This window comes from Carcharhinus amblyrhynchos, unplaced genomic scaffold, assembly GCF_965287045.1.
Source record: "Carcharhinus amblyrhynchos unplaced genomic scaffold, sCarAmb.v2.hapA scaffold_564, whole genome shotgun sequence".
Taxonomy (NCBI): domain Eukaryota; kingdom Metazoa; phylum Chordata; class Chondrichthyes; order Carcharhiniformes; family Carcharhinidae; genus Carcharhinus; species Carcharhinus amblyrhynchos.
In genome coordinates, this window is record NW_027650304.1 from 35,179 (window position 1) to 107,267 (window position 72,089).

Consider the following 72,089-nt stretch of genomic DNA (forward strand, 5'->3'; position numbering starts at 1 on the left):
GACACAATCACTCCTCTGATTCTAAATTGCAATCTCAGGGAGGTGTCGGGCTTGTTTGATGTAATAGTGAAGGCAATACACCAGAGTTAAATTAATGTTCCAGCCTTTCTCCAACCACAGCCAGAGTACTGAGAGACCAAAGACATGCAGGTTAGGTGGATTGGCCATACTAAATTGTCTCTTATTGTCAGGTGGATTAGCAAGGTAAATAAGTGGGGTTACAGGAATAGATGCCTCTATGCTAAAGCTCCCTCTACACTGTCCCCATGAACCACTCCCAGGACAGGTACAGCATGGGGTTAGATACAGAGTAAATCTCTCTCTACACTGTCCCCCATCAAACACTCCCAGGACAGGTACAGCACAGGGTTAGATATGGAGTAAAGCTCCCTCTACACTGTCCCCATCAAACACTCCCAGGACAGGTACAGCACAGGGTTAGATACAGAGTAAAGCTCCCTCTACACTGTCCCCATCAAACACTCCCAGGACAGGTACAGCACGGGGTTAGATACAGAGTAAAGCTCCCTCTACACTGTCCCCATCAAACACTCCCAGGACAGGTACAGCACGGGGTTAGATACAGAGTAAAGCTCCCTCTACACTGTCCCCATCAAACACTCCCAGGACAGGTACAGCACGGGGTTAGATACAGAGTAAAGCTCCCTCTACACTGTCCCCCATCAAACACTCCCAGGACAGGTACAGCACGGGGTTAGATACAGAGTAAAGCTCCCTCTACACTGTCCCCCATCAAACACTCCCAGGACAGGTACAGCACAGGGGTAGATACAGAAAAGAAATATATTTCTAAAAAGTCCAGATCAATGTTCTTGAGATACAGATCAGAATTCTCTGCCCTCCCAGGGCCTGGATGGCAGGCGGTAGTATTTAAAATTGGGCACCTTGTTGCCAACCTGCTACTTACCCTCCTCCACTGAGATTTGACCCGAGTGAGACGGGCATTGGGCAGATCAGCCCTGGGCCACTTGAGGACCTCCTCCCACTGCGGCTGGGGGAGTTGTCCGGGATATGAGATCTGGCTGTGAGGCTGAACTGGGCCTCCCTTCTGTTGGGTCCAAAGGAGTCCCACGACACGGTAGCACAGTGGTTAGCGCTGCTGCTTCACAGCTCCAGGGTGCTGCGTTCGATTCACAGCTCGGGTCACTGTCTGTGTGGAGTCTGCTCATTCTCCTCCTGTCTGCGTGGATTTCCTCCAGGTGCTCCGGTTTCCTCCCACAGTCCAAAGATATTGCAAGTTAGGTTGATTGGGCATGCTAAGAAATTGCCCCTTAGTGTCCGGGGATGTGTAGGTTAGAGGCATTAGTGGGTATAATATGTAGGGATATGGGGGTAGGACCTGGGTGGGATTGTGTTTGGTGCAGACTCGATGGGCCGAAGGGCCTCTTTCTGCACTGTAGGGTTCTATGATTCCCACCCCCCACCACACATTCCCCTCAAACCTTTCAGCCCACTGACTAACCTGGCCACATCAAAACCCATCTAGTTCATTCATGTCCCCTTTAGGGAAGGAAATCTGCCATCCTTCCCAGTCTGGCCTACATGTGACTCCACAGCCACATCAGTGGGGTTGACTCTTGCCCTTCTGAGATGACCGAGTGAGACAAGGGCAATAAACGCTGACCACATCCATGAACGAGTAAACAAAAACATCAAAGCTTTTCCTCATATAGAGGCCACACAAAGCATGTGCTCGTGTCTGTCTCCCCTAGCCTGGAACTAGGCCACAAGCCTGAGGCTAGAGTTGCAGGGGCATCACTTCACATCCACCATGGCAGACCAGGAAGGCAAGAGCTATTATCACTAGACTGTTGATCCAGAAACTCAGCTAATGTACAGGGTTCGAATCCCGCCACGGCAGATGGTGGAATTTGAATTCAATAAAAAGATATCTGGAATTAAGTGTCTACTGATGACCCATTGTCGGAAAAAAGCCATCTTAGGGAAGGAAATCTGCTGTCCTTACCTGGTCTGGCCTACATGTGACTCCAGAGGCCACAGCAATGCGGTTGGCGCTCAGCTGTCCTCCGGCAACTAGGGATGGGCAATAAATGCTGGCCCAACCAGCAACACACATGTCCCAGGAATGAATAAAAATGAAAGGAGTGCCTCCCATCCTGAGCTCTTTCTCTGGACATATCTGAAAGATGTTTAATTTGACAATCAGCCAGTTGGCAAACACACATTGCTGAGGCGAGACGCGAGCTAGTCTTTGCTTCAGAGGAAGGGACACATCCAACAGCACCACATGACCTTCTTTGCCCCCCTCTCCTGCCAAGCACCCCCCACATACACAACCTCAAACCCACCTGGCCCCCTCCCTCCTCATGACTCACTGCTTCCTGCTTACCCCCTTCCCTTTTCCAAAGTCAATCCCGATCTCCACTATTTTTAGCTTTTAAAGAAGGTAATAAGTACACGTCATCATACGGGCGTCACAGTGGTTAGCACTGCTGTCTCACAGTGCCAGGGACCCGGGTTCAATTCCCGGCTTGGGTCACTGTCTGTGCAGAGTCTGCATGTTCTCCCCGTGTCTACGTGGGTTTCCTCCGGGTGCTTCGGTTTCCTCCAAAAGACGTGCTGGTTAGATGCATCGGCCGTGTTAAATTCTCCCTCAGTGTACCCGAACAGGCGCGGAGTGTGGAGACTAGGGGATTTTCACAGTAACTTCATTGCAGTGTTAATATAAGCCTACTTGTGACACTGATAAATAAAGAAAAAAAACTAAAACTCATTTGAATGTGGATTTCTTCCCCAGATTTATGTTCGAGGTTACACTGTGAATGTGTCTGTACTCCTGATGTCAAATCGATCAGCAGGTTAACTGTTCCCCTGTAACTGCAGAGGTAAAGTTGAAGCCAAGGTGAAAGCTCAGTGTTGAGTGGGCAGTTTGCCCGTCACTCTGTGATTAAAGCGAGCTGGCTATTTAAGGAGCATCTGGATTTGTTTTCCAGATCCTTGTGTTTCCATGGAGACGCCTGCTCTGAATTATCTGGGAATTCAGAACTCTGAATGTTTTGAGAGCAAGAGGCCGGATCCCTCACTGCATCATTACTGCTGGAGAGCGCACACACACTCTCAAACACACTCACACACGCTCTCAAACACACACACACACACACACACACACATGCTCTCAAACACACACACACACACACACACACGCTCTCAAACACACACTCACATGCTCTCAAACACACTCACACGCTCTCAAACACACACACACACACACGCTCTCAAACACACACACACACACGCTCTCAAACACACACACACACACGCTCTCAAACACACACACACACGCTCTCAAACACACACACACACGCTCTCAAACACACACTCACATGCTCTCAAACACACTCACACACGCTCTCAAACACACACACACACACACACACACGCTCTCAAACACACTCACACACGCTCTCAAACACACTCACACGCTCTCAAACACACTCACACGCTCTCAAACACACTCACACACGCTCTCAAACACACTCACACACGCTCTCAAACACACACACACGCTCTCAAACACACACACACACGCTCTCAAACACACTCACACACGCTCTCAAACACACACACACACGCTCTCAAACACACACACACGCTCTCAAACACACACACATGCTCTCAAACACACACTCACACACGCTCTCAAACACACTCACACACGCTCTCAAACACACTCACACACGCTCTCAAACACACACTCACACATGCTCTCAAACACACACTCACACACGCTCTCAAACACACACACACTCTCTCTCTCTCAAAACACACACACACTCTCTCTCTCAAAACACACACACTCTCTCTCTCAAAACACACACACTCTCTCTCTCAAAACACACACACTCTCTCTCAAAACACACACACTCTCTCTCTCTCAAAACACACACACTCTCTCTCTCTCAAAACACACACACTCTCTCTCTCAAAACACACACACACTCTCTCTCAAAACACACACACACTCTCTCTCAAAACACACACTCTCCCTCTCTCAAAACACACACTCTCCCTCTCAAAACACACACACACACACTCTCCAAACACACACACACACTCTCTCTCCAAACACACACACACACTCTCTCTCTCCAAACACACACACTCTCCAAACACACACACACACACTCTCCAAACACACACACGCACTCTCCAAACACACACACGCACTCTCCAAACACACACGCACTCTCCAAACACACACGCTCTCTCCAAACACACACGCTCTCTCCAAACACACACACACACACACTCTCTCCAAACACACACACACTCTCTCCAAACACACACACACTCTCTCCAAACACACACACACTCTCTCCAAACACACACACACTCTCTCCAAACACACACACACACACACACTCTCTCCAAACACACACACACTCTCTCCAAACACACACACACACACTCTCTCCAAACACACACACACACACTCTCTCCAAACACACACACACACACACACTCTCCAAACACACACACACACTCTCCAAACACACACACTCTTTCCAAACACACACACACACACACTCTCCAAACACACACACACACACACTCTCTCCAAACACACACACACTCTCTCCAAACACACACACACACACACTCTCTCCAAACACACCACACACTCTCTCCAAACACACACACTCTCCAAACACACACACTCTCTCCAAACACACACACTCTCTCCAAACACACACACACACACACACACTCTCTCCAAACACACACACACACTCTCCAAACACACACACACACACACTCTCTCCAAACACACACACACACACTCTCTCCAAGCACACACACACACACACTCTCTCTCCAAACACACACACACTCTCCAAACACATACACACACACTCTCTCCAAACACACACACACACTCTCTCCAAACACACACACACACACTCTCCAAACACACACACACTCTCTCCAAACACACACAAAACCACTCTCAAAACACACACACACACTCTCACTCTTTCTCAAAACACACACTCTCTTTCTCAAAACACACACTCTCTTTCTCAAAACACACACTCTCTTTCTCAAAACACACACTCTCTTTCTCAAAACACACTCTCTTTCTCAAAACACACACTCTCTTTCTCAAAACACACACACACTCTCTCTTTCTCAAAACACACACACTCTCTCTCTTTCTCAAAACACACACACTCTCTCAAGATACACACACACACTCTCTCTCTCAAAACAGACACACACACTCTCTCTCTCAAAGCACACAAACACACACAGACACACACACACTAACTCTCTCTCTCTCTCTCAAAACACACACACACAAACTCTCTCTCTCAAAACACACACACACACACACACACTTTCTCTCTCTCAAAACACACACACACAGGGTGTGTGGGTTAGGTGGATTGGCCATGTTAAATTGCCCATTAGTGTCAGGGGGACGGGCAGGGTAAATCCATGAGATTACAGGGTTAGAGTGGGACTGTTGTCGGAGCAGACACGATGGCATCGTTCTGGGATTCTACGATTCTATAACTGAAATGGCCGAGTGAGAGACTCAAATCAAGGGGCAATTAGGGATGGGCAGCAAATGCTGACGTGCCAGCGACTCCTATGTCCCGCGAGTGAATGGCAATTGGGGAGGGGGAAGGGGGAGAGATTCCTGATCGACGACATGACAGAAAGAGCAGGGGGACCTCGGGGGGGCAATGTACATGTTGCCACAACAACCCAGAGTCACCTCTAACCTGCCGCCATCTTAAACCCTCCAGGGTGGGCCTGGAGTCCCCATTAATCAAAGCTCAATCTCTGGGACACCGCCCTGAGCCCCCACCCCAGAGAAAAACTTTCAGGACGTTAAAAATAGATTGTTTTTTTGTCATTTTCTTTGAATATTTCTCTTTATCGGATATAAAAATGGGGGTAAAGACTCATTGCACAATGATGTTTGACTGCCAATGAGTCTTTGTGCCTTCCGATTGGTGTAGGAAGGCCATACGTCACATGGGTGGATGTGTTAGAGGACTATTGGCTGGGGAGCAAGTCATGTGATGCAATCTCCAAGAATACATTGCCTCACAGTTGGCAACCTTAATTCGGACCATCCAGCCTTGCAGGGGTAGGGGTAGGGGTGGGGGTGGGGGTGGGGGTGGGGGGTGGGGGATGGGGGAAAGGAAGACACAACTGCAAGTCCCCTGACTACAGCAGCACTGGTAAACCCCGTTGTCATGGGGTGGGACTGGAAGATTCCACCATTTATGGAGTCATAGGGCGGGATTGTCCAGCCATGCTTGCCCCAGAACCGCACAATCCTGCCCAAAGTCAACACACATGGTTCTTACCCCACCTTCCCCACTTCCTCCTCCCAACCTATTTCGGTTCCCATGGTGCACGGAATGGGAAAATTTGTCCTATCAGGCCCTTCGGCCCATCGAGTCTGCACCAACAATATCTACCTCTGAAGCGGCGCTAATCCCATCTTCCCGCACCTGCCCCATATCCGTGACAGGTTCGCGCCTCCACTACCTTCCGAGGCAGCGTGTTCCAGCTTCCTGCCACCCTCTGGGTGAGAAAGCCCTGTCTCAAATCCCCTCTCCTGCCTGCCCTTTAAAACTGCAGCCCCCCCCCCCCCACCTTGTGATTGACCCCTCAGCCCCGGGGGGGGGGGGGGTGGGGGGTGGGGGGGGAGAGCTGCTCCTTACTCACCCTGTCCAAACCGACCAAACTTCTGAAGGGAAGATAAACTCAGTCTACACTGCCGCTCCTGTTTTAGCATCAGGGTCAGTCCAGGTACGCGAGGAAAAGTTAGAGGGAAGCTTTCAAAAAAACAAAGAACAAGAGTAGGCTTGAATCCATTTAATTTTGTTTGTACTCACTTCAATGATAAAACTTCTAATATCGTTGAATACTCCATAAACACTATTTTGACCGTGACACAGCGACATAGCTGACAACATTGACCCAGTCACAGCCAAGCCTGGGCCTAGGCCCCGGCCACCTTCCAGAGAGCAAAGGACACGTAACCTCTTGACAACCTCGCCCAAATGGATCCTTGGGTTGCCAACTCCTCCAGGGTTGCCCTGGATGCGGGAGGGAAGGGTGTGGCAGGAGAAAATCCACAGGGGCTGTTAAAAATTACGGTTTTCTATACACTTTATTCCCAGCGCTCTTGTGGTTATAAAAATACTGGGAGGGAGGTACGGGGTGGGGTTGCTCGATCGAGAGTCAAGAAGCAGGACCGGGATGAGTCTTTTCCCTCTCTGATTGGCTGTCACATCCTGTTTACCCCCCCCTCCCCCCCGCCCCCATTCACTCCCTTCCCCCCTCAGTGTCGTCGACGACTTCTGATGGGGGCGTTTCCTCGGGTGCATCGGTCAATGCCAAAAACCGCCCCGAAGATGGAGAGAAAAACGGACCCCCAAAACTCGCGCCCTATTGCCCCCTGGTCAAATTCAAGGAGGGCCCGTGTTCCGCCTCTGAGGTCGTCGAATGTGCCCCCTTTTTTTTTTACAAAAAAACAAACAGGTGGCCTGCACCTTCTCCACCACCGAATCGGGGCCCAGTGCAGAACGCAACATGGGGGCAGCGGGGAGGAGCTAATTCAACTCAATCAGGTTCCCATTTCGCATTGCGAGAAGCTTTTCCCCCCCAAATAGTTTTAAAATCATTGGGGGGGGGGGGGGGGGGAGCCAGGTTCTGTCCAAATCATCCCACCCCATCCCCCGCCCCCCCCCAATGCCCCTTCCCCACACCCACGCACTCAATAGCAGCCACGACAAAATTTACACTTGTATTTACATCAGTGGGGTGACGCACTGTCGCCTCTCACTCGGGGTCACGGCAAGAACATGGAGATCAAGGGGACGTGTGAGCCGTGGGCTTATTTCCCCAAATGTAACCCCCAACCCAAGCCAACACCTCCCCCCCCCACCCCACCACCCCGCCCGTCCACTCCAACCCGACTAGTTGCGAAACAGAGAAACAAAACAGTTGCAATATGGGTGGGGTAGGCCATTCAGCCCCATCGGGGCTCTGCTAGCTCTTTGCAAAATAGAAAGCTACTCAATTAGTCCCCAACGCTACACACCTCCCCCTTCCCGTGTAAGTATTTGACCCAATTTCTTTGCGGGAGCTTCTGCCACTCCTATTAGGCGGCGTCGCAACTCACCGTGGTGCAAATCGAACTCACATTTTGACACGCAGCTGGAGCCCCACGATATTCAGACAGTCCCGTCAGCTCCTGTTCTCGAAAAGCCCCCTGACCCTCTCATCGGAGTATTGACAGCACACTTTACACGCGGCTGGACTCAGATGCTCACGCTCGTTACACACATTGTATTTAACAATTTTCAAACCGCTCGGCTCAGGGGCGGTGAGACCAGGGACGGGAGCTCAAGAAATCTCAGTCCAGAACGGATGCCACCCGAGGTTTGTACGGAATTACAAAGATCGAGCCCTCTTGCCGTTCCTTTCCCCAGTTTATGCTCCCGCCCCGTGACGTTCCTACAATGCTTCCTCCGTTGAGGTGGGATGCCAGCTGGACGGGAACGGAGAGAGGCAAGCTGTTAACCATCGCGACGGACTTCCATCGCAGCCGGGGGCGGGGAGCAAATTTCCAGTCACCCTCCCTCCCCCGCCTCGTTCCCCGCCATCGACTCTGAGTGGACGCGGGTCAAAGGTCGGGGCGGCCATTGCAGCTGGCACAAGGCTTCCACAGTCAAGCAACATTAAGGACACAATAGGGTGGCGCGTTTGGGTAACTAACGTCACCTCGGAGAACTGGGAATGTTCTAGAAACCAGTAAAGGGCCTTCGAATAGTTGATGGAAAAAGGGGAGAGGGAGAACAAATTAGTCCGTAATATAAAAACAGGCGGCACGGTGGCACAGTGGTTAATACTGCTGCCTCAAAGCGCGAGGGACCCGAGTTCGGTTCCAGCCTTGGATGACTGTGTGTGTGGAGTTTGCAAGTTCTTCCCGTGTCAGCATGTGTTTCCTCCAAGTGCCCCGGTTTCCTCCCAGAGTCCAAAGATGTGTAGGTTAGGTGGATAGGTCATGGTAAATTGCCCCTTACTTCCAATGATATGTAGGTTAGGTGGATTGGTCATGGTAAATTGCCCCTTACTTCCAAAGATGTGTAGGTTAGGTGGATTGGTCGTGGTAAATTGCCCCTTAGTGTCCAAAGATATGCAGATTAGATGGATTGGCTGTGGTAATTTGCCCCTTTAATGTCGGGGGATTAGCTAGGGTAAATATGTAGTTACGAGGATAGGGCCTGGAAGGGGTTGTTGTTGGTGCAGGCTCTATGTGTTGAATGGCCTTCCTCTGCACTGTGGGGAGTCTATGATTTTACGACTCGAAGAGCTTTTACAAGTATACTAATAAAGAAGAGCGTAGCTAAAGCAAACGTGAGTCCCTTAGAGACAGAGACAGAAAAAATTACCCTGGGGAATTGACAGAGCAATGGAACAAGTATCGTGTGGCAGACACAAGTTACAGTACAGAAACAGAGGGAAGCCTAGGGACTAATTATATCAGCGAGGAAAAGTCTGAAAGAGCCTCAAAATCTGACAAATCACTGGGACATGAGGCCTGTCCTCTAAAAGAGACTGCTGCAAGAGATAGCAGATGTGCTAAGATTTTCCACAACACCAGGTTAAAGTCCAACAGGTCTATTTGGAATCACGAGCTTTTGGAGCGCTGCTCCTTCCTCAGATGAGTGCCTTGACTCAGCCGAGGAAGGAGCAGTGCTCCGAAAGCTTGTGATTCCAAATAAACCTGTCGGATTTTAACCTGTTGGTGTGAGACATCTTACTGTGCCCATCTGAGCCCAACGCCGGCATCTCCACATCATTAAGATTTCCCAGAATTGTCAAGATTCTGGGTAAGATGCTCTTTCGGAGAGTCAGTGCAGGCACGATGGGCCGAATGGCCTCCTTCAGCACTGTAGGGTTTTTATGGTTCTATTACAAGTCTTTTTTTTGAATGAAAGATGACAAATCTATTCGGAGTTTTTTTGAGGATAGGAGTAGTAACGTTAATAAAGGGGAATCAGTAGATGTAGCGTACTTGGATTTCCAAAGGTATTTGATATGGCGTCACACTAGGAGTTAATAAACAAGGCAAGGGCTGGTGAAGTTGGAGAGCGATGTGTCAGATTAGATACAAGACAGGAAGCAGAGAGTAGAGGCGTGTAGGGAATTTTGAGGTTGGTCGGCTGTGGTAAGTGGAACACCACGGTGATTAGTGCTGGGGCCTCAGCTTCTATTAAACTGGCGTGTGGCAATGTCCAACGAGGGACTGTAGGCATCACTCCAAGTTAGAGTGAGGCTATTAAGCAATTGAATTTGTGCCATTGGTATGATTTCTGGTGGCACAGTGGTTGGCATTGCTGCCTCATAGCACCAGAGAGCGGGTTCAATTCCTGGTTCAAATGACTGTCTGGGTGGAGTTTGCATGTTCTCCCCATGTCTGCATGGGTTTCCTCTGAATGTTCTGGTTTTCTCCCAAAGATGTGTAGGTTAGATGGATTGGCCATGCTAAATTGCCCTTGGTATCCAAAGATGTGCAGGTTGGGTGCATTGGCCACGTTAAATTCTCCCTCAGTGTACCCGAACAGGTGCTGGAGTGTGGCAACTAGGGGATTTTCACAGTAACTTCATTGCAATGTTAATGCAAGCCTATGTGGTGTTGTTAACAAATAAATTTTAAACAAAAAGATATGATGGTATTGAATGGCAGAGCAGGCTCGAGGGGCCGAACGGTCTCTTTCTGATGTGTTTCTGTTCTCTCCGTTGATTGGGGCGACACGGTGGCACAGTGGTTAGCACTGCTGCCTCACAGTGCCAGGGACCCGGGTTCAATTCCCGGCTTGGGTCAAAGTCTGTGTGGAATCTGCACATTCTCCCCGTGTCTGTGTGGGTTTCCTCTGAACACCCCGGTTTCCTCCCACAGTCCGAAAGACGTGCTGGTTAGGGTGGATTGGCTAAATTCTCCCTCAGTGTAACCCGAACAGGAGTGTGGCGACTCGGGGATTTTCACAGTAGCTTCATTGCAGTGTTAATGTAAGCCTTACTCGTGACATTAATAAATAAACTTTCATTGACAGGTCACCAACTACTGGGGGCAAAAGCCATCGTGTGACTGTCTCTTAGCAACAAACACCCGAGGGGTTTGTCCCCTGGTCCTTGTGGTTTTAAAAAAAAACGGGGTGAAGAAATCCCCCCACTCCCCAAAAAAACATCGACAACAACAATAATTTGCATTCGCATGGCACCTTTAACGGAGGGGCAGACACAGCAAAGGTGTGTAAAATTGGACAAAAGGTGACCCCAAAAACCAGGTGAGGGAACGCCCTGGTAGGCGGTCTAGAAAGAGGGCGGAGAAAAGGAAGCATTTTGATGGGCTGTGGTGGAAAATTCCAGAGCCAAGGCCTAGGCAGCTGAAGGCACGACTGCCAATGGCGGAACAGCGACACAATGGGGAATGGTCAAGAGGAGTAGGGGGATCGCTAAGATATCAGGGGGTTTTGGGGCCTGGGGGACTGGGGGGAGGAATCGGAGGGGTGGGAGGCCAGTAATGGAAGGATTTGAAGTGTTGTTGGTGGCGAAGGAGCATCTTGAAGGAGGTGGAGAGGGTTTCGCGTGGGAGTGAGGAAGAGGCCTACTGCGCGTTTGAGGCCCTCGACTGCAGAAGCCTGGTGCCAGCTGCTCCGGCAAACACTTCTCTGCGGTAACGGAGTTAAATAAGTCACAATCTGCCAGCACGACACAAGATTAACACACGACCCCGCCCGTCAATGCAATCAGCGAGCTAAAAGGCTGAGAAAAAAGTTCCATCGCAATAAACCATCAAATTACAGAGATCCTCCAATGCCTCGCTCTCCTGAAGAGGCTCTCTGGGGAGCCCAGCCTTTCGCCACCCACTGAAATAGGGCGCACCGACTCGCCAACGTGGGCCCAAATGGTTAAGAGGCCACAGGGGGGGGGGGGGGGGGGGGGAGAGGGGGTGGTGGTGGTGGGGGGCGAGCGCAGGTCTCCAAGGGTTCGAGTCCCGTCGTCTAGGCCGACAAATCGCCCACGCGGGACCGAAGGAGGCACGGTCTGTTGGACGCCGTGTTAAACTGAGGCCGCCCTCCCCGCCCCAAGGCACGCTCCTCCTCCTCCTCGCCCGCCTGGGGCCCTCACGGCAGGGGGTAAAAGATCCCACAGCTGCCGTGTCGAAACGCGGGGAAAGGAAAGCAAAGGTGGCTGGGATCTTGCTGTGCGGGCGCCCCGCCGCCCCGCCCCCCCAGCCTGCGACGGCGAAGTCCGAAAAAATAAACAAAAACAAAAAAATGGCAGGACGTCGGCCGCAAAGTGCTTCTGGGGTTTGTCCTGAGAGCGTGAGGGCGCGAGAGGTCGACACCAGTCCCGCCATTCCTTTCCCACGTCAGACGGTGGTCATCACCTTCAGGGAGCCCGTGCGGAACCGCAGGATCTTCTTCTTCAACGCGTGGGAGGCCTTGATCTTCACGAAGACCTTGGGCTGTCCCGGGTCGCGCCCCGCCGCCTGGGGGGCCACCTGCTGGGGCCACACCAGGCCGCCCCCCTCCTCGTCCGTCTCGCTGGAGCAGGTGCTGAAGCCGGGCGACTCCGCCTCGCTCAGGCTGGACTCGCTGTCCCCGAAACAGTTGGGGGCGTAGGCCCCGACGGCCGCCTCCCCCCCCTCCTCCTCCCCCGGGGCGGCGCCGGGCTCGTGGCACTGGACCGGGTACTCCGAGTCGCTGCCCACTTGCCCCGGGGCCCCGGGGGCCTTGGGGTATCGCCTGGGCCGTCGCTGGCCCTCGGCCGGCGGGTAGGGGTCAGGGGCCGTCGCCTCTTCCTGGGAAATCTCAGCCGTCGACCTCCAGCGACGGTAGCTGCCGCTGGGGGGGCGGCGGGACCTGAGCGGCCTGGTTGCCATGGCCTCGTCCCTCTCCACCGTGTTGTACTTGACGCAGGCCACGCCCGGCCTGTTGAGCAGGCTGTTCTCCGATTGCGAGCGGCAGGTCTTCTTGCGCCGCGGGGAAGGCTTGCGCCCGCCCCGTTTCGCCGACTCGGCCTCCTCGCTGAAGCGGCACTTCTTGCTGGAGGCCTTGCCCTTCTCCCGGAAGCCCGGCCCCCCCGCCTCCGGCGACATGTCCACGGAGCGGCCCTTGCTCAGCAACACGCCCTTGGCCTTGCCGCCCTGGTTGGAGGCGTGGGCTTTGTACGGCTGCTGGGCCGGGATGTACTGCGCGTTGACCATCTGGTAGCCGCAGTCCTCCGGGCTGTGGAGGGGCGAGCCCTTGTCCCTGACCTCCGACCCCAGCCGCTGGGCCTCGGCGGAGCTGGGCCGAGCCGCCAGGAAGGCCTGCGGCCTGTCGTCCAGCTCGTACACGTTCTGGTAGTAGCTCTCCTGAGGCGAACTCCTCATGGCCGGGTGGTAGCTCAGCTCATGGTACTCGAGGGAGGTGGGCCTCATGGGGGGGGTGTTGGCCATCAGCCTGACGGGTTTCCTCAGGTTCTGCTGTGATCCCTGGGCCTCCTCCAGGCTCTTCTGCTGATGGCGGGCGGCCAGGAAGCCATCGGCGGTTTGGCAGACCGAGAGACTCTTCTTGGCCAACGCCTGGTCCCTGCCTGAACTCCACGGCGACCGGTACTTGGGAGACGGCAGGCTCCCGTCAAAGCTGTGGGAGTTTGAGATGTTCCTGCGCTCGGAGCCCGGATGAGTCACCTCGCAGAGGGTACTGGGCGGGCTGGACGCCTCCATACTCCGCTGGCACACGCTACTCTGCCTCATCAGGCCCTTGACGGGCTCCACGCTGAGGCTAGTCCTTGGCTTGTTGGATCGAACCGGGTAAATCCGCTTGTGAACGAGCCCCGCGATGTAATTCTCCAAGCGCTTGGACTGGCCAGCCTCCGGGCTTTGGGCCAGGTCACCCTGGGAGTCGTAAAACATCTCGCCGTCAGCCTCCAGGTTGTAGCTCCGCAGGTAAGAGTTGGGCGACAGGGGTTTCTCCTCGCTGTTGGCCCGCAGGGCTTGGCGGAGGAGCGGGCTCTGGACGGCCATGGCGTGAAGCGGGCTCGGGTACGGGAAGAGGTCCAGGCCATCGCGGGTGATCAGGTCGCACTGGTATTTGGGCTGCATGTCCATCAACGCCTCCAGCGAGTCCGCGTGCATCACGGAGAAGGAACGCGGCACAGAGGAGACGTAATCGCTATCCGCGTAGCTCAGACTGTCCTCGCGGGCCAGGTGCAGAGGCTCAGCTGGAATGACAAGGGAGAGAGGCCGTGTTACAGAACATTTCCCCTAGGGAGAGTCCAACACTCCCAGGACAGGTACAGCACGGGGTTAGATACAGAGTAAAGCTCCCTCTACACTGTCCCCATCAAACACTCCCAGGACAGGTACAGCACAGGGTTAGATACAGAGTAAAGCTCCCTCTACACTGTCCCCATCAAACACTCCCAGGACAGGTACAGCACGGGGTTAGATACAGAGTAAAGCTCCCTCTACACTGTCCCCATCAAACACTCCCAGGACAGGTACAGCACGGGGTTAGATACAGAGTAAAGCTCCCTCTACACTGTCCCCCCCATCAAACACTCCCAGGACAGGTACAGCACGGGGTTAGATGCAGAGTAAAGCTCCCCCTACACTGTCCCCCATCAAACACTCCCAGGACAGGTACAGCACAGGGTTAGATACAGAGTAAAGCTCCCTCTACACTGTCCCCCCCATCAAACACTCCCAGGACAGGTACAGTACGGGGTTAGATACAGAGTAAAGCTCCCTCTACACTGTCCCCCATCAAACACTCCCAGGACAGGGACAGCACGGGGTTAGATACAGAGTAAAGCTCCCTCTACACTGTCCCCCATCAAACACTCCCAGGACAGGGACAGCACAGGGTTAGATACAGAGTGTGTATGTTTAACATCAAGATGAATTGTTAGACTGGGGGGGGGGGGGCAGGGCTGTAAAGATTTCCTTTGTTACAATGCCAGAAGGCGTGCAGACTGCAGAGCGGGTGTTGGGTGGGGAGGGGGAAGGGGGAAGGGGGTGGGGGGGGGGGGTGTGGGGTGGGTGAGTCAAATGTTTCTGCATCTTCTACAGTTTCCATCTGCTCGAGTCATGTCCGCGCTCTGGAGGCTGGTTTAGCATTCAGAGAGAGAGAATCGGCTGAGTGTACAAAAAGGAAAGAATTTCAAGGCAGTGGAGTAAAGCTTCCGGGGACAGGATAGCATGGCACTGATGGGCCGAACGGTCGCCTTCAGAGCTTCAGTAAAGCTGGCGGGAGCTTTGTACGGATGTCTGGCAGAGTTCTTGGCTTCTGGAACGATCTGCTGTTCCTGGTAAGAGGAGACCAACTCAACCCCCCCCCCACCTCCTCCCTCCATCCCTCTGCAGCTACAGCCCCCTCCCACCCCTGCAGCAACATTGCCCCCCCGCCCCCCTCCTCTCATCAGCCTTCCTCCCATCAGGCACCTACCTAAAGATTTGGGGCGTTCATTTGCGTAATTAACGCGAGCGTCAGCCAAACCAGTCCGCGGGTAACTGCATGCAATAGATTGAAAGTTGGAAAAGCATTCCGCAAAGATGGAGGCTGAAGAATCGGAGAGTGCTGGGGAGGGTCCCTCACTCAACTCATAGAAGCCTGCAGGGAGCAGAGGAGGAGGACGGAGAGCGGGAGGGGAGGGGAGGGAGGGGAGGGGAGGGGGGAGGGGAGGGGGGCAGGAGGGGAGGGGTAAGGGGGTGAAGGGGGTAAGGGGGGTAAGGGGGGAAGGGGGGAGGGGGGGAAGGGGGGAACGGGGAACGGGGGGAAGGGGGGAAGGGGAGGGGAGTTGAGGGAGGTAGGATAGGGAAGGGAAGGGAGGGGGAAGGAGGGAAGGGGAGGGGAGGGGAGGGGAGGGGGAGGCGGATCGTGGACGGGGAGGCGGAGGGGGGGCGGGGGGAGGAGGGGGGAGGATGGGGGAACGAGGGGGGGACAAGGAGGGGAACGAGGGGGGGGACAAGAGGGGGGTGCGGGGGGATGCAGGTGGGGTGCAGGGGGGGTGCGGGGGGTTACAAGGGTGAGGACAGTGGGGCACGAGGGTGGACGAGTGGGGGGTATACGTGGGGGGGGAACGAGTGGGGGGGACGAGTGTGGGGTACGAGGGGGGGGGACGAGTGTGGGGTACGAGCGGGGGACGAGTGTGGGGTACGAGGGGGTGTCGGGAAGGACGAGGGGAGAATGAAGGGGGACAAGGGGGGGAGGAGAGGGGGAGGAGGAGGAAGAAGGGACGAGGTGGAGGGGCGAGGAGGTGGAGGGGCGAGGAGGTGGAGGGGCGAGGAGGTGGAGGGGCGAGGAGGTGGAGGGGCGAGGAGGTGGAGGGGCGAGGAGGTGGAGGGGGGGAAGAGGTGGAGGGTGGAGGAGGTGGAAGGGGAGGAGGTGGAAGGGGAGGAGGTGGTGGAGGGGGCGTGGTGGAGGTGGAGGAGGAGGGGGAGGAGGAGGAGAGGACGGAGAGGGAGGAGCATGATCAGGGGGTGGAGGGGCATGAGGGGGTGGAGGGGCATGAGGGGGTGGAGGGGCATGAGGGGGTGGAGGGGGAGGGGAAGGAGGAGAGGGAGGAGGAGAGGGAGTAGAGGAGGGGGAGGAAGAGAAGGGGAGGAGGAGGGGGAGGAGGAGAGGAGGGGAGGTGGGGAGGGGGAGGTGGAGGGAGAGGAGGGGGAAGAGAAGGTGGAGGAGGAGGGGATGGAAACAAGAGGAGTACAGAGTGAATGAGGAGGATGAAGAGGAGGGGGGGAGATAGGTGGGGAGGGGGGAGGGGAGATGGGTGGGGAGATGGGTGGGGAGGGGGTGGATTAGAAAAACAAAATCAGAAGGTTAGGGTGCGGCTCAAACATTCAACCCCTCTGTCTAATTAGCCAATGGGGAGAAAGCGTTAATGGTGCATCGCCCAGATGTGGAACCAAATAAACAGCTGGCAGAAGCAAGCAGGCAGCCTCGCAAACATAACCAGAGAGAATGGATCAAACACTGGGGTCTGTCACTGTATAACACTGGGGTACAGTACTGGTGGGGACGGGTCTGTCACTGTATAACACTGGGGTACAGTACTGGTGGGGATGGGTCTGTCACTGTATAACACTGGGGTACAGTACTGGTGGGGACGGGTCTGTCACTGTATAACACTGGGGTACAGTACTGGTGGGGACGGGTCTGTCGCTGTATAACACTGGGGTACAGTACTGGTGGGGACGGGTCTGTCACTGTATAACACTGGGGTACAGTACTGGTGGGGACGGGTCTGTCACTGTATAACACTGGGGTACAGTACTGGTGGGGACGGGTCTGTCACTGTATAACACTGGGGAACAGTACTGGTGGGGACGGGTCTGTCACTGTATAACACTGGGGAACAGTACTGGTGGGGACGGGTCTGTCACTGTATAACACTGGAGTACAGTACTGGTGGGGACGAGTCTGTCGCTGTATAACACTGGGGTACAGTAATGGTGGGGACGGGTCTGTCTCTGTATAACACTGGGGAACAGTACTGGTGGGGACGGGTCTGTCACTGTATAACACTGGAGTACAGTACTGGTGGGGACGAGTCTGTCGCTGTATAACACTGGGGTACAGTACTGGTGGGGACGGGTCTGTCGCTGTATAACACTGGGGTACAGTACTGGTGGGGACGGGTCTGTCACTGTATAACACTGGGGTACAGTACTGGTGGGGACGGGTCTGTCACTGTATAACACTGGGGTACAGTACTGGTGGGGACGGGTCTGTCACTGTATAACACTGGGGAACAGTACTGGTGGGGACGGGTCTGTCACTGTATAACACTGGGGAACAGTACTGGTGGGGACGGGTCTGTCACTGTATAACACTGGAGTACAGTACTGGTGGGGACGAGTCTGTCGCTGTATAACACTGGGGTACAGTAATGGTGGGGACGGGTCTGTCTCTGTATAACACTGGGGAACAGTACTGGTGGGGACGGGTCTGTCACTGTATAACACTGGAGTACAGTACTGGTGGGGACGAGTCTGTCGCTGTATAACACTGGGGTACAGTACTGGTGGGGACAGGTCTGTCACTGTATAACACTGGGGTGCAGTACTGGTGGGGACGGGTCTGTCACTGTATAACACTGGGGTACAGTACTGGTGGGGACGGGTCTGTCACTGTATAACACTGGAGTACAGTACTGGTGGGGACGGGTCTGTCACTGTATAACACTGGGGTACAGTACTGGTGGGGACGGGTCTGTCACTGTATAACACTGGGGTACAGTACTGGTGGGGAAGAGTCTGTCACTGTATAACACTGGGGAACAGTACTGGTGGGGACGGGTCTGTCACTGTATAACACTGGAGTACAGTACTGGTGGGGACGAGTCTGTCGCTGTATAACACTGGGGTACAGTACTGGTGGGGACGGGTCTGTCACTGTATAACACTGGGGTACAGTACTGGTGGGGAAGAGTCTGTCACTGTATAACACTGGGGAACAGTACTGGTGGGGACGGCTCTGTCACTGTATAACACTGGAGTACAGTACTGGTGGGGACGAGTCTGTCGCTGTATAACACTGGGGTACAGTACTGGTGGGGACAGGTCTGTCACTGTATAACACTGGGGTGCAGTACTGGTGGGGACGGGTCTGTCACTGTATAACACTGGGGTACAGTACTGGTGGGGACGGGTCTGTCACTGTATAACACTGGAGTACAGTACTGGTGGGGATGGGTCTGTCACTGTATAACACTGGGGTACAGTACTGGTGGGGACGGGTCTGTCACTGTCTAACACTGGGGTACAGTACTGGTGGGGACGGGTCTGTCACTGTATAACACTGGGGTACAGTACTGGTGGGGATGGGTCTGTCACTGTCTAACACTGGGGTACAGTACTGGTGGGGATGGGTCTGTCACTGTATAACACTGGGGTACAGTACTGGTGGGGACAGGTCTGTCACTGTATAACACTGGGGTACAGTACTGGTGGGGACGGGTCTGTCACTGTATAACACTGGGGTACAGTACTGGTGGGGTCGGGTCTGTCACTGTATAACACTGGGGTACAGTACTGGTGGGGTCGGGTCTGTCACTGTATAACACTGGGGTACAGTACTGGTGGGGACGGGTCTGTCACTGTATAACACTGGGGTACAGTACTGGTGGGGACGGGTCTGTCACTGTATAACACTGGGGTACAGTACTGGTGGGGATGGGTCTGTCGCTGTATAACACTGGGGTACAGTACTGGTGGGGACGGGTCTGTCACTGTATAACACTGGGGTACAGTACTGGTGGGGACGGGTCTGTCGCTGTATAACACTGGGGTACAGTACTGGTGGGGGCGGGTTCAATTGTGTTATCGACGCGATCTTGCACGGTCTTCCCATTGATGAGAGCAGCCAGGTTAACACAGTTCAGGATCTAGTTCCATGTGTTATAATCTCTCTCTCTCTGCCTGTCGCTTTGATGTCCTGTGGCCCTCCAGCATCTCCGGCCTGCCTGCAACCACTTCCAGCCTCCCCGATTTGAATCGCTTCTCTGTTTGCTATCCTGCCTATCTGGGCACTAAATCAGCCTCTCTCAACTTCCCTGCCTCTGACTCTCTCTCCTGTCTCTCTCTCTCTCTTCAGTCACTCTTTTCTGTCTCTCTCTCTCTCTGAGTGTCTTTCTGAGTCTTTGTCTCTGTCTGTGCATCTCTCTCTCTCTGTGTTTGACTCTGTCTCTCTCTCTCACTCTGTGTCTCTCTGTGTCATTCTCTCTCTGTGTCACTCTCACTCTGTCTCTGTGTCACTCTCTCTGTCTCTGTCTGTGTGTGTGTGTCTCTCTCTCTCTCTGTGTCTCTCTCCATCTCTGCGGGAGGGAGAGCAGAGGGAGGAGGAAGGGGAAGGGGGGAGGAGGAAGGGGAAGGGAGGAGGAGGAAGGGGGAGGGAGGAGGAGGGAAGAGAAGGGAGGCGGGGGGGTCAATGGGGCTGGGGGTCAATGGAGCAGGGAGGGAACAGGGTGGGGGGAATGGGGGGGAAGAGCGAATGGGGGGGAAGGGCGAATGGGGGGGAAGGGCGGGAAGGGGGAATGGGGGGGAAGGGGGAATGGGGGGGAAGGGCGAATGGGGGGAAGGGCGAATGGGGGGGAAGGGCGAATGGGGGGGAAGGGCGAATGGGGGGGAAGGGCGGGAAGGGGGAAGGGCGGGAAGGGGGAAGGGCGGGAAGGGGGAATGGGGGGGAAGGGGGAAGGGCGGGAAGGGGGAATGGGGGGGAAGGGGGAATGGGGAATGGGGGGGAATGGGGAATGGGGGGAAGGGGGAATGGGGAATGGGGGGGAAGGGGGAATGGGGGGGAATGGGGGGGAAGGGGGAATGGGGGAAAGGGGGGGAATGGGGATGGGGAATGGAGAGGGGGAATGGGGGGGAAATGGGGGGTGGGAAATGGGGGGTTGGGAGGGGGAGGGGAGAGGAGGGGGCAGTGGTGAAAACTAAAAGCCTGATTTCTGCCAGAAAGGGTGTGTTCCCATTTGGGAGGTGGGGGGATTGGTTGGGGGGGGGGGGCGGGATTGGGTGGGGAGGAAGGTGGTAGGGAAATACCACAAAGCACCGCCCTCACCACCCCTCCACCCAGCTCACGGGCAGTTTATCAGCTGAGGCCTGACTGTATTGTTGGCAACATCTCCCTAGCTCGTGTGGTATCCTGTCCCCTCCGCACGCCCCTCAGGTGGTATCCTCCCCTTCTCCCCTCACCCCGCCTGGCGTCCCCACCCCCCATCCCGCCCCGACCCCCACCCAACTGCCAGAACCAGAGAACACAAGAGTGAAGGAAGGGCCTGTATATTTCCAGGATGGTGAGTGACTCGGAGGTGGAACTTGCAGGTGGTGGTGTTCCCCATGTATCTGCTGCCCCTTGTCCTTCTAGATGGAAGTGGGTTTGGAAGGTGCTGCCTAAGGATCTTTGGTGAGTTGCTGCAGTGCATCTTGTAGATGGTACACACAGCTGCTACTGAGCATCAGTGGTGGAGGGATTGAAGATGTTTGGATGTGGTTCGAATCAAGCGGAGCTGCTTTGTCCTGGATGGTGTTGAGCTTCTTGAGAGTTGTTGGAGCTGCACCCATCCATCAAGTGGGGAGTATTCCATCACACTCCTGACTTGTGCCTTGTGTGGAGTCAGGAGGTGAGTTACTCGCCACAGGATTCCCAGCCTCTGACCTGCTCTGGTAGCCACAGTATTTATAAGGCTGGGTTCGGTGCAGATTCTGGTCAGTGGGTGTTGATAGTGGGGAGGGTGGGGGGGGGGGGGGGGGGGGGGGAGGGTACAGTGATTTTAATGCCATTGATTTTGCAATGCCATCCAACCACTGACAGTGGACTCCAGACACACAGGGATATAATTAAGCCGAAGAGGAGATGGAGGAACATTGAGGAGGGAATCAGAGACAGTGTAGGAGAGAGATGAGGAAACTCTGACTTGCAGGGAGTGGAAGATGAGCAAAGGTTTCATTATTAGCAGAGGTGAAATCTATAACATCCTTGTGATTGTTATCAACGGTGGGGTGATGCAGCCTGGCGAGAGGCTTTTAAAGTCTTTCATTAACACTGCAATGAAGTTACTGTGGAAATCCCCTAGTTGCCACTTAGCCATGCTCCCTCAGTGTACCCAAACAGGCACCAGAGTGTGGCAACTAGGGGATTTTTCACACAACTTCATTGCAGTGTTGATGTAAGCCTACTTGTGACACTAATAAATAAACTTTTTACTTTTTCCAGCGCCTGCTCAGGGACACAGAGAAAATTTAGCAAGGCCAATGCACCCTAACCAGCACATCTTTCGGACTGTGGGGGGAAACCGGAGCACCCGGAGGAAACCCACGCAGACACGGGGAGAATGTGCAGACTCCACACAGACCGTCTGAGGTCACGTACCAACCGACTCGAGAACAGCTTCTTCACTGCTGCCATCAGACTTTTGAATGGACCTACCTTGCATTAAGTTGATCTTTCTCCACACCCTAGCTATGACTGTAACACTACATTCTGCACTCTCTCCTTTCCTTCTGAAGTCTAAAATCTAAAAGCAGCCATTTACAATCATAGGATCCCTACAGTGCAGGAGGCGGCCCTTTGGCCCATCGAGTCTGCACCGACAACAATCCCACTCAGGTCCTATCCCCATAACCCTATATGTTCACCCTGCTAATCCCTCTAACCGGGGACACTAAGGGGCAATTTAGCATGACCAATGCACCTAATCTACACATCCTTCTCTATGAACAGTATGTATTGTCTGTATAGCATGCAAGAAACAATATTTTTCACTGTGTTCCAATACAAGTGACAATAATAAATGGAATCAATGACCCAAGCCAGGAATTGAACCCGGGTCCCTGGCGCTGTGAGGCAGCAGTGCTAACCACTGTGCCACGCTGCCGTCCTTTGTGCAGACTCTAACACTGCCCCCCTCCTAGTTAAACAGCCCATTGTGCAGGTCACTGGGCAAGTCCCACCCGAGGAATCAGACTTGGGGGTGGATGAAAGGAGGCAAGGCAAAGGGGGGAAGGGCTGGCAATGATTTGCACGAGCGATTTGGCCATGGGAATGGTTCATTTCACAAGCTGCGGAAGATAATTTCAGCCCTCTCCCCCTTTAATCGCTCCCAGCCTCTCAGTGGCTGGCTGCCAAAGCCAGTGCAGTGAAGGCTCTGCCCAGAAGGGTGAGACACTGTTTGGGAAGCATCGGGGCTGGGCTCGCCAGCGGGACAGATGGGAGTTAAAGCGGAGAAGTGTGAAGTGATTCATTTCGGTTGAAAGTAAAGAGGAGAAGCAATAAAGTAAAGGATCCAGTTTGAAAGGGGTGTGGGGAGGGGTGTAGGAGCGAGGGAGCTGGGGGATTGTGGGCACACATCATCCAAGGTGCAGGGGTAGGTGGGAGATGCCACAGGACTTGGAATCCAGAGGCTAACATCCTGAGAGACACAGGTTCAAATCCCCACCATGGCAGCTGGTGGAATTTTAAATTCAATGAATAAAAATCTGGAATTGAAAGCTAGTCTCAGTAACGGTAACCGTGACAACTGTCATCACTTGTCATAAAAACCCATCTGGTTCACTATTCCCTCCTTTAGGGAAGGAAATCTTACCCAGTCGGGCCTACATGTGACTCCAGAGCCTCAGCAATGTGGTTGACTCTCAACTAGCCTCTGAAATGGCCGACATTCAGTTTAAGGGGCAATTAGGGATGGGTGACAAATGGTGGCCCAGCCACCGATGCCCACATCCCATCAAATAATTTTAAAAATCACCTTCACATCAGCCTGTACTGTCTCGGATTCTCGTCTGTATTCCTTCCTGACACCGGCCCGTATCTCTCCCCGACGCCGGCCCCTATCTCTCCCCGACGCCGGCCCGTATCTCTCCCCGACGCCGGCCCCTATCTCTCCCCGACGCCGGCCCCTATCTCTCCCCGACGCCGGCCCGTATCTCTCCCCGACGCCGGCCCGTATCTCTCCCCGACGCCGGCCCGTATCTCTCCCCGACGCCGGCCCGTATCTGTCCCCGACGCCGGCCCGTATCTGTCCCCGACGCCGGCCCGTATCTCTCCCCGACGCCGGCCCGTATCTCTCCCCGACGCCGGCCCGTATCTCTCCCCGACGCCGGCCCGTATCTGTCCCCGACGCCGGCCCGTATCTGTCCCCGACGCCGGCCCGTATCTCTCCCCGACGCCGGCCCGTATCTCTCCCCGACGCCGGCCCGTATCTGTCCCCGACGCCGGCCCGTATCTCTCCCCGACGCCGGCCCGTATCTCTCCCCGACGCCGGCCCGTATCTCTCCCCGACGCCGGCCCCTATCTCTCCCCGACGCCGGCCCCTATCTCTCCCCGACGCCGGCCCCTATCTCTCCCCGACGCCGGCCCGTATCTCTCCCCGACGCCGGCCCGTATCTCTCCCCGACGCCGGCCCGTATCTCTCCCCGACGCCGGCCCGTATCTCTCCCCGACGCCGGCCCGTATCTCTCCCCGACGCCGGCCCGTATCTCTCCCCGACACCGACCCGTATCTCTCCCCGACACCGGCCCCTATCTCTCCCCGACACCGGCCCGTATCTCTCCCCGACACCGGCCCGTATCTCTCCCCGACACCGGCCCGTATCTCTCCCCGACACCGGCCCCTATCTCTCCCCGACACCGGCCCCTATCTCTCCCCGACACCGGCCCGTATCTCTCCCCGACACCGGCCCCTATCTCTCCCCGACACCGGCCCCTATCTCTCCCCGACACCGGCCCCTATCTCTCCCCGACACCGGCCCGTATCTCTCCCCGACACCGGCCCGTATCTCTCCCCGACACCGACCCGTATCTCTCCCCGACACCGGCCCCTATCTCTCCCCGACACCGACCCGTATCTCTCCCCGACACCGGCCCGTATCTCTCCCCGACACCGACCCGTATCTCTCCCCGACACCGGCCCCTATCTCTCCCCGACACCGGCCCCTATCTCTCCCCGACACCGGCCCGTATCTGTCCCCGACACCGACCCGTATCTGTCCCCGACACCGGCCCCTATCTCTCCCGACACCGGCCCCTATCTCTCCCCGACACCGGCCCGTATCTGTCCCCGACACCGACCCGTATCTCTCCCCGACACCGGCCCGTATCTGTCCCCGACACCGACCCGTATCTCTCCCCGACACCGGCCCCTATCTCTCCCCGACACCGGCCCCTATCTCTCCCCGACACCGGCCCGTATCTCTCCCCGACACCGGCCCGTATCTCTCCCCGACACCGGCCCGTATCTCTCCCCGACACCGGCCCGTATCTCTCCTAATCGTGCCCTGCAGTGTAATGAGGATAAATTGAAAGGAGACTCTCGGGCAATTCTTTCTCATTCAGGACACACTTGCTCTCTGTCAGTTCTTTATTGAAACCTCGACATGTTGTGATTAGACGTTTCCAGAGCACATTAAGCTGGGAGCGTACAGAGTAATAGTCCTTTCCCCCAATCAGTTGCTGCCAGAGAGAATTGTGTCTCATACTGACACCGAGTCCTCTCGCCAGCCACACTGAGCGGGACAGTTCGATCCCGAGGGATTGTTTATCTGGGCTTTGGACAGACATAGCGACGGACAGAGGGAGGGACGGGGGCGGAATGAGAGAGGGAGAGACAGACAGAGAGAGACAGAAAGATCCTGATGTGTGTAAAACACCTTTCTCAACCTAAACACTTCCCAAAATGGGGTGAATGAGGTAGTTTTGAAATGCAGTTACTGGTGTAGTGTAGGTAGACAAAATGCAATAGGGTGGCACGGTGGCACAGAGGGTTAGCACTGCTGCCTCACAGCGCCAGGGACCCGAGTTCAATTCCCAGCTTGGGTCACTGTCTATACAGAGTTTGCACATTCTCTCTGTGTCAGCGTGGGTTTCTCCCGGGTGCTCCGGTTTCCTCCCAAACTCCAAAGGTGTACAGGTTAAAGTGGATTGGCCATGGTAAAACACGCTGGATTACAGGGATAGGGCCTAGGTAGAGTGCTCTTTCAGATGGTTGGTGTAGTCACAATGGGCCGAATGGCCTCCTTCTGCACTTTGCCACGGAAGACTGGAGTCAGGTTATCGAGCGTCTTTAAGACAGAGATAGGTAGGTCCTTGATTAATAAGGGGATCAGGGGTTATGGGGAAAAGGCAGGAGAAAAATATCAACAATGATTGAATGGCAGAGCAGACTCGATGGGCCGAGTGGCCTCATTCTACTCCTATGTCTTATGGTCTAAATTGTCTCTCAGCATCCAAAGATGTGCAGATTAGTTGGACTGGCCATGCTAGACTGTCCCTTAGTGTCCAAAGATGTACAGATTAGGAGGATTGGCCATGGTAAAATGCGCAGGATTACGGGGATAGGGCCTAGGTAGAGCCCTCTTTTTGATGGTTGGTGTAGTCTTGATGGGCTGAATGGCCTCCTCTGCACTGTAGTGATGCTATGGTTCTATCCCCAGCCTCTCTCCATCGATTCTTGCTAAACAAAGAGGTGAAAGGTTAGCGGGGGTCGGCGGGAGGTTACAAGCAGGTTGGCCATGATCTTATCGAATGGTGCTCCTGAGTCGGTGTGAAAGCGATCAGATAAAAGGCAGAGAGAGGGAGTGACACAGAGCGGAAAGAGAGATCATTTGGAAAGGTGTAAAGCAGAAACACGCAGAAGGAAAAGGAACGGATGGTGGGGAAATAAACAGAAGGGACAGATGGAGGAATGATTAAATTCGCCGGAGCTAAGGAGCTAGACTATCCAATCAGATCACAGTGACACTGAAAGGCTACAATTCAGGAAAAACCCAAGGGCCCAGCAGTCAACGTTTCCCCTGAACTGACCTCAAACCCTTGACATTGGGACATTGTACGCCTCGAAGAGAAACATCTGGAACCGATCTTCCCTCTTCGCAGATCCAGACAGATGTGTCTGGCATTTTCTCTCCGTGGTTCAGGGTGAATTAGTGTCAGGGGGATTAGCAGGATGAACACATGGGGACGGCGCCTTGACGGTGTTGTTGTCAGTGCAGGCTCGATGGGCCGAATGGTGTCCTCCCTCCTGCCCTGTTCTACAAATTCCTCGAAGAGCGATTGATAAGGGCTGCAAATCTCTTCCCCCCTCTCTCTCTTTAGCGGCTGGTTAGCCTGCGGTTGTTTTCCTGAGAGCACAGGAGGCTGAGGTGGGGGAGGGCTTGACTGAGTTGTACATAATTATGATGGACACAGTGATCAGCACTGCTGCTTCACAGCGCCAGGGACCCCGGTTCGATTCCCGGCTCAGGTCACTGTGTGTGGAGTTTGCACGTTCTCCCCGTGTCTGCATGGGTTTCCTCCAGGTATTCCAGTTTCCTCCAAAGATGTGCAGGTTAGCAAACATACATCAGCTTCACCCAAACACTGATAGGAGAACACATGCATCGCCCACAGTGTTGTTCCTGCAGCTTTGAAGATGGAAAACATCACGTGACTCGACCAAAGGCAATGGGTCAAATCAATTGGCCATGCTAAAATTGCCACTTAGTGTCGTGAGACCGTGGGTTAGAGGAATTAGCGGGTAAAATATGTAGGATGGATTTCCACCTTCTTCACAAACATGGGCTTCTAAAGCTCCACAGCACCAAATAAAAACGGTGTGCATGAGGAAATCTGATATTCTTTCCACCCCGCCATTTAAATTGGGGAACCCAATCTTAGTGTTGGGGTGCAGGGATAGAGTGTGCCTTATTTTCATACCGGGCATTCCCAATCCACAAAAAGATCAGAGGAAAATGGAATGTGATTGAGAATAAACTGTGATTGCTGAATAAACTAGGCTTGTACTCGTTAGAGTTTAGAAGAATGAGGGGAGATCTCATTGAGACATATAAGATGATGAATGGGATGGATAGGATAGAGGTGGAGAGACTCTTCCCGCTCAAAGGACAGTAGGACTAGGGGGCACAGCCTCAAGATAAAGGTGGGGGGGGAGGTGCGGTTTAGAATGGAGTTGAGGAGGAACTTCTTCACTCAAGGAGTGGTGAATCTCTGGAATTCTCTGCCCGTTGAAGTGGTGGAGGCTGCCTCGCTAAATATTTTTAAGACGCGGTTTTTGATAAGCGAGGGGATTAAGGGTTATGGGGAGAGGGCGGGAATGTGGAACTGAGCCACGACAGATCAGCCATGATCTTATTGAATGGCGGGGCAGGCTCGAAGGGCTAGATGGCCTACTCCTGCTCCTATTTCTTATGTTCTTATGTTCTTATGATATGGGGGAGGGCCAGGGTGGGATTGTGGTTGGTGCAGACTCGATGGGCCAAATGGCCTCGTTCTGGACTGTAGAGTTTCTATGTTCTATAGATACATAGGAAAAAACTTTTCTCCTTAGTAGAGGGGACCTGGGATGGGATTGGGAAGGGGGAAGGGGAGGGGGGAAGTTGGCGGGGTCGTGTTGGGGGGGACACTGCGATTTGAGGTAAGAGGGCAGGAGCTCTAGAATCATAGAACCCTATAGTGCAGAAAGAGGCCCTTCGGCCCATCGAGTCTGCATGGTGGGAATCTAGAAAGGGTGGCGGAGGCAGGAATTTTCACAATGTTTAGATGAGCGCTTGAAACGCCATAGCGTACACGGCTACTGACCAAGTGCTGGCAAATGGGATTAGGATAGATGCTTGAGGCCAGCGCAGACTCGATGGGCCAAAGGGCCTTTCTCTGTGCTGTAAATACTACGGGAGGGGGTGGAATTCTGCGGCCTCCCATGGAGATCCCAGCGGACATCATTGGGAAATCCCGTTGGATCAGAGAATCTCACCGCCAGCGATCAGCGTGTCGAGGAACGCTCAGCAGAGAATTCTCCTCTACACCTCAGAAAATGGCCGTTTGTGTAGCTCCCAATTTCCTTTCCTTGGATTCTCATCTTCTGATAGTGTGGGGTGCAAGTGTCTTGGGAAAGGCATGATATGGATACGCTGGCATTGGACTGGGGTAAACACAGTAAAAAGTCTGACAACACCAGGTTTAAGTCCAACCGATTTATTTGATAGTAAACTCACAAGCTTTCGAGATTTCCCTCTTCTTCAGGTGAATGGAGAGTTCTAGCCTCAGACAGAGCATATGAAGTACAGACAGTTTACAGATTACTGATTAGAATGCAAATCTTTACACCTAACCTGCCGTTCAAGTCCTAAAGTGGCTGACTATGTGTGTGGAAGGAGCACTGATCACAGGTTACAGAGATGTGTATTGTCTCCAGACAGTACAGTGAGTGAGGTTTTGCAAACCCAGGCAAGTCACAGGGGTTACAGATAGTGCGACATGAACCCAAGATCCCTGTTGAGACCGTCCTCATGTGTGTGGAACTTGGCTATCAGTCTCTGCTCAGCGACTCTGCGCTGTCGTGTGTCGTGAAGGCCGCCTTGGAGAATGCTTACCCGAAGGTCAGAGGCTGAATACCCATGACTGCTGAAGTGTTCACCAACAGGAAGGGAACAGTCTTGCCTGGTGATTGTCGAGTGATGTTCATTCAACCATTGTCGTAGCGTCTGCATGGTCTCCCCAACGTACCATGCTTCGGGACATCCTTTCTTGCAACTTATCAGGTAGACAACATTGGCTGAGTTGCAAGAGTATAAATACAGTATAAATATTGTAAATATCCGTTGTCGTAGCAGACGCTATGACAACAGATGAATGATCATTGCTCGACGATCACCAGGCAAGACTGTTCCCTTCCTGTTGGTGAACACTTCAGTGGTCACAGACATTCAGCCTCTGACCTTCGGGTAAGCATTCTCCAAGGCGGCCTTCACAACACACGACAGCGCAGAGTCGCTGAGCAGAGACTGATAGCCAAGTTCCGCACACATGAGGACGGTCTCAACAGGGATCTTGGGTTCATGTCGCACTATCTGTAACCCCTGTGACTTGCCTGGGTTTGCAAAACCTCACTTACTGTACTGTCTGGAGACAATACACATCTCTTTAACCTGTGATCAGTGCTCCTTCCACTCACATTGTCGGCCACTTTAGGACTTGAACAGCAGGTTAGGTGTAAAGATTCACATTCTAATCAGTAATCTGTAAACTGTCTGTGCTTTATATGCTCTGTCTGAGGCCAGAACTCTCCATTCACCTGAAGAAGAGCTTAACCTCGAAAGCTTGTGAGTTTACTATTAAATAAATCGGTTGGACTTAAACCTGGTGTTGTCAGACTTTTTACTACAGGGAAAGGCACCAGGCAACTTTGGATACTGACCCGCTTTGAGATCTTAAGTGGTCATCTTTGCTTCTGTATAATCTTACATTCCTAAATAAACTCCACTTGATTTAACCCGTTGCCTTTGGTCTAGTCATATGTTTTCCATCTTCAAAGCTGCAGGAACAACATTGTGGGCAATGCATGTGTTCTCCTATCAGAGTTTGGGTGAAGCTGATGAATGTTTGCTAAGCCAGGGTAGGTCCATATGTGTACAGACCGAATAAAAGACCCCGAATCAGGTTTTGAGTACAGGAGCAAGGATGTGTCATTGAAATTATACAGGGCTTTGGTGAGACTACACTTAAGAGTATTGTGTGCAGTTTTGGTCTCCTTTTCTGAGGAAGGATGTTCTTGCTCTCGAGGGAGTGCAGCGAAGGTTTACCAGGCTGATTCTGGGGATGGTGGGACTGATGAATGAGGAGAGATTGACTAGGTTAGGATTGTTTTCACTGGAGTTCAGATGAATGAGGAGGGAATCTCATAGAGACTTATAAAATTCTAACAGGACTAGACAGGGTAGATGCTGCCAAGGGCGGGGGAGTCCAGAACCAGGGGTCACAGTCTGAGGATTCGGCGTAGACCATTTAGGACAGAGGCGAGGAGGCATTTCTTCACCCGGTGAGCCTGTGGAATTCATTCCCACGGGAAGTAGTTGATGCCAAAACATTGAATGTATTCAAGAGGCGGCTGGATATAGCGAATGGGATCAAAGGTGAAGGGAAAAAGCAGGATTAGGCTATTGAGTTGGACGATCAGCCATGATCATAATGAACGGGGGAGCAGACTCGAAGGGCCGAATGGCCTCCTCCTGCTCCTATCTTCTATGTTTCTATGTTTGTTTTACAGAAATGGACAGTCTGGGTGACAGGAATGTAGCATGATAAACTGGAGAGGAATTTAGTTCCCTGGCTCGTAAATCTGTGAGTCACTCAAATTTTACAAACTACGTCCCCACCTCCCCCCCCCCACCACCCCAACCCCCTCCCCCATGCCCCCCTCTCAAGGCTTACCAGAACTAGGGCGGCTGTCAGTCTCCAGCTCCCCACCAGACGTCTGGGTTGCCTCCAGTCGGAGGTCGTTGACCTGCCTCTCCAGTTGCTGGAGGGGGCTAAAGAACCCGATCTCCTGGCGTCTCAGCCCATTCTGGGGGGCGGGGGGGTTAAGGAAGGTTGAAGGGTGGGGTGGGATGGATTTGGGAGAACAGGGAGAAAGGAAGATATCGTTAGATACACTCACATCGCAAAATCTAACCCATGATTTGAGGAAATATGGCATGTCCGCTACAACTCTCACCAACTTTTACAGATTGACTGATAGAACAGTATCACAGCTTGGTCTGGGCTCCTGCTCTGCCCAAGACCACAAGGAACTACAAAAAGTCGTGAATGTAGCCAATGCAAACCAGCCTCCCATTCATTGACTCTGTCTACACTTCCCGCTGCCTCGGCAAAGCAGCCAACATAACTAAGGACCCCACGCACCCCGGACATTCTCTCTTCCACCTTCTTCCTTTGGGAATATCAAAGTCTGAGGTCACGTACCAACTGACTCAAGAACAGCTTCTTCCCTGCTGCCCTCAGACTTTTGAATGGACCTACCCTTGCATTAAGTTGATCTTTCTCCACACCCTAGCTATGACTGTAACACTACATTCTGCACCATCTCCTTTCCTTCTCTACGAACGGTATGCTTTGTCTGTACAGTGCGCAAGAAACAATACTTTTCACTGTATGCTAACACATGTGACAATAATAAATCAAATTAAAAAACGTGGGTTACAATGAAAATTGCTGCTTGGAAATTGCATTCATATAGCACCTTCACTTCCTCAGATTGTCAAAGACTAGGCCATTCAGCCCGTTGAGTCTGCTTCCCCCATTCAAATAATCCTCAACTCCACTTTCCCGCCTTAATCCTCGATCCCCTTACTGATTAATAAATGCCCGTCTCAGCCTTGAACAGACTCAGTGATCCAGTCCACTCCCCTCAGAGAGAAGAAATGCCTCCTCATCTCTGTCTCCAATGGGCGACCCCCTCACTCTGCGATTCCCCCCTCTAGTCCCAGACTCTCCCACAAGAGGAAACAGCCTCTCAGCATCTACCCTGTCAACTGAGACTCCGATATGTCTCAATAAGCCTCTCATTCTTCTAAACTCCAATGAGTACAGGCCCAAATTACTCACCCTCTCCTCATAAGAAAACCGCCCCCCCATACCCGGGATTGAGCGAGTGAACCTTCTCTGGAAGGGTGGCACAGTGCTTAGCACTGCTGCCTCACAGCACCAGCGACCCAGGTTCGATTCCCGGCTTGAGTCACTGCCTGTGCGGAGTCTGCACATTCTCCCCGGCAGTGCAAAAGGAGGCCGTTCAGCCCATTGAGTCTGCACCGACTGCAATCCCACCCAGGCCATATCCACATAACCCTGCTAGTCCCTCTGCCTAAGTGGCAATTTAGCATGGCCAATCAACCTAACCTACACATCTTTGGACTGTGGGAGGAAACCGGAGCACCCGGAGGAAACCCATGCAGACACAGGAAGGATGTGCAGACTCCGCACAGACAGTGACTCAAGGCCTGAGTTGAACCCAGGTCCCTGGTGCTGTGAGGCAGCAGTGCCAACCACTGTGCCAAGGTGCCACCCACTCACTCATGAACCATCAGTTCACATCCAGCCCAATCCCACACAGAGGAATGAAGGAGGTGCACAGGCAGCTGTTTCCGATGTCAGTTGAGGGATTGATATTATTCCTAGGATACTTTGCTACCTCTACTCTCCCAGACTACCCTTGAGAACTCCGGATAGGGTGTGCATGTGATAGAGTGGGAGGTGCCTGAGTGACAGAGCGAGGGGTGCGCGTGACAGAGTGAGGGATGTGTGTGCGCGTGACAGAGAAAGTGATAGAGTGAGGGGTGCGCGTGAGACAGAGTGAGGGGTGCGCGTGAGACAGAGTGAGGGGTGCGCGTGAGACAGAGTGAGGGGTGCGCGTGAGACAGAGTGAGGGGTGCGCGTGAGACAGAGTGAGGGGTGCGCGTGAGACAGAGTGAGGGGTGCGCGTGAGACAGAGTGAGGGGTGCGCGTGAGACAGAGTGAGGGGTGCGCGTGAGACAGAGTGAGGGGTGCGCGTGAGACAGAGTGAGGGGTGCGCGTGAGACAGAGCGAGGGGTGCGCGTGAGACAGAGCGAGGGGTGCGCGTGAGACAGAGCGAGGGGTGCGCGTGAGACAGAGCGAGGGGTGCGCGTGAGACAGAGCGAGGGGTGCGCGTGAGACAGAGCGAGGGGCGCGCGTGAGACAGAGCGAGGAGTGCATGTATGTGTGTGACAGAGTGAGGGGTGTGTATATGTGACAGAGGGAGGGGTGTGTGTGTGTGTGAGACAGAGGGGTGTGTGTGTGAGACAGAGGGGTGTGTGTGTGAGACAGAGGGGTGTGTGTGTGTGACAGAGGGAGGGGTATGTGTGTGTGAGAGAGAGGGGTGTGTGTGTGTGTGTGAGACAGTGAGTGACAGAGTGAGGGGTGTGTGTGAGACAGAGTGAGGGAGGTTTGAGAGTGACAGCGAGGGGTGTGTGAGTGACAAAGTGAGGGAGGTGTGTGTGTGTGTGTGACAGTGAGGGGTCTGAGTAAGTGACAGAGCGAGGGACGGATCTATTTTGTGGAATGGCTGGGTTGAACTTGCTCGTGGCGCCCCTCAAGGTCGATCAGCTCACAGCCAGTCAGTCCCCAGAGCCGTACAGTGAGCGATGGTGGGCACGCCTGTCAATGCCAGGTGGAGATCGTGGTTCCGGGCAGAAGCTGCTTCCCTCAGGATAAGAGCGGGAGGGGTAGGCGGAGGGGGTGGTGAACTAGAGTGTGAACACAAAGGGGAAAACCATTTTTGCCCAATAGTGAGCGAGGCCATCTGTCTCTCCCCTTGACGCCCGCATTGTTCCCAGGGTCAACATTCAAAAGCTGTCGCTATTTATTCGGGGAGTGCGGCCAATTTCCAATCGGAGCCTCGCTGCAGCTGCTCGTGTCCACATTGTCATGTCTCCTCAGCCAATCGGCTGGAGGGATGATGGACACCCGGCGTCACGTGACCAGGCCGGTAGGGTGACTGAAGAACGAGGTCAGAGGTCAACTCCATCAATCTTCTCAACCTCTCAGCCAATTTGTCGAGGAGTGCATTATCGCTATTCAATCGGAGGCTGAAAGGTTTGTCCCTCTCAGCTTGGAGCAATTGTCAGGGGGGTTTTTTTATACATATGAAAGAACGGGATAAAATTTAGCTCATTGGACATGGGGGCCATTTTGAAATGCTCTCTCACGTACAGCTGCTGGTGGTGACTTAATTACCCCTCTTTGTGGAGGAGCCCGGGAGAGTTCGAGGCCCATTACTCAGAACACCGCCAGAAGTCGTGCGTGATCCGAGGGAGACAAAGGGGGAGTCGGATAGGGGACGATTTGGAGACGGGAGGGGGACAGAGGGGTACATGTATCTAATTCACTAGAGGGAAGTGAGGGAAGGCCGATCTCAAGGCAAATAGGGTGAACAGCAAGCACGGTATCTCAGCTGAAGTCCAAAAGGTTTGCATATCACACACACACACACACACGCGAGTTAAGCAGTTCAGTATGGACTCCTGCTCTGCCCAACACCGCAAGGAACTGCAAAAGGCCACGAATGTAGCCCAATCCATCACGCAAACCATCCATTGACTCTGTCTACACTTCCCGCTGCAAAGCAGCCGGCATAATTAAGGACCCCACACACCCCGGACATTCTCTCTTCCACCTTCTTCCGTCGGGAAGAAGTCTGAGGTCACGTACCAACCAACTCAAGAACAGCTTCTTCCCTGCTGCCGTCCGACTTTTGAATGGATTTACCTTGCACTAAGTTCTCTGCACCCTTGCTATGACTGTAACACTACATTCTGCACTCTCTCCTTTCCTCCTCTATGAGCAGTATGCTTTGTCTGTATAGCGCGCAAGAAACAAGACGTTTTACTGTATGTTAATACATGCGACAATAATAAATCAAATCGCAATCTGTAACCTTGACTCCACATTTTCAACGCCAGCGCTAAGACAGAGAGAGATGACACAAATGCGAATCCACTCCATTCATCTGTCGCAAGAAAAGACCATAAGACATAGGAGCAAAATGAGGCCACTCGGCCCATCGAGTCTGCTCCGCCATTCAATCATGGCTGATATTTTTCTCATCCCCATTCTCCTGCCTTTTGCCCATATCCCCCTGATCCCCTTTTTAATCAAGGACCTATCTACCTCTGTCTCAAAGGCACTCAATGACCCGACCTCCTCTGCGGCAAAGAGTTCCACAGATTCCCCACTCTCTGGCTGAAGAAATTCCTCCTTATCTCAGTTTTAAAGGATCGTCCCTTTAGCCTGAGGTTGTGTCCTCTGGTTCTAGATCTGACACAACAACAGTACGGGATGAATTACTCTGTCTGGGCTAGGCCAGGTCGGAAAGGGGGAGGATTGGGGGAGGAAGCGTGCAGAGGGAGGGGGGAGCCCAACGAAATGCTGGAATGACTGAAGGTAAGGCCCTAAGCAAAGAGCAATTAAAAAATCAAAGCTCACTCCTTTCCATCAAACTAAAGTCTCCAGTTTCTTCCCACAGTCCAAAGATGTGCGGGTTAGGTTGATTGACCATGCTAAATTGCCCTCAAGTGTCAGGGAGATGCTAGAATCCTATGGTGCAGAAGGAGGCCAATTGGCCCATCAGGTCTACACCGACCACAAACCCATCCATGTATTTACCCTAGTTAGTCCCCATAACATTAAGGGGCAATTCAGCACGGCCAATTAGTAGGGTAAATGCGTGGGGTTATGGGAATAGGGCCTGGGTGGGATGTGGGCGGTACAGACTCATTGAGCCAAATGGCCTCCTTCTATACTTCGGAGGTCACTCCCTCCTCCATCGATGCACAGTGGCAGCTGTGTGCACCATCTACAAGATGCACTGCAGCAACTCAAGGCTCTTTCGACAGCACCTTCTAAGCCCATGACTGCTACCATCTCAGGGCACCAGATACATGGGATGCCCCCCTCCCCCACCAACTGCCTGTAAGCTCCCCCCCCCGTGCCACTCACCACCCCGACTTGGAAATATATCGGCCGTTCCTTCACTGGGTCAAAATCCTGGAACTCCCTCCCTAACAGCACTGTGGGTGTACCTACACCAAAAGAACTGCAGCAGGTTCAAGATGGCGGCTCACCCACCACCTTCCCAAGGGGCAATTAGGGATGGGCAATAAATGTTGCCAGCGATGCCCACGTCCCGTGACTAAATTCTTCAAGGAACCCAGCCTCCTTCTCCTTCTCCCTCAACTGTGCCCTCTTGTTGGGGCAAATTTGCCCCCCACAACCGCATCCATGAGACAGACTGTTAGGTTCAGCTGGGATCTTGCTGTGCGCAAACCGGCAGTCGGGGAGTTGCTTTGATGTCCCGCCCACCATGAGAATGTAGGCAAGATGGCTGTCAATCTGCGCACAGCAGCATCCCACAAACAGCAAGAGTGGACCAATATTCAGAACTTTTCAAAGAAAATTACAGCACAGGAACAGGCCCTTCGGCCCTCCAAGCCTGCACCGACCATGCTGCCCAACTGAACTAAAACCCCCTACCCTTCCACAGACCTCTATTCCCATCCTAGTCATGTACTTGTCAAGACGCCCCTTAAAAGTCACTACCATATCCGCTTCCACTACCTCCAACAAGTTCCAGCCACCCACCACTCTCTGTGTAAAAAAATCTGCCTCCTACATCTCCTTTAGACCCTGCCCCTCACATCTTAAACCTGTGCCCCTTAGTAATTGACTCTTCCGCCCTGGGAAAAAGCTTCTGACTATCCACTCTGTCCACGCCTCACATAATCTTGTAGACTTCTATCAGGTCTCCCCTCAACCTCCGTCACTCCAGTGAGAACAAACCAAGTTTCCCCAACCTCTCCTCATAGTTAATGCTCTCCATACCAGGCAACATCCTGGTAAATCTTTTCTGTATCAAAGCCTCCACATCCTTCTGTGGCAAGCAGAATTGAACAGTACATTCCAAGTGCGGCCTAACTAAAGTTCTATAAAGCTGCAACATGACTTGCCAATTTTTAAACTCAATACTCTGGCCTTTGTGCAATGTTTGAAAATATTTGCCGGGACCCCGGGGAGAATTTCTCTACTCTTCCAGGAAAGAGTGATATGGGATCTCATGTGTGCACCTGAAGGAGAATAACGTTATTTAACGTCTCATCCCGGGTAGCACTGAGGTCAACTACGGCAGGTCCAATCAGCTGGACCATGGAGTTAGGCCTATTCCGCAGGCCTCAGAACTCCACAAGGCCACCCATCCGATGAGACGCTTTATGCTGGGAATTTTCCAAACCACCACCCCCCCCAACCCCCGCCCCACTTTGCCCATCTGAACTTAATCCCACTGGCAAACCAGAATGACTAAATCATCTCTTTTCCATCTAATGACGTAACACCCTTTAATAAGGACAAGATTTCAGAGTTAACTGCGTACACCAACACTGGGAGTTCAGAGGCAGTCCCACACACCCCAAAGTTTATTTATTAGTCACAAGTAAGGCTTACATTAATACTGCAATGAAGCCACTGTGAGGATTCCCTAGTTGCCACATTCCGGCACCTGTTCGGGTCAATGCACTCTAACCAGCAAGGGAGGAAACCGAAGCACCCGGAGGAAACCCACGCAGACACGGGGAGAATGTGCAAACTCCACACAGACAGTGACCCAAGCCAGGAATGGAAGCCAGGTCCCTGGCACTGTGAGGCAGCAGAGCTAACCACTGCGCCAGCCCTTGGATATCACTGAGTACTAGCCACTGGAATAAGAAATAAACTTATTTATTTGGGTGGCACAGTGGTTAGCGCTGCTGCCTCACAGTGCCAGGAACCTGGGTTCCATTCCTGGCTTGGGTCACTGTCTGTGTGGAGTCTGCACATTCTCCCCGTGTCTGTGTGGGTTTTCTCCGGGTGCTCTGGTTTCCTCCAACAATCTGAAAGACGTGCTGGTTGGGTGCATTGATCTGAACAGGCGCCGGAGTGTGGCGACTAGGGGATTTTCACAGTAACCTCATTGCAGTGTTAATGTCAGCCTACTTGTGACTCACAAATAAACTTTAACTTTTAACTTTAAGAATTAACAAAGGTCAGGATTATACAGCACCCTCCCCCACTACCCCCGCAATGTCTACCTCACCAGCTAATGTCATGTAAATTCCCATTTACTTGGATGGGAGTGGACTATGATGGTGAAGGGGAGGTGGAGGGGAGGTGGGAGGTGGGGAGAGGGATGGGGGGAGTCAAGAACTAAGGGTCACACTTTGAGGATTAAGGTTTTTAAAGTGCATTCATCTATTAGTGTCACAGGTAGGTTTACATTAACACTGCAATGGAGTTACCCTGAAAATCCCCGAGTTGCCACACTCCAGCGCCTGTTTGGGAACATTGAGGGAGAATTTAGCACGGCCAATGCGCCCTAACCAACACATCTTTGTACCGTGGGAGGAAATCGGAGCACCTGGAGGAAACCCACGCAGACATGGGGAGAACATGCAAACTCCGCAAAGACAGTTCAATCCATCATGCAAACCAGCCTCTCATCCATCGACTCTGTCTACACTTCCCGCTATCTCGGCAAAGCGGCCAGCATAATCAAGGAGACCCCACCCACCCTGGACATTCTCTCTTCCACTTTCTTCCGTTGGGAAAAAGATACAAAAGTCTGAGGTCACGTACCAACTGACTCAAGAACAGCTTCTTCCCTGCTGCCGTCAGACCATAGAATGCTACAGTGCAGAAAGAGGCCCTTCGGCCCACCGAGTCTGCACTGACCACAATCCCACCCAGGCCCTACCCCCACATCCCAACATACCCGCTAATCCCTCTAACCTAAGCATCTTTGGACACATTCTTTTGAATGGACCTACCTTGCATCAAGTTGATCTTTCTCTGCACCCTAGCTATGACTGTAACACTACATTCTACACCTTTCCTTCTCTATGAATGGTATGCTTTGCCTGTACAGCGCGCAAGAAACAATACTTTTCACTCTATCCCAATACACGTGACAATAATAAATCAAATCATATCAGTCACCCAGGCTGGGAATCGAACCCGGGTCCCTTGCACTGTGAGGCAGCAGTGCTAACCACTGTGCCACCCTTTCGGGACTGAGGTGAGGAGAAATTTCTTTACCCAGAGAATGTGTGGAATTCACTACCACAGAATGCAGTTGAGGCCAAAACGTTGTGTGACTTCAAGAAGAAATTAGATACAAGCCCTTGGAGCTAAAGGAATTAAGGGATATTGTGAGGGGGGAAGAGGGGGGGTGCGGGAAACAGGATATTGAATTTGATGATCGGTCAAAATGAATGGCGGGGTAGGCTCGAAGGGCCGAATGGCTTCTAGTTTCCCTCCTGGCCTTCAAACTTCCATTTTGAACCCTAATCTGAAGTAAAGGATTTATTTTCTCTCTTCAAAAGGCTGTTGTTAAATGTTGGCCACTTTCAGAACAACAACATCTCGGCAGCGTGTACAGAAAAAAGGAGAGAGAGCGATATTTAATCTGTCAAAAGAAAATACGCTGCTATTTTTGGGAATTTATATAATGAATAAATTGAGGCCCCAGAAGGGTGGCAATTTTCTCTCTTCTGGTTTTGCTGAATTCTCCGAGCGTTGCTGGGAATAAATCCCTCCGTCACCACAGCCAAGGCTGCTGTTCGGAATTAGTTCTCCGACCTACACTTAACGAGCTTGTCGCTTAGCTAGTCCCTGGAGAGAGACAGAACTTAGTGAAGGAAGCGGTATCCAAGATTTGAGCGATTTTGAGCACAAGAATAGGGAGGTCAATTTTTGCCTTGTATAAGACACTAGCTAGGCCTCATTTTTCTTATTCATTTCTGGGACATGGGTGTCGCTGGCTGGGCCAACATCTATTGCCCATCCCTAGTTGCCCCTTGAGAAGGTGGTGGTGAGCTGCCTTCTTGAATCGCTGCAGTCCCCGTGCTATGGGTTGACCCACAGCCGTTAGGGAGGTAATGCCAAGATTTTGACCCAGCGACTGCGGAGGAACGGCCAATATATTTCCAAGTCAGGATATGGTGAACAACTTGGAGAGGGGGTGGTGTTCCCACGTACCTGCTGTCCCTTGCCCTTCTAGATGGAAGTAGGTTTGGAAGATGCTGTCTAAAGATCTTTGGTGAATTGCTGCAGTGCCTCTTGTAGATGGTACACACTGCCGCTACTGAGTGTCGGTGGTAAAGGGAGTGAATGTTTGTGGATGGGGTGCCAATCGAGCAGGGCTGCTTCGTCCTGGATGGTGTCGAGCTTCTCGAGTATTGGAGCTGCACCCATCCAGGCAAGTAGGGAGTATTCCATCACACTCCTGACTTGTGCCTTGTAGAAGGTGAATAGGCTTTAGGGAGTCAGGAGGTGAGTTACTCGCCACAACATTCCCAGCCTCTGACCTGCTCTTGTAGCCACTGTGTTTATGTGGCGAGTCCAGTTGAGACTGAGATGTGCTCAGTTTCACCTTGAGGAAGGATGTGAAGGCATTGGGAAAGTGCAAAGAAGATTCACAAGAATAATTCCAGGGATGAGGAACTATAGCTATGAGGATAGATTGGAGAGTTTGTTCTGTTTACCCCAGAAAGAAATAGTCCGAGAAGAGATTTGACCAAAATATTTGAGGTTCTGAAGGGTATGGACAGAGTAAATAGGGAGAAACTGTTCCCACTCAAGACACCATCAAGGTGGCACAATGGTTAGCACTGCAGCCTCACAGTGTGAGGGACCTGGGTTCGATTCCCAGCTTGGGTCACTGTCTGTGAGGAGTTTACACATTCTCCCCATGTCTGCATGGGTTTCTTCTGGGTTTCCTTCGAAAGACATGCTGGTTAGGGTGTATTGGCCAGGCTAAATTCTCCCTCGCAGTACCCGAACAGGCACTGAAGTGTGGCGACATGGAGATTTTCACAGTAACTTCATAGCAGTGTTTATGTAAGCCTACTTGTGACACTATTCATAGAATCCCTACAGTGCAGGAGGAGGCCATTCGGCCCATCCAGTCCATACCAACCATAATCCCACCCAGCCCCATTCTTGTAACCCCTCATATTTAGCCTGCTAGTCCCCATGACACTAAGGAGCAATTTGGCATGGCTAATCCACCAAACCCGCACATCTTTGAAGTGTGGGGGGGAAACTGGAGCATCTGGAGGAAGCCCACACAGACATGGGGAGAACGTGCAGACTCCACACAGTCCATTGAGCCTGCACCAACAACAATCCCACCCAGGCCCTAACCCTGTAACCCCATGTATTTACCCTGCTAATCCCTCTAACACCGAGGGGCAATTTAGCATGGCCAATCCACCTAAACTGCACATCTTTGCAGTATATCTTATAAAAATATCTTATGGGGTTTCAAAATCTGAAGGCGGGCGGCGGGGATTCTACAAATTGTAAATATTTCTTGAAATGACCCCTTCCCTCCTGTCAGAGTGTTTTTGTGCCATCTTACTACCTTGTCTGTACTTGGGGACAGAGGCAAGTGCAAAAAACAAATTAATCGACAGACAAGAATGTATATGACGTCGGATTCCAACCATCACCACCACCACCCCCCCCCCCCCCCCCACCCCATCTGCAGCTCCGTCTAGACAGCCCTGTGTAGCTGGTTTGATTGACATTCTTGCCCTGTCCTGATCTTTCCATCCATCTAACTTCTGTAAAGACATTTTCTAATCTCGACAGGGGGAAGATAGTCCGAGCACCATCACATTCACTCACTTCCCTGTGACTGAGAACCAATGTAAGAATGTGTCCTGTACACCTCCTCCCCCCACGTCCCCCAGCTTTCCTTCTCTATGAACAGTATGCTTTGTCTGTATCGTGTGCAAGAAACAATACTTTTCACTGTATCCCAATATATGTGACAATAATAACTCAAATTATAACTCCACTCATTTTCTCCACACGGGTGTTACTCAGGAAATACACTTCAGATTCAAAACGATGTTGCTTTTACAAGATGACAGGATTGGTTAAGTAACTGAATCCCAAATAACATTATAGAGGTTCACCACCACTAACACACAGCCTGTCCCAATCTCAGATACAAGCACCTCCCTCACTAACACACACACGCACACCCTGTCCCAGTCTCAGGTGCCAACACACACACTTCAACAACTTAGATACCCGCTCTGCCACTACAACCACACATACAGGGTGGCACAGTGGGTTAGCACTGCTGCCTCACAGCGCCAGGGACCCGGGTTCAATTCCCGGCTTAAGAACATAAGAAATAGGAGCAGGAGTAGGCCATCTAGCCCTTCGAGCCTGCCCCGCCATTCAATAAGATCATGGCTGATCTGAAGAGGATCAGTTCCACTTTCCCGCCTGCTCCCCATAACCCTTAATTCCCTTGTCTATCAGAAATCTATCTACCCGTGACTTAAACATATTCAATGGCTTGGGTCACTGTCTGTGTGGAGTTTGCACCTTCTCCCCGTGACTGCGTGGGTTTTCCTCCGGGTGCTCTAGTTTCCTCCCCACAGTCTGAAAGACGTGCTGGTTAGGGTGGATTGGCCGTGCTAAATTCTCCCTCAGTGTACCCGAACAGGCACCGGAATGTGGCGACTAGGAAATTTTCCCTGTAACTTCATTGCAATGTTAATGTAAGCCTACTTGTGACACTAATAAATAAACTTTAAACTAAAATAGAACTTAAACCCAGTCTGTCGCACTCTCAGATAGCAGTGTCTCAATCACTAACACACATATAACCACTGATTGAAGCATATAAGATCCTGAGGGGGGCGGGTTTGGGTCAGGGTGGGTGTGGAAAGGACGTTTTCTCCTGTAGCTGGGATCTAGGACTCGGGGTCACGGTTTATAAACAAGGCTTGCCTATTCACAGCAGACACATGGAGAAATATTTTCTCTCAGGGGATGCTGAATCTCTTCCTGAAAAATTGATAGAAGCAGCATCCTCGAACAACATTTGGGCAGAGATGGACCGAGTCTTGGTAAGTCAGCAAGGGGCGGGGGTGAAGGTTAAAGGTTACCGGAGGGGGATAGGTTTAATACCGATCAGAGGTGACTATTAGATTTGATCTTGTTAAGGAGCTCAGCAGGCTTGAGGGGCTGAATGGCCCAACTCCTGCTGTGTGAGTTTATGGTGGAACTTGAATTCAAACAGTAAATCTGGAATTGCAACAATCGTAAACCTCTACGGAGGGGTCCTCCCCCTCACATCGGGGACCCGGGCTGGAGGGTGGTGCATGCAGCATTGCCCTGTAACCATCGACTGCAGCAGAACACAGGCTCCAAAGAAAGCCGCCCCCTTTGGCAGTCATAGAATCCCAAAAGTGCAGTAAGAGGTCATTCGGCCCATCAAGTCTGCACCAAACACAATCCCACCCAGACCCTATTATCATAACCCCTCATATTTACCCTAGCTAGTCCCCCTGACACCAGGGTTAATTTAGCATGGCCAATCCACCTAACCTGCACATCTTTGGACTGTGGGAGGAAACTGAAGCACCCAGAGGAAACCCATGCAGACTCCACATAGATAGTGACACAAGCTGGGAATCGAACCCGGGTCCCTGGCGCTGTGGGGCAGCAGTGCTAATCACTGTGACATCGTGCCACCCATCATGTGGAGTCCATGGACCAACTCTTCACTAATGTCTTAAGCTGTACTTTCTTCCTCTGTTATCTGCATGAAAACCTTTCATTAATGTTTTGTTTGCACGTCAGCCCCACGCTTCTGATCTACGTGCTCCCTGTGCAGGAGGGAACGGAGCGGAGAGGATCTGCTTCTGAACGTATCCCTGGGCTTGGCCAAGCTTAATGTCAACAGGTCTAGGAAGTGGGTGACCGAGACGGTCCTCTGACCCAACTGCCTGCCCCTTGACCTCAGTTACATTCGCGGCTGGGGTAAGCCTGGAGAGGGAGAATGCGGTGCCCAAGGGCACTGTTGAGGTGCTCCATGCCCAATGGGCACTGCGGGTGCTGGTGTGTGTGATTGACCCTTTTAATCACCTTTTGGTTTGAAATTTCATTTCTGTTTTGTTTTTGTTACGGGCAAGTTTCCCCCTTTAAGGGGCTCCCTTTCCTTGCTTTGCCTCCTCTCCCCCCCAGTTTGGCCAAATGATTTGCCAAAAAGATTGACGACAATCAGGAATCCCCACATCGGGTTCCCTTTTAGGGAAGGAAATCTGTCGTCCTTACCCGGTCTGGCCTACATGTGACTCCAGAGCCACAGCAATGTGGTTGACTCTCAACTGATCCTCTGACGTGGTCTAGCGAGACACTCAGTTCAAGGGGCAATTAGGGTCAGGTAACAAATGCCAGCCTAGCCATCGACACCCACATCCCATGAGAGAATAAAGGGAAAAGTCTGAGATAGCAGATTGGCTCACTCCTAACTGTGTCCTGCTCCGCAAAACTAGAAAGGATTCTTTTGATCTTGCACAACTATGATTAAGGATGATGCGTTCCTTCCTGTTAGCCTGTCTCTGAATTTTCTGGAGTACATCTTGCAGAGAAACAGGTCTGTAATGATTTTCTAATCAAGCGTGTGAATCATCGCGAACAGTGACTCATGTAGAATTGCTGATGTATTTATGGATATTTGTGAAGCGCTCTCTCTCCCTTCACTCTGGGCATCTGTTCCCGATTTTTGGAAATTTTTTTTAAAAATTTATTTGCGGGATGCATTTGTCTCTGGCTGGCTCACATTTACTGCCTCATCCCTAGCTGCCCGTGCGCCGAGTGTCTCGCTCTGCATTTCAGAGGGCAGTTGAGACGCGAGAACAGGGCGGCACAGTGGCAAGCACCGCTAGCATCCCTATAGTGCAGAAGGAGACCATTCAGCCCCTCAGGTCTGCACCGACCACAATCCCATCCAGGCCCTTTCCCCACAACCCCATGCATTTAGGACCACAAGACACAGGAGCAGAATGAGGCCACTCTGCCCATCTCCTCTGCCGTTCAATCTTGGCTGATATTTTTCTCATCCCCATTTTCCCCATAACTGCTGATTTACTCCAGCTAATCCCTCCAGACACTGAAGGGCAACTTAGCAAGGTCAATCCATCTGACTCGCACATCTCTGGACTGTGGGAGGAAACCGGAGCACCCAGAGGAAACCCACGCAGACATGAGACGAACGCGTAGACTCTACACAGACAGTGACCCAAGCTGGGAATTGAACCCAGGTTCCTGGCGCTGTGAGGCAGCAGTGCTAAGCACTGTGCTGCCCAGGGACCCGGGTTCGATTCCTGGCTTGGGTCACTGTCTATGTGGTATTTGCATGTTCTCCGCATGGGTTTCCTCCGGGGGCTCCAGTTCCCTCCCAGAGTCCAAAGATATGCAGGATGGGTGCATTGGCCGTGTGAAATTGCCCCTTAGTCCCCTTGGATGTGTAGATTAGAGGGATTAACAAGCTAAATATGTGGGGTTATGGGGATAGTGCCTGGGAGGGATTGTGCAGACTCGATGGGTTGAATGGCCTCCTTCGGCACTGTAGGGATTCTATGATTGTCTGATTTCTGTGACATCGCTGTGTGGGCCTAGAGTCGCACGTAGGACAGACCGGGTAAGGATGGCAGGTTTCCTTCCCTAAACAACATTAGTGAACCAGATGGGTTTTTCCGACAACGGTTTCACGGTCATCAGTGGGTTCTTAATTCCAGATATTTTTTATTGAATTCAAATTCCATCATCTGCCGTGGCGGGATTCGAACCCGGGTCCCAGAACATTAGTCCGAGTGCGAGCTGCGGGAACGGATTAACTGAAGGGAGGGTGGAAGATGGTCAGAGCGAGCGACCAACCAGTCTGCTTTCACAGGCATGGAACCTCCTTTGGAAGTTGCGCCAGGATTGAATGGGTAGACGCGGTGAAGTCCAGCAGGCAGGGGGACAGAGAAAGGCCTTTCAGCCCATTGACCCTCTTCCTGCTCTTAGACTACACATGCTTAATCCTCCACCCTCCTAATTCTTTATCTGTACCTCCCTTGCCCTCTGCCCAATTTCCTATCAAACCCATTCATGCAATCAGCCTCCACCACCTTTTCGGGACCTGGGTTCAATAACTTGTTCAAAGGGCAGTTGCGCTGACAGTGTAGCACTCCCTTGGCACTGCACCGAGAGAATGGGAGTGGATAGTCTGGAGTGGGACTGCTCCTGACTTGGACTCAATGGGCCAACAACTGGGAAAAGCTGGCACAGGAGAAGAACGAGACCCGATCTTCTCGATACCCACAACGGCTGGCACTACGTCACAGGTGCTGGAGAGTGCTGACTCCTGGCTCCCAGGGTCAGACCTGCAGTGGCTCGGACACCACAGGGTTAAACCAGAAGCAGCAACCTGTCAAACCTTATTCCAACAACAGCAAGAGGCAGGTCCCTGAGACGTACAACAACTCGACACAATGGGAAGCCAATCTCAAACAAATAATATCTGCTGGGAGGCCAGTTCATATCCTTATTTAGAAAATAATGTGAGAGGAGAGAGTGGCTGTGGTTAAATATAGAAACAACATTTTATCAACTTCACTTAACAAGAACCATGTTCCCATCTGGTCCAGAAATATCAGCCCCTAGTTACAGACTGGAATCTAATCAAGGGGTTCGGGGGTGGTTTATATATAGAATAACAGATACCCGGGAATGAGTTACAGACTGGAATCTAATCGAGAGGTTCAGGGTGGTTTATATATAGAATAACAGAAACCCGGGAGTGAGTTACAGACTGGAATCTAATCAAGGGGTTCGGGGTGGTTTATATATAGAATAACAGATACCCGGGGGGAGAGTTAAAGACTGGAATCTAATCGAGGGGTTCTGGGTGGTTTATACATACAATAACAGATACCCAGGAGAGAGTTAAAGGCTAGAATCTAATCGAGGGGTTCGGGGTGGTTTATATATAGAATAATAGATACCTGGGAGTGTGTTACAGACTGGAATCTAGTCAAGGGGTTCAGGGTGGTTTATATGTAGAATAAGAGATACCTGGGAGTGAGTTACAGACTGGAATCTAATCGAGAGGTTCAGGGTGGTTTATATATAGAATAACAGACACCCGGGACTGAGTTACAGACTGGAATCTAATCGAGGGATTTGGTGTGGTTTGTATATAAAATAACAGATACCCGGGAGTGTGTTACGGACTGGAATCTAATTGAGGGGTTCGGGGTGGTTTATATATCGAATAACAGATACCCAGGAGTGAATTACAGACTGGAATCTAATTGAGGGGTTCGGGGTGGTTTATATATAGAATAACAGATACCCGGGAGTGAGTTACAGACTGGAATCTAGTCAAGGGGTTTGGGGTGGTTTATATATAGAATAACAGATAGCTGGGAGTGAGTTACAGACTGGAATCTAATTGAGGGGTTTGGGGTGGTTTATATATAGAATAACAGATACCCAGGAGAGAGTTACAGACTGGAATCTAATCGAGACGTTCAGGATGGTTTATATATAGAATAACAGATACCCAGGAGTGAGTTACAGACTGGAATCTAATCGAGGGATTTGGTGTGGTTTGTATATAGAATAAGAGATACCTGGGAGTGAGTTACACACTGGAATCTAACCAAGGGGTTCAGGGTGGTTTATATATAGAATAACAGATACCCAGGAGAGAGTTAAAGACTGGAATCTAATCGAGGGGTTCGGGGTGGTTTATATATAGAACAACAGATACCTGGGAGTGTGTTACGGACTGGAATCTAATTGAGGGGTTCAGGGTGGTTTCCATATAGAATAACAGATACCCAGGAGTGAATTACAGACTGGAATCTAATCGAGGGGTTCGGGGTGGTTTATATATAGAATAACAGATACCCGGGAGTGAGTTACAGACTGGAATCTAATCGAGGGGTTCGGGGTGGTTTATATATAGAATAACAGATACCCGGAAGTGTGTTACAGCCTGGAATCTAGTCAAGGGGTTCGGGGTGGTTTATATATAGAATAACAGATACCCGGGAGTGAGTCACAGACTGGATTCTAATTGAGGGGTTCGGGGTGGTTTATATATAGAATAACAGATACCTGGAAGTGTGTTACAGCCTGGAATCTAGTCAAGGGGTTCGGGGTGGTTTATATATAGAATAACAGATAGCTGGGAGTGAGTTACAGACTGGAATCTAATTGAGGGGTTCGGGGTGGTTTATATATAGAATAACAGATACCCGGGAGTGAGTTACAGACTGGAATCTAATTGAGGGGTTCGGGGTGGTTTACATTTTTTTCTATCCATGACGACACATCAAAAATATTTCACTGGCTGTGGAGCTTTCTGGAATGTTCCACTGTCATGGAAAGGAGATATATAAACATGAGTCTTCCCATGTCAGTGAGGAAGAATGTGACAGGAAGTTCGGTGGTATTTGCAAAGCCTTTTATCCCAGATGCCTGGGAGCAGCTGATGTTTTAACTTGAATTCGGTCCCTCACAGCATGAATACAAATGGGTTTTTCAGCCCCAAAGACACAAAGTGACAAGTGGAGTTCAGGCCTATCAGTGAGGAGACAATGCCAGCCTCTCTTGTTGGAGGACAATGTGACTGGAGCATTGTCGGAATCTAGACTTAGATCAGCCTTCACTACATCATCACAAATATTAGCAAAACAGCCAGCAAATCAGCACTGTCGGTTCCACCAGCACCAACCCCCCCCCCTCCCCCACCACCCCCGCCTCCCCACATCCCCCCCAGGCATCCATTTGTGTCTACATTACAGACACAATTAAATGCTGTACACAACTCTGCAGGGAGTTCTCTGCAGGCATCAGTGCGTCCCCTCTCTGACAATTAGCTTCCCAGTAATGTCTACATTTGCACATGAAGGGCAGCCACTCGGCTGGGCTACCCAGGGGCTGTGTTGCAAACTCGGGCCTCCTCCGTGGAGCTCCAGTACATCATTACCACCTTCCCCTCCATAACCCCCCTCCCCACCGTTGTCACCACTCCTCTGTCCCTGCCTTGGTCCCTGATGTGGCAAAATTTCTGGTGTCCCCCATCCCGCTCCCACCCCAGTGCATCTGTGTCCCTGTGGGGCTATGGGCATAGTGCAAACCAACTCTGCCCCCCACCGCTGCATCTGTGTCCCTGGGGCCATGGGCATAGTGCAAATACCCCCTCCCCGCTCCCCACCATCAGTAGCACCAGGCCTGCCCAGACACAGACTGTCAAAGTTGGTCACCATTTTGGAGCCTTGCAGACGTGAGGGGGCAGCACCTCAGACTGGGCAGGTGATGGCCCAGTGACATTATTGCTAGGCTATCAATCCAGGAACTCAGCTAATGTTCTGGGAACCCGGGTTCGAATCCCACCACGGCAAATGGTGGAATCTGAATTCAATAGAAAAAAAAAATCAGGAATTAAGAATCTACTGATGACTGTGAAATCATGACGGAAAAACCCCAACAGGTTCACCTAATGTACCATTAGGGAAGGAAATCTGCTGTCTTTACTCAGTCTGGCTGACATGGGTGGTAAAAAGTCTGACAACACCAGGTTTTAGTCCAACCTATTTATTTGATAATATAGTATATTATCAAATAAATAGGTTGGACTAAAACCTGGTGTTGTCAGACTTTTTACTGTGTTTACGCCAGTCCAACGCCGGCATACCCACATCATGACATGGGTGGCACAGTGGTTAGCACTGTTGTCGCACAGTGCTCGTGATGCGTGTTTGATTCCCAGCTCGGGCCACTGTCTGTGTGGAGTTTGCACATTCTCCCCGTGTCTGCGTGGGTTTCCTCCCACAGTCTGAAAGACGTGTTGGTTAGGGTGCATTGACCCAAACAGGCCCCGAAGAGTGGCGACTAGGGGAATTTCACAGTAACTTCATCGCAGTGTTAATGTAAGCCTTATTGTGATCAACAAATAAACTTTAACTTTATGTCTCTCCAGAGCCACAGCAATGTGGTTGACTCTCAACTGCCCTCCAAGGGCAACTAGGGATGGGCAATAAATGCTGGCCCAGCCAGCGGCGCCCATGGCCCACGAATGAATGAAAAAAAAGAGAGGACTGGACTCAGCAGTCCAGAGTTCAGTGGGCCGATCTGTGGGATGAAGGGGTTTCTCTTTATGAGGGGAGGTTGAGCAAGTTGTGGCCTGTACCTGCTGGAGTTTAGAAAATCGTGATGATCTTACTGAAGCATTTAAAATTCTGAGGGGGGGCGGGGGGCGCTCGACAGGACGAATGTGGAGAGGATGCTTTCCCTTGTGGGGGATTCTAGAACCCTGGAGGCGGTGGGGGCAGGGGGGGAGCTTTTAATTCCAAATTTTTATTGAATTTACCATCTGCCGTGGTGGGATTCGAACCCGGAACATTTGAACCCCAGAACACTACCCGGGGTCTCAGGATTACTAGCCCAGTGGCAATCCCACTATGCCACTGTTCCCCCTACCCCCAAGTAAAGTTTATTTATTAGTCACAAGTAGGCTTACATTAACACGGCAATGAAGCTACTGTGAACATCTCCTTGTCGGCGCCTGTTTGGTTCACCGAGGGAGAATTTAGCAGGGCCAATGCAACTAACCAACGCGTCTTTCAGACTGTGGGAGGAAACTGGAGCACCCGGAAGGAAACCCACACACAGAAGGTGCAAACTTCACACAGACAGTGACCCGAGCGGGGGATTGAACCCAGGTCCCTGGCGCTGTGAGGCAGCAGAGCTAACCACCGCGCCACCCTTAAAGGTTAGTACCTGTCCCTCAACTAACTTTGCTTGAAGAATGCAGATTGTCTGGTGAGTACCGCAGTGAGGACTTGTGGGATCTTGCTACGTGCAAACTGGCGGCTGGGTTTCCCACACTGTAAAGCATTTTGGGATGCGTCCTCAGGTTGTGAAAGGCGCTATCTAAATGCAAGTTCGTATATTTTCAGGCGGGAAGTGGTTGGATCGCTGCAATTGAAATTAAATGGCCAACATGGAGTGAAATGAAGATTTGGAGGGATTGGGTTTATGGATAGATTCACAAGGCCCAGAGTTCCCTCAGAATTTCTCTCTCTCTCTCTACATCTCCTGTTATCTCAATCTATTTCACCGCAGTCTTGTTTCTTATCTCTCTGCGTCTCTCCAAGTTCTCTTCCCGCTGGCCTCCTGCTTCTGTCGATGAGTTCTTGTCTCCCAGAATTTGTCCCCACAAACCCCCTCCTTCCTATTCGATTCCCAGAACCCAAGCAGCTCGGAGCAGGGTGACATGTACGGGGATCCCAAACTGCGTCCCCCCCCAAAAGGGGCTGACCCTCGTACAGCTGCTGTTTACTAGCAGTCGGCCTGTGTGTGCCAGGGAGAAGGTCTGTAACTGCTGCTGACCCCCATCAATTCACTGCCCCAACCCCCACCACCGAGTGGCTCATATTTCTCTCCCTCACTCGCTCTGCCCTTTGTGCGTGTCCCACTCTCTCACTGCGGCCCCCCCCCCCCCCCCCCAAAATAATCACCACTGATTTCCTTTTGTCGTCTGCGCACCCGCGAGTGTCTGCGTTTTACGCAAGCGTCCGTTGTGCGTGCATCCGCCTGTGTCTTGTACTCTGTATCTTTCCCGTCTGTCAGCCTTTATCTCTGTTTTTCTCTGCCTCAGTGTTTCACCTTTGTTACGTCTACCTCTATCCATCGTTTTGTATCTCCCTGTCTCTCTGCACCATTCTCTCTCTCACCATTCTGTCTGTCTCTCTCTTTCTCCATCTTTCTCTCTCAGTCTCTCTGTTCCTGTCTGTCTCTCACTGTCTCTGTCCCTCTTTGTCTCCCCATCCATCTCTCTGTCCCATTCCATCTGTCTCTCCGTCCATCTGTCTCTCTCTGCCCTCCTCTCTCTGTCTGTCTCAATCTCTCTCTCTCTGTCTCCGTATGTGTGCGTGTGTGTCCCTCTCTCCGTCTCCGTGCGTGTCTCTTTCTCGCCGTCTCCGTGTGTGTGTCTCTCTCTCTCAGTCTCCATGTGTGTGTCTGTCTGTCTCTCTCTTTCCGTCTCCATGTGTGTCTCTCTCTCTGTCTCCCCGTGTGTGTGTGTCTCTCTCTCTCTATCTCCGGGTGTCTGTCTCTCTCTCTCTGTAAATCAATGTCGCTCTTTCTGATCCTATCTCTATCCCTCTCTCCTCCATTGTCTTTGATCTCTGGTATATTTGTCTATTTCTGCTGCCGTCTGTCTCCCTCCCTCCCACTCTCTGTCCCCTTTGTGTCTCAGCATTTTCCTGATGACTCCCTGAGTCTCTCCCTGTGTGTGTGTGTGTGTGTGTGTGTACGTCTCTTTGAGCAGTTGCCTGACCCTCTCTGTCACTCTCTCTGGCTTGCCTCTGCCACTCCTGTCTGTGTCACTCACTGTCTTTCTATCCCTCTTTATTGCAGCCTCCACCTGTCCCTCCATTTCCACTGTCTGCTGTTCCCAGCAATATTTTATTCCTGTCTGCTGCTAATTGTCCTCATGTCCCTCTCTCCTTTGTGGTTGTCTTTCACCCCTACGTCTGCCTCCATCATCACTTCTGTGTCTCTCCCTCTCTCTCACTGGCCTAACAATCCCAAACCCTCTTGGAATCCATGACCAGGATACATTAACCTTTCCAGCTGACATGTTTATGGGGATCTCTCTCCACCAGGAAGCCAGCTTCAAACCTATTCCTGCTGTATTTTTATTCCCTCAAGAGATGTGAGCATCGCTGGCTGGGCCAATATTTATTGCCCACCCCTGACTCCCCTCCATTTCACAATCATAGAATCCTACAGTGCAGAAGAATGCCATTCGGCCCATCCAGTCTGTACCAGATCCTTCAGCCCCACATCCCTCCCTATCTCTGTAACCTCTCCCAACCCCACATCCCTCCCTATCTCTGTAACCTCCTCCACATCCACATCCACTCTCACCAACTTTTACAGATGCACCATAGAAAGCATTCTTTCTGGTTGTATCACAGCTTGGTCTGGGCTCCTGCTCTGCGCAAGACTGCAAGGAACTAAAAAATGTTGTGAATGTAGCCCAATCCATCGCGCAAACCAGCCTCCCATCCATTGACTCTATTTACACTTCCAGCTGCCTCGGCAAAGCAGCCAGCATAATTAAGGACCCCAGCGCTCCCCCTACCCCACACACACACACACGCCACGGACATTGTCTCTTCCACCTTCTTCCGTCAGGAAAAACATACAAAAGTCTGAGGTCACGTATCAACAGACTCAAGAACAGCTTCTTTCTTGCTGCCATCAGACTTTTGAATGAACCCACCTCGCATTAAGTTGATCTTTCTCTACACCCTAGCTATGACTGTAACACCACATTCTACAATCTCTCATTTCCTTCTCTGTGAACAGTATGCTTTGTCTGTACAGCACGCAAGAAACAATAACTTTCACTGTAAAATAATATATATGACAATAATAAATCAGATCAAATCAAATCAAAACCCCTATCTCTGTAACCTCCTCCAGCCCCTCATCCCTCCCTATCTCTGTAACCTCCTCCAGCCCCACATCCCTCCTCATCTCTGTAACCTCCTCCAGCCCCACATCCCTCCTAATCTCTGTAACCTCCTCCAGCCCCACATCCCTCCCTATCTCTGTAACCTCCTCCAGCCCCACATCCCTCCCTATCTCTGTAACCTCCTCCAGCCCCACATCCCTCCCTATCTCTGTAACCTCCTCCAGCCCCATATTCCTCCCTATCTCTGTAACCTCCTCCAGCCCCACATCCCTCCCTATCTCTGTAACCTCCTCCAGCCCCACATCCCTCCCTATCTCTGTAACCTCCTCCAGCCCCCACACCCCTCCCAATCTCTGTAACCTCCCCCAGCCCCACATCCCTCCCAATCTCTGTAACCTCCTCCACAATCTCTACGTTCTCCAATTCCAGCCTCTCGAGTATCTCCCGATTTTTGATCTCTCTGCCAGTGACAGCCGTGCCTTCAGCTGCCTGTGTTCCCAAACTCTGGAATTTCTTCCCAAAATCCCCCTCACCTCCTTGCAAATTCTCCACTTTGATTTGGCTTTTAATCATTTACCCTAAATATCTCATTCTGTGCCTCAATGTCAGTAATCTTTTCATAGATCTCCTCTGCCCATCCCAGCACGCTTGGGTTTTACACGAATAAACACTAGCTATTCCTGCTCAGAGAGGCACAATATGGGAAATTAAGATGTCACAGTGGGTGCAGGAAGGGGGTTAATCAGGGGTTAACCCATGCTGTACCAGGTCTGGCAGCACTCTGAGCAGTCTGCCCACACTGGGACAATGCCCCATCCCTGACACTGGCACCTCTGTCCCCGCAGGGAGCTCCGCCAACATCAGAACATAGACCAGCAACGATATTCCCAAATTCACCCAGAAAACACTGCAAGCACTCAGCAGGGCTGACCCATCCCAATAGACAAGAGCACACTTCCTGGGAGGCGCCTTTGTCACCCCTGGGAGATGAGTGGTTTTAAAAAGGAACAGAGAGCAAAGCAATGTGGGAAGGAAACAGACACCCACACACAGATATACAGACACACAAAGATACACGCCCACAGATATACAGACACACACGTACACAGATATACAGACACCTACACAGAGATAATACAGATTATACAGACACACAAAGATATTCACCCACATACAGATACACAGACACACACCCACACACACAGATATACAGACACTCACACAGAGATAATATACAGACACACAAAGATACTCACCACATACAGATACACAGACACACCCACACACACAGATATACAGACACCCACACAGAAATAATAGAGAAACAGACACACAAAGATATTCACCCACATAGAGATATACAGACACACACCCACACAGAGGTAATACACAAGTATTCACACCACAAAGATATTGACCAACATACACATATACAGACACACACTCACACATACACAGGTATACAGACCCCTACACAGAGATAATACACAAATATACACACCACAAAGATATTCACCAACATACACACTCACACATACACAGACACACTCACACATACACAGATATACAGACATGCATACAGAGATAATATGCAAATTATACCAGACACACAAAGATATACAGACACACACCCACACACAGATGTACAGATACACAAGTACACAGATATCCAGACACCTACACAGAGACAAACACCCAAACACAGATAATATTCACTCACGCACCCACATAACAGACAGACATATGCACGCATGCCAAGGTTGCCAATCCTCCAGGATTGGCCTGGAGTCTCCAGGAATCAGAAAGAAAAACGATTGGGATATTGAAAGTAGATTTTTTTTTTGTCATTTTCTTTGAACATTTCTCTTTATCAGCTTAAAAATATTGAAAATGGGGGAAAAGGCTGACTGGCTGACAGTCAAACATAATCCAATTGTGTAAAGAGTCTTTGTGCTTTCCAATTGGTGTAGGAAGGCCGTACGTCACAAGGATGGATGTGTTGGGTGACTAAAGGCTGGAGGATGGGGGGGTGGGCAAGTTATGTGATGGAACCTCCAGGAATACATTGCATCCTAGTTGGCAACCCTACACCAGCCAGGCAGCCACAGACACATGCTCACAGATACAGTCACACAGACACAAACATTCACTTACACGCTACATACGTGCACAGTCAAATATACACTCACACACGCCGTACATATGCAGCTACCATGCGCATGCTCACTCACATGTACAAACATTCATACACATGTACACAGACACTCACACCAATTGGTTAAATGCTGAACACAGCAGATAGTCGAACAGACAGAAGTGATATTGACAGAAAACAATAGCACGCAGTTGAGAAAAGCCTTAATGGAATGCAGAATGTGTGGATAAACGAGGAGAGAGAGCTGAGGAAACATAAAATCAGAGATACAAGATACTGTCAGAGACTGAGTGAGGTAGAGAATTCCTCACTGGGAGAAGGCCTAACCTTTCCCCACTCCAAGGACCCTCTCCCCAATCCCATGCGGGCGCACACAATTCCCCCGCCATGGGATCTTATGTGACCTGAAAATGCAGACTTTTGATTTGATTTAGTATTGTCACATGTATTAACATTGAGAAAAGTATTGTTTCTTGCGCGCTATACAGACAAAGCATACTGTTCATAGAGAAGGAAAGGAGTGCAGAACGTAGTGTTACAGTTATAGCTAGGATGTAGCGAAAGATCAACTTAATGCGAGGTAGGTCCATTCAAAAGTCTGATAGCAGCAGGGAGGAAGCTGTTCCCGAGTTGGTTGGTATGTAACCTCAGACTTTTGTATCTTTTTCCCGACGGAAGGAGATGGAAGAGAGAATGTCCGGGGTGCGTGGGGTCCTTAATTATGTTGGCTGCTTTGCTGAGGCAGCGGGAAGTGTAGACGGAGTCAATGGATGGGAGGCTGGTTTGCATGATGGACTGGGCTTCTGACGTGGGAGTTGAACTTGTAACCTCCGATAATAGCTGATCCTACTCTCTGGAGGTACAACCAGCTGGATTTCCACCCTTATTCTTTCCTGGCATGTGACTGTCACTGGCTGCGTCCAGCATTCATTGCCCGTCCCTACTTGCCCCTTGGAACGAGGTGGTGAGCTGCCTTCTTTAGCCCGCTGCAGTCTCTCTGGTGTAGGTATACCCACAGCACTGTTGAGGAGAGGTGGGGAAGGATTTTGACCCAGCGACAGTGAAGGAACAGCCAATGTATTTCCAAGTCAGGATGGGGAGTGGCTTGGAGAGGAAACTCCAGGTGGTGGTGTTCCCAGATATCTGCTACCCTTGTCCTTCTACATTGTAGAGGTTGTGGGTTTGGAGGGTGCTGTTGGGGGAGCCTTGGTGAGTTGCTGCAGTGCATCTTGTAGATGGTACACACAGCTGCTACTGTGCGTCAGTGGTGGAGGGAGTGGATGTTTGTGAATGTGGTGCCAATCAAGTGGTACTGTTATGCCCTGGATGGTGTCGAGCTTCTTGAATGTTATTGGAGCTGCACCCACCCAGGCAAGTGGGGAGTATTCCATCACACTCCTGACTTGTGCCTTGTAGATGGTGGATAGTCTTTGGGGAGTCAGGAGGTGAGTTACTCATCACAGGATTCCCAGCCTCTCGCCTGCTCTTGTTTTATATGGCTGGGTCCAGTTCGGTTACTGGTCAATGGTAACCCCCGGGATGTTGATAGTGTGGGATTCAGAGGTGGCAATGCGATTGAATGTCAAGCGGCGACATTAAGATTCTCTCTTGTTGGTCATTGGCTGGAATTTCTGTGGTATGAATGTTGTTTGGAGGATGGGCAGTGATGTTGTTTGGTGTTGTCAGACTTTTTACTGTGTTTGGAGGATGGGCAGTGATGCCAACTTTGCCACAAACCATGAATCAAATTGTTAAATCTACAGTGGTTCGCACTGCTGCCTCTCAGCGCCAGCGACCCAGGTTCAATTCCAGCCTCGGGTCACAGTCTGTGCAGAGTTTGTACGTCCTTCCCACATCTGCATGGGTTTCCATCGGGTGCTCCAGTTTCCTCCCAGTCTGAAAGATGTGTAGGTTAGGTGGATTGGCCATGCAAAATTGCCCTTTAGTGTCCTGAGATGAGTAGGTTAGTTTAAGTTTATTTATTAGTATTACAAGTAGGCTTACATTAACATTACAATAAAGTTACTGTGAGAATCCCCTAGTCGCTACACTCCAGCATCTGTTTGGGTACAGCGAGGGGGAATTTAGCACGGCCAATGCACCCTAACCAGCAAATCTTTCAGAGGGTGAATTGGTCATGCTAAATTGCCCCTTAGTGTCCAAACTTGTGCAGGTTAGATGGATTGGCCATGCTAAGTTGCCCCTTAGCATAGGTGGATTAGCAGGGTAAATATGTGGGATTACCAGGATAGGACCTGGGTAGGGTTGTTATTGGTGCAGACCTGATGGGCTAAATGGCCTCCTTCTGCACTGTGGGGATTCTATGAAGGATCAGCCTCTCCTGGAGAGGGGGAGGGGTGGGGAGGGTGTGGGGAGAGGGGGTAGCTGAGGGAGTAAGCAGAAGCAGCCAGAACACAAGGCAGGAAAAATTGGTCAATTGCTTAGAGAGTGGAACAGGGACTAATGGTGTGTGATAAAGAGCGCTGATAAAACTGCCTCCAGACTCCTAATATCCAAGCACCGTGTAGCTTTCCCTTCCTGTGCAGGCAGCTCATGGTAATCAGCGCTAATGCTCTAACAGGCAATCAGCCCAACCTGATTGGAACTGACTTTCAATTTGATAGGACACTGACTATGTTATTGACTTCAGCAAGTCAGCTCATTATACTCTGCCGCCGCTTTTAATATCCGGCAATAACCTTTCCTCCCACGGAACAGAAACGTCTCGCAAAGACCAGGAGGCCAGCAGTGAGCACCCTGCAGCCTGGGGGCTACGTGTGACCCATCTGGGTTCCAAAAGCTGGCACGGCCAGACATTTTACCATCGACATGGTGGCACAGTGGGTTAGCACTGCTGCCTCACAGTGCCAGGGATCCAGGTTTAATTCGCGGTGTGGGGTCACTGTCTGTGTGGAGTTTGCACGTTCTCCCAACGTCTGCATGGGTTCCCTCCAGGTTCCCTCCCACAGTCCGAAAGACGTGCTGATTAGGGTGCACTGGCCGGGCTAAATTCTCCCCCAGTATACCCGAACAGGTGCGAGAGTGTGGTAACAAGGGGAATTTCACAGTAACTTCATTGCAGTGTTAATGTAAACCAATTTGTGACTAATTAATAAACTTTGGCAGCCTAACGTTGTCATTAAGACATAGAAGCAGAACGAGGCCATTCAACTGTTCCACTGGTCTATGAGATTATAACTGATCTGATGTGATCATCCTCAACAGACAGACAGACACGGGAGGGGAAGGAGGAAGAGGCAGAACGTAGAAAACACAAACAGCTATAACAATACCTCAGAGTTGACAGAAATTGAAAGACTTTATACTTTTAATATTATCAATTTGATGTAATCAGATATGTGGAAATGAAAAGCAAAAAAGATGGAATTGAAAATTGAATTGTGTGCTGCTAAAACCAAGTACAAATTTTTCTGAAGGATATTTGCCCTGAATCTGATTTATTCCCTAGGTTTCTTGTGTACGAGCTGTCTTTTATTACCTTTCCGTGTATTTTAGGCAGTCAGTTGATTTGAGACTGGGTAATGTTACCACAGGCTCCATCGGGGAACATTATGTCTAAAAAGAGCAGTTTAATTTATATAGCGCCCTTAAAATAGCAAATTTCCCCACTGTACTTCACAGGAGCATCCCAGACTGTAAGATATAGGAACAGAAACAGGCCATTTGGCCCATCGAGTCTTCTGATATGTCTCTTAACTTCATTTTCGTGCCTTTTCCCTGTAACCATTGATCTCCTTATTGATCAAGAACTCATCTATCTCTGTCTTAAGTACACCCAATGACCCGGCCTCCTCTGTGGCAATGAATTTCACAGATTCACCACAAACTGGCTGAAGAAATTCCTCCCATTGCGGTTCTAAAGGGTTTTCCCTTTACTCTGAGGCTGTGGCCTTGGATCCGATTAATGGAAACACCTTCCCCAGGTCCACTCCATCCTGGCCTTTGAGCATTCTCTAAGTTTCATCAGGATTCCCCCCCTCATCCTTCTAAACTCCACCAAGTACAGGTTTTAAGGAGTGTCTTAAAGGAGGAAAGCGAGGCGGAGGTTTAGGGAGGGAATTCCAGAACTTGGGAACCAGACAGCTGAAGACACGGCCGCTAGCGGGTGGAGAGATGGAATTGAGGTCTGGGTTAAAGGAGTGCAGTGATCTGAGGGTTGTGGGGCTGGATGAGATTGCAGCGATAGGGAGGGACGGTGGCACAGTGGTTAGCGCTGCTGCCTCACAGCCCCAAGGTCCCAGGTTCAATTCCCGCCTTGGGTGACTGTGTGGAGTTTGCACGTTCTCCCCATGTCTGTGTGGGTTTCCTCTGGGTGCTCCAGTTTCCCTCCACAGTCTGAAAGATGTGCTGGTTAGGCTGCATTGACCATGCTAGAGTCTCCCCCTCTGTGTACCCGAACAGGCACCAGAGTGTGGCGACGAGGGGATTTTCACAGTAACGTTAACGTAACCCTACTTATGACACTAAATAAACAAACTTTATTTTAAGGGAGGGATTTGAAAGTGAGGAGAATTTTAAAATTGAGATATTGCTTAACTCAGGGTCAATGTAGGTCTGCGAGCCTGGGGGGGGGGGGGGGGAGAGAACAGAAGTTGTTTCGGGTTAAGATGTGGGCAGAGTGTTGATTGCACAAAAAACAGACCATTCTGCCCATCTACTCCATGCTGGTGTTTATGCTCCACATGAGGATCCTCCCACCGAACCTTATCTCACCCCCATCCACAAACCCTTCTATTCGAGTCTCTCTGAATAAAAGTGACAGGCTGTCAAAGCTTTTCCTCTCACACTCATCAGGGCAGATTTGCAAGAATATCGAGTCTCAAAGGGGACAAGTTATACTGCATGGGGAGAGGGTGGTTGGCAAGTGTGCTCTGATTGGTAGAGGTGTTGTCATGGAGAATGCACCAGGGAACAGTAAACAGTTAACCTTCGATTCCGTTCCCCCCTCATAGAACCACAGAATCCCTGCAAAGCAGGAAGAGGCCATTTGGCCCAATGAGTCAGCACCAATCACTGAAAGAGCACCCTCGGCCCTCCCGCTCTCTCTCTCTCTCTCTCTCGTCCCTCCCCCACGCTCTCTCTCTCTCTTGTCTCCCCTGCACTCTGTGTCCACTCCTCCACCGCTCTCTGTTGTTCCCTCCCCCGCGCTCGCTCTCTCTCTCGTCCTTCCCCCGCGCTCGCTCTCTCGTCCTTCCCCCGCGCTCGCTCGCTCTCTCGTCCTTCCCCTGCGCTCGCTCGCTCTCTCGTCCTTCCCCCGCGCTCGCTCGCTCTCTCGTCCTTCCCCCCGCGCTCGCTCTCTCTCTCGTCCTTCCCCCCGTGCTCGCTCGCTCTCTCGTCCTTCCCCCCGCGCTCGCTCTCTCTCTCGTCCCTCCCCCCGCGCTCGCTCTCTCGTCCTTCCCCCGCACTCGCTCTCTCGTCCTTCCCCCCGCGCTCGCTCGCTCTCTCGTCCTTCCCCCCGCGCTCGCTCTCTCTCTCGTCCCTCCCCCGCGCTCGCTCTCTCTCTCGTCCCTCCCCCGCGCTCGCTCTCTCGTCCTTCCCCCGCGCTCGCTCTCTCGTCCTTCCCCCGCGCTCGCTCTCTCGTCCTTCCCCCGCGCTCGCTCTCTCGTCCTTCCCCCGCGCTCGCTCTCTCGTCCTTCCCCCGCGCTCGCGCTCTCGTCCTTCCCCCGCGCTCGCTCTCTCTCTCGTCCCTCCCCCGCGCTCGCTCTCTCTCTCGTCCCTCCCCCGCGCTCGCTCTCTCTCTCGTCCCTCCCCCGCGCTCGCTCTCTCGTCCTTCCCCCGCGCTCGCTCTCTCGTCCTTCCCCCGCGCTCGCGCTCTCGTCCTTCCCCCGCGCTCACTCTCTCGTCCTTCCCCTGCGCTCGCTCTCTCTCTCGTCCCTCCCCCGCGCTCGCTCTCTCTCGTCCCTCCCCCGCGCTCGCTCTCTCTCTCGTCCCTCCCCCGCGATCGCTCTCTCTCTCGTCCCTCCCCCGCGCTCGCTCTCTCTCTCGTCCCTCCCCCGCGCTCGCTCTCTCTCGTCCCTCCCCCGCGCTCGCTCTCTCTCGTCCCTCCCCCGCGCTCGCTCTCTCTCTCGTCCCTCCCCCGCGCTCGCTCTCTCTCTCGTCCCTCCCCCGTGCTCTCTCTCTCTTGTCCCTCCCCCGTGCTCTCTCTCTCTCTCGTCCCACCTGCTCTCTCTCATCTCCCCTGCGCTCTGTGTCCATTCCTTCCTTTCTCTCCCTGTTTCTGACTTTCACTGTTTGTTTCTTTCTGTGTACGTCTCTGTTCCCCTTTTTCAATCTGTTTTTTTTTTATTCCTCTGTCTGATCACTCCCACCGGATTTCCCTTTGTCCCTGTGATTCTATCTTTCTCTCTGTCTTCCTTTGTCACTCAGTGTTGGCCTCTTTCTTGACTTTCTCTTTCTGTCTATCTCGATATCTCTCTTTGCCTGAACCATTTTCTTTTTCTGTCTGCGTGTCTCTCCCTCCCCCACCATCCACTCTCTCTGTGCTCTGTCTCGCTCTGCACTGACCTGTTCCTCTATCGGTAACTCTGTCTCTGTCTGTCTTTCCTCTACTTTCTCAGGAGGCTAAGGAAATCTGGCATGTCAGCTACGACTCTCATCAACTTTTACAGATACACCATAGAAAGCATTCTTTCTGGTTGTATCACAGCTTGGTATGGGCTCCTGCTCTGCCCAAGACTGCAAGGAACTGCAAAAGGTCGTGAATGTAGCCCAGTCCATCACGCAAACCAGCCTCCCATCCACTGACTCTGTCTACACTTCCTGCTGCCTCGGCAAACCAGCCAGCATAATCAAGGACCCCACACACCCCGGACATTCTCTCTTCCGCCTTCTTCCATCGGGAAAAAAAATACGAAAGTCTGAGGTCACGTACCAACCGACTCAAGAACAGCTTCTTCCCTGCTGCTGTCAGGCTTGTGAATGGACCTACCTTGTAGAATCATAGAAACCCTACAGTGCAGAAGGAGGCCATTCAGCCCATCGAGTCTGCACCGATCACAATTATATTAAGTTGATTTTTCTCTGCACCCTAGCTGTGGCTGTAACATTACATTCTGCACTCTCTCCTTTCCCTCTCCCCTATGTATTCTATGAATAGCATGTTTTGTATAGCATGCGAGAAATAATACTTTTCACTGTATGCCAACAATAAATCAAATCAAAGCAAATCTCTCAGTTGTTCTTTCTGTCAGTGTTTTGCCTTTCTCTTGCCCTTCCCTCCCCCTCTCTCCATCTCCATCTCTCCAGGCGGAATTTTCCCACCATGGGAATCGTAGCAGGCGGGATATGGATCATGCAAAGGTCCGTTTGATCTTGGGCAGGAGTTTCCAGCAGAAATTCCCACCCTTTCTCTCTGTGTTGATTTTAATCTTACTCAGGGAGAATATACCGGTCTCCATATTCCTGGGCAAGAGGGAATAAGTTAGGTACATTGGCTGTGTTAAATTCTCCCTCAGTGTACCCGAACAGGAGTGTGGCGACTAGAGGATTTTCACAGTAACTTCATTGCAGTGTTAATGTAAATCGACTTGTGACCAATAGATTAATTTAAAATTGAAATCAACTAGGGTTCCACTCCTGACCCAGTGGCCCCTTCCTTCCCCACCATCAAACTGACCTTAGATAATTAGATTGTCTGCTTGTGTAACTTTCTTGATTTGATTTAAAGTTAAAGTTTATTTATTAGTCACAAGTAGGCTTACATTAACACTGCAATGAAATTACTGTGAAAATCCCCCAGTCGCCATGCTCTGGCACCTGTTCAGGTACACTGAGGATTTAGCTCGGCCAACTCACCTCACCAGCCCACCTTTCGGACTGTGGGAGGAAACCGGACCACCCAGAGGAAACCCACGCAGACACGGGGAGAATGTGCAAACTCCGCACAGACAGTGACCCAAGCTGGAAATCAAACCAGGGTCCCTGGCGCTGTGAGGCAGCAGTGCTAACCACTGTGCCACCATGCCGACAATTTGTCACAGTATACAGTAAAAAGTCTTGTTTCTTGCATGCAGTACCCGTGTCTGCGTGGGTTTCCTCTGGGTGCTCCGGTTTCCTCCCACAGTCCAAAAGATGTACTGGTTAGGTTGATTGGCCACAATAAATTGTTCTTTAGTGTCCCAGGATGCATAGATTAGCAGGGTTACAGGGACAGGGCCTGGGTGGGATTGTTGTCAGTGCAGACTCGATGGGCTGAATGGCCTCCTTCTGCGCTGTAGGATTCTATGATTCTACAGACAAAGCATGCCATTCATAGAGAAGGAAATCATAGAAACCCTACATTGCAGAAAGAGGTCATTTGGCCCATCAAGTCTGCACCAATCACAGGTCCTACCCCCATATCCCTACATATTTACCCACTAATCCCTCCAACCTATGCATCGCAGGACTCTTAGGGGCAATTTTTAGCATGGCCAATCAATCTAACCCACAGTGGGAGGAAACCCATGCAGACACGAGGAGAATGTGCAAACTTCACACAGGCAGTGACCCAAGCCGGGAATCGAACCCAGGTCCCTGGAGCTGTGAAGCAGCAGTGCTAACCACTGCGCTATCGTGCTGCCCGAAATGCGAGAACGCAGAATGTAATGTTACAGTCATAGCTAGGGTGGAGAGAAAGATCAACTTAACACAAGGTAGGTCCATTCTAAAGTCTGATGGCAGCAGGGAAGAAGCTGTTCTTGAGTCGGCTGGTGCGACTTTTGTATCTTTTTCCTGACGGAAGAAGGTGAGAGAGAGAATATCCGGGGTGCGTGGAGGTCCTTGATTATGCTGGCTGCTTTGGCGAGGCAGCGGGTGGGGTCATGGGGCAAGAATAACGTGCTGCTACACTGGAATCAGCTTCAGAGGCCAGTTGCATTGAGGTGTCGGAGAGAGGTCTCTGACCTGAGGGAGCGTTTGGGGAACTGAATGGTCACAGTGTTTATGAGAACCTCGAGACACTAGACCATAACTCACTGTCGGAAACTCCCCCACCTCCCGAGCCTCAGACACAACATCAGTTTTCAGGGAATGAAGGACAAATGGAGAGAGTCACTGGGTGGTCTTTGAGGGGCACTGCACCCCCCTCCCCGCCCGGGGACAGAAGACCCCGAGAGAAAGGTCGTGCCCCGAACTCAGTGTCTACATCCTGCAAATTGTACAAACACATCAACAAGGCCAGGACAATGTCTTTCCTGTCTGCCGCGGTTCGACAGATTCACACGTCCGACAGCACTCAGTCTGCTCCCTTCATCTGGTTCTCCCCCCTGCCCCCACACCCCTGTCCCACCCCCGGCACACCTCCCTCTGCCATTCTGTCTCATTCAACTTTTCCCAAATCCCGTGCGCCCCGATTTTACACGTTTCTTTGTTCCTCACCCGTCCCTTTCACCCTTTGCCCCAGCTACTTCTCCCTCACTCTGCTCCCCACCCCTCCCTCCACCAGTCACCCCCCCCGGGTCAGATTTGTCCCTACCCCTCTCTGCCCACCTTGCCCCTGCCCCCTCTCCACTTGCAACCCTCTCCCCGGCCCCCACTCTCCCCTGCCCCAAAGCTCCCGATGATCCCCCCCCTCCTCCCCACCATCCTCCCCCGACCCCCTCCTCCCCCTACCCCCAGACGCACAACTCTTCCCTACCCAACCTCCTCTCCCATATCCCACCTCTTCCCCACACTTTTCTCCCTGACACCCACTGCTCATCCTCTCTCTCTCTACTGCCTCCCCCAATCCTCCACTCCCCCTTTGCCCCACTCCCCCCACCGTCCTCACCCTTCCCCTGGGCCCATGTTGCCCCCCCCCCCCCCCGCCTCCTTCTCTCACTGCCGCCCCAGGCATCAGCTGCAAAGTGTGAGATTCAGAGAGGAGAAAGGTGCTATAGAAATGAAAACGTATTTCTTTTTTGACACAATGTCTCTGAAAGACTTTATTGCTCCCCCCTAGAATTCTGTTAGTCTGTTGCGACTGCAAGATCCCCCTGCGTATCTTAAAGCTGGCTTAGCGGAAAGGTGGCACCTCTGACAGCGCAGCACTGCCTCAGCACTGACCCTCCGACAGTGCAGCACTCCTCAGTACTGCACTGGCTAAAATCATGCGATCTGATCCGAATTTGTTAGAAACAATGTGTAGGGGTACGGGGGAGAAGGCAGGGGAATGAAGAAGCAATAATGGTGATTTGGGGAGCTTATGCCAACACGATAGACCAAACACCCTCCCTTTCTGCACCATAATGATACTATGATTCAGTGTCCTACATAGAACATTACAGCACAGTACAGGCCCTTCGGCCCTCAATTTTATGCCAAGCTTTGTCCGAACCCAAGATCAAGCTATCCCACTCCCTATCATTCTGGAGTGCTCCATGTGCCTATCCAATAACTGCTGGAAAGTTCCTAAAGTGTCCTGTCTGGGGATCGAACACACCTCCTCCTGTCTCAAGAGAGTGAGAGGGCCACTAAGAAAGCTAGGCACCCCCCACAGCACACAGGTCCTGAGACTTGCCAAGTCACCTGGGCTGCGGGCAGCAACAACAACCTGCATTTACAGAGCACCCCAGCCACACACTCGCGAGCAGAGCCAGGAGGAGAGAGTTGTGGCTCAGACACAGGAACATCTGCTTTCACCCGGGCGTTAGCTCTACAAACGTGTGCGAGAGGCTGGATGACTTGAGTAATCGCCATGGTGAGAGACACGGCTCAGTAACGCGTTACTCTCGCACCCGTGTGCTGTTACACAAGGCTCCTTCACACACCAGGCTGTGGATAGCTGATCCCTCACTGGTCTACGGTGCAGCCCAATCCTCAAAACCTTCCTTCACTCCTTGTTTTCACATCCCTCCATTACTTCGTTTCGCTCCCCCACCCCCCCCCCCCCCCAGACGCCTCTACCTCTGTAATCGCTTCCAACCTCACAACCCTCTGTGCTCCTCTAATTCCAGCCTTCCTAAACACCCCTGATGGGTGGCACACTGGTTAGCACTGCTGCCTCGCAGCACCAGGGACCCGGGTTCGATTCCCGGCTTGGGTCGCTATCAGCGCGGAGTTTGCACATTCTCCCCATGTCTGCGTGGGTTTCCTCCAGGTGTTCCGGTTTCCTCCCACAGTCTGAAAAACGTGCTGGTTAGGGTGTATTGGCCATGCTAAATTCTCCCTCAGCGTACCCAAACAGGCGCCAGGGTGTGGCAACTAGGGGATTTTCACAGTAACTTCATTGCAGTGTTAATGTAAGCTTACTTGTGACAGTAATAAATAAACTTGATTTTATAATCGCTCTATCATTGGTGGCCATGCCTTCAGGTCCCTGGATCCCCAAGCTCAGGAATTCCCATCCTAAACCTCCCCACTTCTCTCCCTCACTTTACTCCTTTAAGACGCTCCTAAAAGCTGACATGTTTGATCACTGGCCAATTATCAAACAGTTTGGTAAGGCTCCTGCATGCATCTTGGGATATTTGATTACATTTAGGTTACTAAATAAATGCAACTTGTTGTTCGCACTCCTCTGAACATTTGAAAGCATTTTTTCTGGTTGTATCACAGCTTGGTATAACCCCTGCTCTGCACAAGACCGCAAGAAACTACAAAGGGTCACGAACATAACCCAGGCCATCACGCAAACCAGCCTCCCATCCATTCATTCCGTCCACACTTCCCGCTGCCTCAGGAAAAGCAGCCAGCATAATTAAGGACCCCACGCACCCTGGACATTCTCTCTTCCAGCTTCTTCCATCGGGAAAAAGGTATAAAAGTCTGGGTTCATGTATCAACCGACTCAAGAACAGCTTCTTCCCTGCTGCTGTCAGACTTTTCAATGGACCTACCATATATTAAGTTGATCTTTCTCTACACCCTAGCTATGACTGTAACACTACATTCTGCACCTTCATTTCCTTCTCCTCTATGTATTCTATGAATGGAATGCTGTCTGTACAGCGTGCAAGAAACAATACTTTTCACTGTATACTAATACACGTGACAATAACAAGTCAAACCAAATCCCAGCTTGAACCATTACAACTCACAGAAGATTTGATTTATTATTCAGACAGAGCATACCGTTCGTTGGAGAAGGTAAGGAGAGAGTGCAGAATGTAGTGTTACAGTCATAGCTATGCTGTAGAGAAAGATCAACTTCATGCAAAGTAGGTCCATTCAAAAGTCTGATGGCAGCAGGGAAGAAGCTGTTCTTGAGTTGGTTGGTATGTGACCTCAGACTTTTGTATCTTTTCCCGATGAAAGAAGATGGAAGAGAGAACGTCTGGGGTGCGCGGAGACCTTAATTATGCTGGCTGCTTTGCCGAGGCAGCGGGAAGTGTAGACGGAATCAATGGATGGGAGGCTGATTTGCGTGATGGATTGGGCTACGTTCACAACCTTCTGTCGTCCCTTGTGGTCTTGGGCAGAGCAGGAGCCATACCAAGCTGTGATCCAAGCAGAAAGAATGCATTCTGTGGTGCAGGTGTAAAAGTTGGTGAGAGTCATAGCTGACATGCCAAATCTCCTTAGTCTTCTAAGAGGAGGTAATTGTGAAGTTGTAATTTTGCTGTGCTGGTAACTCAGAGATTCTGTCTGAAGCTCTGGGTACAAGGCTCAAATCCCACCAATTTAGTTTGCAGGAGTTAAAATTTGATTAATATATTAAATTGCGTCAAAACTACTCTGTCACGGAGATCATCGATTGTCAGGATAAAGCTATCTGGATCACTTTAGGGAAGGAAATCTGCCTGGTCTGACCTACATGTGATCCCAGAGCCACAGCAATGTGGCTGACTATTAGCCCCTTGGAGAAAGACACACAGTTCGAGGGCAAAGACAGATAGGCAACAACTGCTGCCCTGGCCAGGGACACAGTCCAGCCATGAATAACTAAATAAACCACACTGTCCCTCGAGTCCTTCCCCACATTCTCCCTCCAGTGCATAATTATAGAATCCCTACAGTGCAGAAGAAGCCATTCAGCCCATTGAGTATGAACTGATTCTGATAGAGTATCTGACCCAAGCTCTTTCCCCTACCCTATCCCCATTACCCCACATCTTTGCCATGACTAATCCAGCTAACCTACACATCCTTGGGCAGTAAGGTGCAATTTAGCATGGCAATCCACCTAACCTGCACATCTTTGAACACTACAGGGCAATTTAGCATGGCCAATCCACCTAACCTGCATATCTTTGGACACTGAGGGGCAATTTAACATGGCGACTTCACTTAACCTGCACGTCTTTGAACTGTGGGAGGAAACAGGAGCACCCGGAGGGAACCGATCCGGGGAGAATGTGCAAACTCTACACAGACAGTGACCCAAACCGGGAATCGAACCTGGGTCCCTGGCATTGTCAGGCAGCAGTGCTAACCACTGTGACGCTTCTAAACAGTGATGCCCGATGTGCATCACCCGAAAAGGAAGAACGTGCAGCATGACAGGGAGAAGGCAAGGAAACAGGTCTAGATTAGTTGACCTTTCAGAGGGCCAGCACAAACACAAGGGCTGAATGGCCTGCTTCTACGCTGTAAGCCATTCCGAGTAGTCTCAAATCTGGTTCAAGTGTAATCCAGAAATATTTAATCGCACCTTTCACCAGACTTTATTCCCTTAGGAAAGCATTCAGTTGAAGATAAGGTGAATACAGCCGGAGGCAATTTCAAGATTGGGATTGCAAGCTGGAGATGACTTTGAAAACAGAAATAGTACTTTTTACCCAGGGCCCAACAAGCAGAAACAGGATTTCTGCCTGACACGCATATGAGATTGAAATGACAAGAAATTCAATCGTAATTGAGATCATTCTTACAAGTGTCAGCGGGTATTTACAACAAATTACTCAATACAGCATCAAAGTAGTGTTTAAGGTTCATAAGTTCCTCAACTTTCTCAGAAGACTAAGGAAATTTGGCATGTCAGCTATGACTCTCATCAGCTTTTACAGATGCACCACAGAAAGCATTCTTTCCAGATGTATCACAGCTTGGTATGGCTCCTGCTCTGCCCAAGACCACAAAACTTCAAAAGGTCATGAATGTAGCCCAGTCCATCTCACAAATCAGCCTCCCATCCATTGACTCTGTCTATACCTCCCACTGCCAGCATAATTAAGGACGCCACGCACCCTGGACATTCTCTTTCCACCTTCTTCCAACGGGAAAAAGATACAAAAGTCCGAGGTCACATACCAACTGACTCAAGAACAGCTTCTTCCCTGCTGCCGTCAGACTTTTGAATGGACCTGCCTCGCATTAAGTTGATCTTTCTCTACACCCTAACTATGACTGTAACACTACATTCTGCACACTCTCGTTTCCTTCTCTATGAATGGTATGCTTTGTCTGTATAGCACAAGAAGCAATACTTTTCACTGTACACCAATACATATGATAATAATAAATCAAATAACAATTGTCCCTCTTGATGTACGCTGAAGGGTTCTTAGACTCCAAGGAACAGCTACTGAGACCCTAAACCGTCTTTTTTACATTCATTTGTAAATCATTTTGATTTGATTTCTTATTGTCACATGTATTGGGATACAGTGAAAAGTATTATTTCTTGCGCGCTATACAAAGCATACTGCTCATAGAGAAGGAAAGGAGAGAGTGGAGAATGAAGTGTTACAGATGTTGTGAAGTTGAGTTTGTGAAGTGTGGTCCCTTTAAAAGCTGGTTTTGTATCAGTGCTTGGATGTTTAAAATGCAGGTGCATACAGCGTATACAGACTGCAACATTTGTAATGAGGACCAAGCATTTTGACAGCCTATCAGTTTAAAGAAGACACTCAGCTATTAGGAACTTGAATTTTAGTGTTATTGACACTAAATCCCAGTGTGGGAAAATTGATGGGTCATCAGTTATGAAGAGGAACTCGGCTGGAGTTCAACTGAAGGACTGCCACCTCTCAACGCCTAGAGAGGGAAAGAGCAGCCTTTAATATCACAAGAGGTTACGTACCAAGAGCAGCTTCTTCCCTGCTGCCATCAGACATTTGAATGGACCTATCATATATCGAGTTAATCTTTCTCTACACCCTAGCTATGACTGTAACACTACATTCTGCATCCTCTCCTTTCCTTCTCCCCTGTGTACTCTATGAATGGTATACTTTGTCTGTTTAGCACTGGAGAAATAATACTTTCTACTGTATCCCAATACATGTGACAATAATAAATTTAAAAAAAGGAGAGAGGAGTAGATAAAGAGGTTTTGGGGACTGAATTCCAGAACATGAGGCCTACACAAACAGGAATAGGCCATTCGGCCCCTTGCTCTGCCATTTAGTGAGATCATGGTTGATCTGAGAGTATGCTCAAGTCTGCATCCCGCCTTCTCCCCAGTAAACTATCACGGTGCACCCCAGCTCCCCATCCTTACTTAAAAAGAATCTACCCACCTCTGCCTTAAAAATATTTAAAGATTCTGCTCCCACCACCTTTTAAGCAAGAAATCCAATCAAATCGAAGAGAGATCCAGAGACTCTCTTCCTTCAGAAAAATAAATTCTACTCATTTGTACCTTCAATGTGTGACCCTTTATTTTAAAACAGTAATCCCGTAGTTCTAGATTCTTCCACAACAGGAAACATCCTCTTCACATCCACCCATCAAGAAAGACCCTCCAGATCTAATATCTTTCAATCAAGTCGCCTCTCACTCTTCCAAACTCCAGCGGATACAGTCACAGCCTATCCAACTTTTCCCTATAAGACAACCCGCCTTATAGTCTGCTGAACCTTTCTGATCTGCTTCCAATGCATTCACATCTTTCCTTGAATACGGCAACCAATATCAGACGTACCACTTCATATGTGATCCCACCATTTCCCTGAAAACTGAAGCATAATCTCTTTACACAACCACAGTGGAGGAGGCCATTCAGCTATTGAACCTGCATCAACAACAATCCCACCCTATCCCCTGCTAACTTCCTGGACACTAAGGGGCAATTTAGCACGGCCAATCCACCTAACCTACACATCTTTGGATGCTAAAGGGCAACCTAACATGGACAGTCCATCTACTGTGCACATTTTTGGTCACTATGGGCAATTCAGCATGACTAATCCACCAACTGTGCACATCTTGAGACACTAAGGCTCACTTTAGCATGGCGAATTTACTTACTTTACACGTCTTTGGACACTAAAGGGCAATTTAGCATGGCCAATCCACCCTAACCTGCACATCTTTGGTCACTAAGGTGCAATTTAGCATGGCCAATCCACCTAAACCTGCACATCTTTGAAATATGGGAGGAAACTGCAGCACCTGGAGGAAACCCACGCAGGCACGGGGAGAATGCGCAGTCTCCGCACGGACAGTGATGCAAGCCAGGAATCGAACCCGGGTCCCTGGCACTGTGAGGCAGCAGCGCTAACCACTGTGCCGCCGTGCCGCCCTCAGTTCTCCTCACAGCTGAAGGATTGTCCACACATGATGGAGTGAAGGAAGTAATAAGCCGGAATGGGGGGAGGGCCGATAACGCGGGAGGATTGGCTGGAAAAGAAACACAGAAATAGGAAGAGGGGCAGAAACCAGCGAGGGATTCGAGAGTGAATGATGGGAGTTTGAAAATGCCAACGTTTGCTGGAGCAGGGTCTTTGATGCAGGTTTGGTTACTGGCAGCTGAGCTTTGAATCCCATCCCCTCATCCCGTCAACAGCTAGGATGGCGCACGCTCCGACACCAAAGAGAATCCTTGATCTTTAAGCTCGTCT

At 51.3% G+C, this 72,089-nt stretch overlaps 1 protein-coding gene across 2 annotated transcripts; it reads right to left on the reverse strand.

Annotated features, from left to right (window-relative positions):
- Nucleotides 1-12,324: 12,324 nt before the first annotated feature.
- On the reverse strand, nt 12,325-30,900 carry LOC145339600 (dapper 1-like). 2 transcript variants are annotated; one of them, XM_080184101.1, is made up of 3 exons: nt 30,770-30,900; nt 15,516-15,680; nt 12,325-14,289 (listed from the first exon to the last, which is right to left on the reverse strand). In XM_080184101.1, the coding sequence occupies exon 3, from the start codon at nt 14,201-14,203 to the stop codon at nt 12,452-12,454; it is 1,752 nt and encodes a 583-aa protein (XP_080040227.1). In that variant the 5' UTR covers nt 14,204-14,289; nt 15,516-15,680; nt 30,770-30,900; the 3' UTR covers nt 12,325-12,451. The 2 variants fall into 2 exon arrangements, with proteins under 2 accessions (XP_080040227.1, XP_080040226.1); XM_080184100.1 differs by lacking the exon at nt 15,516-15,680 and having other exon boundaries at nt 30,770-30,878.
- Between the last annotated feature and the right edge of the window lie 41,189 nt (nt 30,901-72,089).

Bases quoted from the DNA above. Each gene is read 5' to 3' on its own strand.
- LOC145339600 (XM_080184101.1), bottom strand. From the start codon at position 14,203: ATGCACGCGGACTCGCTGGAGGCGTTGATGGACATGCAGCCCAAATAC.